This window comes from Dermacentor variabilis, chromosome 3, assembly GCF_050947875.1.
Source record: "Dermacentor variabilis isolate Ectoservices chromosome 3, ASM5094787v1, whole genome shotgun sequence".
NCBI lineage: Eukaryota > Metazoa > Arthropoda > Arachnida > Ixodida > Ixodidae > Dermacentor > Dermacentor variabilis.
In genome coordinates this window covers 132,496,400-132,568,488 of record NC_134570.1, presented here as the reverse complement: position 1 = coordinate 132,568,488, position 72,089 = coordinate 132,496,400, and the positions used below count along the sequence as shown (strand labels likewise).

General features: G+C 46.3%; 1 protein-coding gene across 1 annotated transcript; it reads left to right on the top strand.

Moving 5' to 3' along the window:
• Nucleotides 1–14,945: 14,945 nt before the first annotated feature.
• LOC142576293 (COMM domain-containing protein 7-like) lies at nucleotides 14,946–48,042 on the top strand. The gene is made up of 3 exons (XM_075686348.1): nucleotides 14,946–15,194; nucleotides 34,753–34,923; nucleotides 46,731–48,042. The coding sequence occupies exons 1-3, from the start codon at nucleotides 15,036–15,038 to the stop codon at nucleotides 46,935–46,937; spliced, it is 537 nt and encodes a 178-aa protein (XP_075542463.1). The 5' UTR covers nucleotides 14,946–15,035; the 3' UTR covers nucleotides 46,938–48,042.
• Nucleotides 48,043–72,089: the final 24,047 nt, after the last annotated feature.

Here is a 72,089-nt window from a genome sequence, read left to right as displayed (position 1 = left end):
GAACTCGGGCGAACAACCAGTAAAGAACGCTTGTGACCCTGATCGGTCAGTAGCTTTGGAAAAGCTTTGTCTTTTTTCCTTGCTCGGGAATAAACGTTATGCGGCCCTGCCGCCAGTCCACTGGGATCTCCAAGGATGCCAGTCAACTGAGCGGCAAGTTGTTCCAGTGCATCAGGCCCCAGGCTCTTCATTAAGCGCGCTGGCATACCGCCTGGTCCAGCAGATCTGCGTGCGCTAAGATGCACCAGACCCCGATCCACCATCCGCTTGCTTGACTTCCCAGTGTAGCTCTGTCGACCCACAACTGCTAGTGAATGTAGAGGCTGCATGCAGTGAGTTCCCACAGTCTATATCTTCAACATTCTGTACACCAGGGGCGCCATACATAAGGGTCACGTGCAGAGTGAGGCGCCCCTTGAGATCTGTGATTGGCTGGCCGGTTACCACACTCTTGAGCTCTGCAGGTATTGGCCTCGAGCTCCACCACTGGAAAAGCTGGCGCCACCGTCGGCGTGACGTGACATGAGGGATCACGTGGACACAGCGGCCGCGTCGGCTGCTTCGGGAGCGCCGAAGCGAGCTGAAAACGAGAGTTTGAATTCCCTCGTACGCTGCGGTCCTCATTTAGTGGCGAGATTTTCCCGCTTCGAGTGTGTCCTTTACAACGCTTGAAAGCACTATAATAGATATTGGCGGCCTTTGAAGGCGTGCAACATGATAGACTACTGCTCGGTGCCGCAGTGCCGGACGCACGCAACGGAGCCCGGTGTCAGCCTTATTCACACGTAGCCGCAGGACAAGAAGCTGCGTGAAGCTTAGCTCGCGAAACATAAAACCGGCAAACAGTCATCGGCTACAACTCGGGTATGCAGCAAGCACAGACGCGAGGAAGATTTCTGCTACGGCGCCGGGTCTGCGATGTTCGGGAAACGCGCACTGAGTCGCTCGCCCGAGTCCGCTGCCCGACTAACGTCATGACGGCTTGGTCTATGAACTTGTCGATGCTATAGATACTGGCAAGTTCACTGGAGTGGAAATGGAGCGGTAAGAAGCACATTAAAAAAAAGCATGGCATATGGTCATGTTTGTGTTATGAATTAATGCACTGGATTACAAAAAAGAAGCAGCGGTAAATCGCACGCTGAGAACACCGATAAACACAGTGCGACGGAAGTCCAGAAATAATATTGAAACGTCCAAGAATTTAGAAGAAAAAGAAAAGATTCAATCGTCGCGACGGCACATCACAGTCCCCGTAGGCGTCGAAGTCTCTACAATTAAATCATTTTTCAAGAGCTGTGATAGCGCCCACGCAACAATGGTTGCTTGTATACTGTCAAATGTTCAGATTCTGCGGCCTAAAGTTCATGGCACGGTGCGAAAACGCGCACGCGGCGAAAGCGAAACAGTGCGCGGACAAGCATGCACACGCGCAGTCGGTCGCTGCGAATCTGTGCGATCGCTGCATTGAGGCTTCATTCTATTATGTTACATTTAGTTATAAAGACACTATAAGAACATATTTCACATAGTTTGCTCTATAATAATAATAATATTTGGGGTTTTACGTGCCAAAACCACTTTCTGATTATGAGGCACGCCGTAGTGGAGGACTCCGGAAATTTTGACTACCTGGGGTTCTTTAACGTGCACCTAAATCTAAGCACACGGATGTTTTCGCATTTCGCCCCCATCGAAATGCGGCCGCCGTGACCGGGATTCGATCCCGCGACCTCGTGCTCAGCAGCCCAACACCATAGCCACTGATCAACCACGGCGGGTATAGTTTGCTCTCAGCGCTTACCTACCTGTCACGCAAGAAGCCGGTTCGGGAGACTCCATCGCGGCGACCGCGCGCAGTGGCGTTCACTGTACGTATTCGGTAAAGAGAGAGCGTCTGTAAACGATTCTGTGCTTTCAGTTTGCCCAAGATTATTATTTAGACAGTAAAAAACTTCTCTCGTTTCGAAAGTACTTACAGAAATGTCCGGGAGAGCTCCCGCGTGGTGTTTTTAGTGAGCGCTGACAGCAAAACCTATGAGGAGCGCGCCGCGCGATCCCTCATACTACGCCAGCGAGGCGCTTCCGATAGATGGCGACTCCGTAACTCCTCGCCGCCAATATGCGACACCTTTTCGCTCCTGTCGAGTGACCTCACATATAGCCAAACTGATGGGCTTCGGGCTTGCCCTCTTCTCGTGAAGCCTGCATGAGCTGCGGAATATGTCGGGCAACCTTGGACTGCCCCAACGCTTGCAACTTTTCTTTGATATACAGCAATTGCGCCCACGTAACTGTGCAAGCGTCGGTATCCACGATTTTGATGACTTTGCGGTGCTCCCGATTAGCCTCACGTCTTGCCTACCATGTCTCCTCAACCTCACCGTCCCAACATAGATTTGTCACTGCACGTGTTGACCGTATGTCAGCAACCATCTGGCCCTGCATAACAGACGACAAGGCAGACACATATTCCTCATAGCCTTTTTTTCACTGGCCTCAAAGTTCGTGGCGACCGCCTCGATGGCCCTGCTTGGCAAGTATAGGCGGGATTTCTACTGTCTTTTGCTGTTAGGGTCATATCGGCCTGAGTGACTAAAGTCGAGTCTTAGGCGATTGTGGTCATTACAGAGGCTGCACGTGCCTTCCTCGTCTATCATGCATCTATCATGCAGGTGGGGTGATAGAAGGGCGTAGTCGATGTTTGTGCTACTGCCACGAGCACACCATATGAACTGTCATTCACATTGTGGTTTAAGATTTGCATTCACAAGGTCTTAATCATCCACTAAACTCAGAAGGAGCTTGCCGTTCGCATCAGTACGGCCATCACGTTCACTCAGATTCCCGTTAAAGTATCCAATGATGATGAGCTCCTTGCCGCCCCGCAGCCTTTGTGCGTCGTTGCGGACACATTCCATTAGCTGCACATTTTCTTCATTGAGACCTTGCACTGATAGGTACACAACACACACTGCAGTGCTCACGCCAAGCAGGTTCCCAACAACCCTAAGGTGGTCTTTGCAGTCCCCCTCCAGGCGTTTCCAATGAAGCCTGCGACGTCACAACGAACCAACCCCTCCCTCTTTGCGACTTTGGGTAGATCTGTTCTGGCCCACCCAGCCCCACACTAAATGTGTTGGCGGCTCTTCAAAGTCCCGCAGGTGAGTTTCTGCCACTGCGTAGACGGAAAACTTCTCTACGCTGAAATAACGGTATAATTCCACCCCTTTTGCTCCCGACGAGCCCCGTTGGGCTTTAACAACCCCAATCTGAAGCATTGTGACTTTGACTGGCGGTTTCTTTTGCGGTTGTGTTGCCTGACCGGCCCTGTGTGCTTGGCTTAACACCGGGCACGTTCTCGCTAGGCTGTATCGCCCTGTATTGCCGTGACATTTACGTAGGGAGCTGTGCGATAGCTATAAAGCGTGTTGTCTGGGGCTTGCCATTTGGGTCTGGTACCACTGCTGGTTCATGTGTTGGCACACTAGGTCGCCAACCATGCGGGTCAGGTATAATTTCACATCGGGCTGTGGCATGGCACGAGATGGAGGAAGTGACTGAGGCGTTGCCGAAAGTGGCATGTGGGATACTGGCTGAGGCAGCATGGCCTGGCCTGTCGGGCACACCATCAACGGGCTCAGGGAGGGTTGCGCCAAGGAAGCAGCCTGCACTGGTCTGTCCCAGCTGAGCAGCTGAATCCAATGCATCGGCACCGGTGGTTGACACTGGGAAGCACTGGAGACTGTGGCCGCAGGTCGACTAATTTTGCCGCTTTGTTCCAGCGTAGGAAGAGCAAGTCGCGTGCAGAAAGAACTCTGCTCCAGGCTTGAGGTAACCAATCTGGGAGCCTGGGGCTCGAGGTACTGTGACACCGTTACGGGTACTTCTCAAGTCGGGCTATTTCTTCTCGTGGGGCGGTGACATTGAGACCTGCACTCTCTTTCTTCTACCCCAAGTCCTAAAGAATGGCGTGCTGCTTTCCCGATGTAACCTACAATTTGAAGTGCTGTGTTGGCAAGATAGTGACCGTCCCGCTCGAAATGTCCCTCTCCTACCCGCACTTGTGTGTTGTCCAGGAACTTCGCACTGACAGAGGCCCACAGCTTCCTAATTTCAGAGTACAGCATGAATGCTCGCGCTTGCCCTTCTTGCCCCGCGTAGACACCTCCGGTATCGAGCAAACAATCAGCGCTGGTGCGTACGCGCTCGCAATTTCTTACATAGCTGCAGAAACAACGTGGGATTGGGCTTTCTGAAGCACATCAGCCAAGCCTGCGTGCAGGGGTAATGAAGGGGGGGGGGAGGGGTTCTTTGTTAATTTGCCATGGTGGCGAAGCAGCAACCGGTGCGCATACTTGACTGTAGCGTGTCTCGTAGAGGAGGTCTTCACGCTCACCTTATTGCCCAGTAGACGTCGAAGTGCCTCCGCCACTCCGGGAACATTGCCGTTGCCCAGCAGCAATACCTCACGGGGTGCGTCCGCCTCGGTAGGGCCCTTGCGTTGCTTGCATCTGCCTTTCTTCCTGACGTCACTGCTGCCATCAGTTGTGACTGATGGGTGAGGTGTTATTCCTGGCCGATTTACCGTGTGTCGATTTAGTGAGGACATCCTGTGAAGACTGGCAGCCTTGCTGACTTACACACGGAGCAAAACTCATTCCCTTCATTAGCTGGCATCCCTAGACGTCTCTTTTGATTCCAACTCCACTTGGGTGTCTTTGGTATTCTGCTGAGGACCAATGTCCGCTTATTTCGGCGAACTAGACGTTGTGCCTTCGATCGATCCTGCCGTGTTAGCTTGCGTTGTAGGGGTTTCCTCCAAGAAATAAACGCGCGTTTTCACCCCTTGCATGTCTTGACTTGGGTTCGACGTCTCCGCATCATTCTGCAGGGGCTGCTCCGCAATCTCCGGAACTTCGGCTCGCACCAGCTGCAGCGTATCGCGGAGTGCCGCCATCTCTCTTTCTGCGCCGTGCAGTTTCTCCTGTAGATTTTGCACCCCTACTCTAAGTACGGCCACTTCCGGTTCCGCAGCATGTACGCTCCCGTGTAGGCTGTCCACCCGAATGCATGGCTTCCACACGAAACCGTCCTGCCGCATTCGCTGCTTCAACATCTTCGAAACTTGTTTAATCGAGGTGGAGCCACTTATCGCACCTGCCATAGAGCACCAGTATCTCATCCGCTCGCTGCCCCCTCTATTATGCTTCGCCATCGCGTTTCGAGCAGTTTGAAATTCGCGGCGCAACACCAACGCCACCTCGCGCTGGATGGATGGATGGATGGATGGATGGATGGATGGATGGATGGATGGATGGATGGATGGATGGATGGGTGGATGGATATTATGAGCGTCCCCTTTGCAACAGGGCAGTGGGTTGTGTCCCCAAGCTCTTGTTATTATACTGCCTAATGTTCTACCGAGGTTAAACAATAAAAAAAGAAAAGAAAACACTATGAACTGCCTAAACCAAATTTTCTGATCCCCTATTGCGAACTATGCTTTTGTACGCCTCCGTTTTTTGTCGTTTCCCTGCTTTTCTTCCACTAATCCTCCAATCACCTCTTACTAATCCATATTGCGGACATGTTTACTTTTCCACTGCTCTCGCTGAACCCAAGGGTTTCAAGGAGGCCAGTGGTGCCTAAATCGACCGCTGCGTAGACGTCTTGACATTCTAATAAAACATGCTCCATAGTTTCCCTAGATTTACCGCAGCAAGCACATGCTTCATCTTCCTTCTTATATCTCGCTTTATAGGTGCGTGTTCTAAGGCATCCCGATCTCGCTTGGAAAGTAACCCTTTGAGTTATCATGAATGGTTTCTTTCCTGATTTAGTTTTTTCCTCTTAAGTAGTTACTCATAGCAGGTTTCTTTTCAATTGCCGCCACCTATGAGACTATTTCGGCCTCTCTGACTTTCCGCTTAACGTTCTGTGTTGCTGTGTTGCCCATGCACGTACCCTACAGGCCGCATACTTGCTGGTAAGCTTCCTAGTTCTTTTCCTCCACTGCGAATCAATGTTTTTCCTGTACAGATACCTCAACATTCTCCCAGCCCATTTACTTTCTTCCATATTCCTCAGTTGCTCTTCATTCTCAATTTTACTGCGAGCTTCCCTCACTTCAAAACTAGTCCAGGTCATATCACCCTGCACAGTTTCATTTGTAGTCTTCCCGTGAGCGCCCAATGCGAGGCCACCCACTGTCCTTTGGTTCCCATCCAGTCCTGACTGTACCCCTGATTTAAAGCAAAACAACCGCATTTCCAAAAGTAAGTCCTAGAACCATTGCACCTTTCCACATACCTATTGGAGCACCTCGTACCTATTGTATACCTATGGGGCTCTTGCATTGCCCAGGGGGCGCTGCGAAAATGGTGCTAAAAAGCGCCCTCTGTCCTGAACTGGGTAGTACCAAGCTCGGTCGTTTGCTTCGGAAAGCGCGTTTACAATATGGACCCGCCACTTTCGGTTTTGTTGTACCACGGCTTGCAGCGAATATCGGGCGCCGAAGATTTTTTTAGGGGTGGCACGCTGCGTAAAGGCAATAAATTATGCAACGCCGAATACGTGTATGCCGTTCCAGAAATAAGCGGCGAAGTTTTAGCGCGGTGTCAATCGCAAGTGAAGCGAGTCGCGTACGAAGTTTAACTTATTCAAGAAGGTTTGCAAGCTCCTAGATTCAGGCGCACAAACGCGAGGAAATGCTTGCTATATATGAATTCACAGCAGCGATAAGCAGACATGTGTACGGAACTGCTCTAGCGCTCGACGGTACGGACCGCGACGGCAGCGGTCTTTCAGCATGCCACTATGCACGAACTGCTCGAGCGCACGATCGTACACGCCGCGACGGCCGCGGTCTTTCGACGTGCCGCGAAACGGCGGGCCTCCTGCAATCTTTCTTGATTGCATGCCGCTCGACAAGTAGTTATACCTGCACTGTAGTAGCGGCCATCTGTCCCTTTAGCAAATGATAAATAAGTAATGAATGCATATGAGCTCGCAGTAACGTACGTAGGAGTGGCGTTGCACGCGAGCTCGTGCGCTGCTCGCTTGATGTAGTTTTTAATGACAGCGCTCGAACATCGATGTGCTGCAATCAATACTACCTTGCTGCGCTACCTCAACTTGAGGTCAAGGATGAGCACATTTAACTCTTTAACCTGTGCTGCTCGTCGTGGTGTAGTGGAGGAAGGAGGAAAGAGAAAAGAAGAAGGCAGGGAGGTTAACCAGAATAACGTCCGGTTGGCTACCCTACACCGGGGGAATGGGAAAGGGGAAAGCAAACCGCATTTCCAAAAGTCTAGAACCCATTGCACCTTTCCACATACCTATTGGAGCACCTCGTACCTATTGTATACCTATGGGGCTCTTGCATTGCCCAGGGGGCGCTGTGTGGTGTAGTGAATTGTCACCAAATCAGCCCGACCATTTGTGGTCATTTGTGCACACACCTGGTCACTTCACCACTTAATTCGCACCAGTCGAACTGTTAATTCTCGCCGTGGCCGGGTCTCGAATCGTGGATCACCAGCCATGCCTGCTGCTATGTCGGTCTGCCGTCGGGACTGTAAGTGCAGAAGACTGAATTTTATAACACAGATAATCAAGGAAGCTTCAAGACAGGCGAAGCAGTCAGCATGGCGCGAAGTTTCGCTTAATTACCCAGCGCGACGAACTGCAGCTATCCAGCGCGCCCGACGCTCCGCTTCGTGAGGCCTTGAAAGAAAACGGTAGAATCTGATGTTGGGGTTCAGGCCTTCTTGTTCATGACAGCCCACGACGCAGAAGTAACGACGGTGACGCTTTTTCGAGGCTGAGCTAGATCTCTCCGGATCGGCGTCGCCGATTTCTTCTGCTTCCAGCATTACGCCTCAGGCAGAGTCCGTTTTCGTTCAACTATAGGCTGCGGCTAGCTCGCAGCGTGGTCGGCGTGGTCTGTGAGAAGTGACGAGCCTTTTCGCACTCGCAACAGGGCCGAAAAAAGTGCGAATCGACGCAAAACTCGGCTAGAAACGTGCTTCGCCACAGCCAGGGCTCCATACTACCCAAGCCGGTACTACCCAGATGACGTTTCGCACGCCGCCACCAGGCGCCGCTACTATACCTCAAACTCCAGCGCAAGACGCCCATAGCGCTCTTCGCTTAATTATGGCTGTCATTTCTCTTCCCCTTCACTGTTATTGTTTTTTCCTGTGTTTTCATATATCTTATTGCCTTGGTTTATCCATGTACCAAAGCATTTATATTCCGTTACCCGAGGTCATAGAGTTTCACACTACAACACCTAGAGGGTAATGTAGCACCACCGTCTATGAGAGTTTCTTAAGGGGGCACCGTGCCCTCATGGGAATGACGGTATATGTGTCTGCGAGGCTCGTGTTGGCTGGTGTTGTAAGAGGCTTCGTCTAAAACGTGGATATGGCTACGCAAATAACGCGTTCTCAAAGTAAAATCTTCATAAAATGTTTCCGTTCACGCATATTACATCTTTGCTCACCCACAATGCATGACCAAGCGAAGAAAAGCAAGAACAGACGACCAACTGTTTCAAAGCGAGCGCGAACCTTGTCGTCTGTCCTCCAACTTTAGCGGCCCGCTGATACTTTTTACGTAACATGTAGTCGTACACACAATAACAAGTTCTCATAGTTAAACAAAACATATTTTCGCGCAATAATAAAGCTAAAACAGCTTTTCACGTGCTGTTCTAGTAGAAAATGAATCACTGTGACAGACGGAACGGTACTTGCAAAGCGTGTCTTTATAGTGCCTAGAATATACTGGCTAGTGTGCCGTCCGCGGCCTCCCGGGTGGCACCAAATGCAATGAATGTCGGTGGCTGCCGCTAGGGGCGCTGCAGTGCAGGTGGGTGCCGCGGCACCATCCGGTCTTCGTAGCCCGCCGTGTTTCCACAGCATCGGCAAGCGGGCTGCTGCGCTTTTTGTTTTTATTAAGCTGTAGCAGCAGCACAGTTCTAATGTGGGCAGCTGATTTATAAATCAGGGTTTGTTTTGATTACAACAGGCTTCTATAGCGCTTGTCGCTTGCACGAAAAGCGTGTGCTAGCTCAGCTGGGCTTCGAGCGGGGAACTCGATGTGTTTCTATGCTGGCGAAGAGAAAACGTAATTTTTAAGGCAAATGCCTTGATCTCCATGTTCCAAGGCCGTGTTCCGAGGTACAGAACATATCACACGATCCAAGGAAGGCCAGAAACGAACCAAAGCATGTCCAGCCGTGTATAAGAGATGCTATAATCATTAGCAAATTTCATTATTGATTATAGTGATTGGATTAAGGGGGATTAGGCTGAACTAGAGGGATTAAGGTGTAATAATTAAGGAGGATTAGGGTGGATGAAGGAGGACTAGAGTGAACTAGAGTAGGCTTTACAAGGCGTTCGCCTTCGTACGTGTCTCTTCGGCGATAGCTAAGGACACTTGTTTTTTTATTATAGCGATGATTGCAACGTAATTTTTTAAGAGTAAGTTTTAGGTTACATTTTTCATTCTAATAAAGTAAAGGAATATGAATGCATAACCATTCAAAACCGCTGTAACCGATCATCTTTTGAAATGACTTTAATTTCTCTGTTCTTTCTTTTTATTTTATTTGCTGCTATTTCTGCCTATTATCTTATTGTTGTCCTCATAGGTTTGAATGTTTTTGATTGTTTGTAAATGATGTACCCATCTCCTTATAATTCCCATTGGGCCCCGAGGATAGGATAATAAGCAAAAAAAAAAAAAAGCCTGTAAAATGGACTGCACGTGGTGTTCCGCGTACTATACGTTTTTTTATACTTGGTAAATACGTGCAGATTTCTTTTTATGTCTGATATTGCCACATCGTATATGGTCACTGCGGGTATGTGCCAGGCGATGAGAACGACGCTGACGTAGCGCGCGAGTGGAAAAATAGAGACGACAACGACGTCGCGTTGACTGCTCTGCTAAAGTGCTTCCATACGTCCTCTACGCCGGCTTGCCCGTCTTCTACTAGGCTGCGACACTGGTGGAGGTGCGGGGTAGGATTGCCTCATGCTTGGCACCCCTTCGCGGAGCCATACCTCGAAAGCGGAATCACCTTCGTTCATCGAAACTCCTGTTCACCGGTACAGTCGCCGCCTGCTAGGCCTGACGCCCGAATTCAACCCTTTGCAGGACCCTGCTGGAACGCGTCAACCTACTTCCGCCATGGCTACTGCAACTCCATCGCAGGTGACGCTTCAGAATCCTAAGATACCAGAAATCTTCCACGGCGACGCTTTTGAGGATGTCCAAGATTGGCTTGACCAATTTGAGCGTGTCGCCAGTTATAATGACTGGGGCTCCCAGCAAAAGCTGTCTAATGTCTATTTTGCGCTTCAAGACAGTGCGCGGACGTGGTTTGTGAACCGGGAGAGAAATTTGACCACGTGGGATGCCTTCCGCACCCAGCTACTAGACACGTTCACTAGTAGCGACAGAAGAGACAACGCGCAGCGCCTACTCGAATCCCGCATTCAAAAACCAAACGAGAGCGTTGCCATGTTTGCAGAAGATATGGCGCGCCTTTTCCGCAGAGCAGACCCTGAGATGGCCGAAGAAAAGAAGTTGCGCTATCTCTTGCGCGGAGTGAAGGAGGAACTGTTTGCCGGGCTCGTGAGGAACCCACCGACGACAGTGGCCGAATTTACCAAGGAGGCTACCGCTATAGAACGGGCACTACAGCAACGGTACCGCCAATATGATCGCCAGAGCTCGCCGGTGAATGCATCCATTCTACCTGAGAGCTGCAGCACATCTCTACGTGAAGTCATCCGAGAGATTGTGCGAGAGGAGATCCGGCAGCTCGGGATCTCTCCCATGGTACCAGCGGCGGCTTCTGTCGCTGATATAGTTCGGGAGGAAGTTCGAGAGGCCTTTTCGTCGCCCGACTGGCAGGCGGTGCCGCGACGATTGACCTACGCGGAAGCTGTCTGCCGTCCACCTCCTGCCACTTCGATGCTGCTGACACCGTCGACCACTACGACGCAGCCGTCACCGCCACCCCCGACGCCCTATTTTCGACAGTCACAGCCGCCGCCAACTATGCCGTATCGTCGCCAGTCGATCGCTGCGCCTCGGTCTTACGGCGAATCCCCTGTGGGCTACCCGCTTCGAAAGACCGATTTGTGGCGCACCGCTGACCGCCGGCCGCTGTGCTTTCATTGCGGCGAAGCTGGACATGTTTATCGCGCGTGCCGCTACCGCGCAGCCGGGTATCCAAGGTTTCCCAACTGCAATTACCCTGTGTTTGATGCTGCACGTACCTGCGACGACAATTCTACAAACTTTCGGCCAGAAGGTTCAGCGACGCCTCGATCACGTTCCCCTTCTCCGGCTCGTTATACCCCACCGACCCGTCGCGATTCTTCTGACGCCTCTAGGGGCAGGTCCCCTAGCCCACGCCGGGGAAACTAGAAGCAGCGACCTCCGGGGGTGAGGTTGCAAACCGTCTAGCTTTCCAAGAGCCCCCATCACCGACGACCGACGACTCTAAAACTCCGACGTCTCCAACCGCACCCCCTGTAACCGATGCCGTCAGCGCCGATCTTGTCGTTTTCATTGACGGCCACCAAGTGGCCGCTCTCGTCGATACTGGTTCGCATTTTTCGATAATAAGTCAAAAGCTGGCCGACAGGTTGAGAAAAGTGAAGACGCCGTGGACCGGGCCCAACATCAGAACTGCCGGCGGCCAGTTGATGACGCCGATCGGAAAATGCACAGCCAGGATAGTAATCGCCGGTGAAACCTTCGTCGCCACCCTCGTCATTCTCTTTGAGTGCTGCAAGGAACTTATATTGGGCATGGATTTCTTGAGAGAGTACGGTGCAGTGATTAATGTCCGTGACCTCGTCGTCACATTTTCTACGAGCTCAGACGACGTCGACTCCGCGGAGCACCAGCGACCCCGCTTACGTATCGCCGACGACGACGTCACGCTTCCGCCGCGAAGCTGTGCCCTCGTACCTGTAATTTGCGACAACTTGAACACCGGGACTGGTGTCGCTGAACACATCGACGCATTGGTACTGAGCCAAGGCGTTTCCATCGCCAGGGCCGTAATTAACGTACACGACGGACGTGCTGAACTCCTACTGACGAATTTTACCAGGGAACGTCGACACATTGTTAGAGGCACGGCGGTTGCGTACTTCGACGAATTTACCTCAATACGAGACTGCCTCTCAGTGGAGCACGTGACGGCCACCGTGGCCATGCCTGCCCCTGTGGTTGATATCAGTCCCACCTTGTCATCCGTCGAACGTAACAGCCTTCTTGAGCTCATCGATGAGTTTAAGAAATGCTTTTCATCTACGTCACGAGTCAGCCAGACGCCGCTCACTAAGCACCGTATTGTCACCGAAGCCGACGCCAGACCAATTCGGCAGCATCCTTATCGTGTGGCACCGAAAGAGCGCGAGGCGATACAAACGCAAGTGAAGACGATGCTTGAGGACGGGGTTATTCGGCCATCTAAGAGTCCTTGGGCATCGCCTGTCGTGTTGGTGAAAAAGAAGGACGGTAGCCTGCGCTTCTGCGTCGACTACCGAAAACTGAACCAGATCACAAAGAAAGACGTTTATCCGCTGCCGCGTATCGACGATTCACTGGACAGGCTACGAAACGCACGTTACTTTTCGTCGATGGACTTGAAAAGCGGCTACTGGCAAATAGAAGTTGATGAGCGAGACCGTGAGAAGACCGCATTTGTGACGCCCGACGGACTTTATGAATTTCAGGTGCTCCCCTTCGGTTTGTGTTCTGCGCCAGCAACGTTTCAGCGACTAATGGACACGGTACTCTCAGGCCTCAAATGGCAAACCTGTTTGGTGTACCTCGACGACGTGATTGTTTTCTCCGCCACGTTCGAGGAACACTTACGGAGACTAAAGACGGTCTTTGAAGCCATACGCTCAGCTGGTCTAACTTTGAAACCTGAAAAGTGCCATTTTGGCTTTGAAGAACTTCAATTTCTCGGTCACGTTGTCAGTCGTGAAGGTGTCCGACCTGACCCTGATAAAACCTCTGCCACATCGTATATGGTCACTGCGGGTATGTGCCAGGCGATGAGAACGACGCTGACGTAGCGCGCGAGTGGAAAAATAGAGACGACAACGACGTCGCGTTGACTGCTCTGCTAAAGTGCTTCCATACGTCCTCTACGCCGGCTTGCCCGTCTTCTACTAGGCTGCGACAATATACGTGAACAAAAATAGGAAACAGATCTTTCATTAAAGTGTAACAAAGATTTTATTTATGCGTAACAACAGTCAAACGCAGGCATATAAGACAGCCCTAGATGAGATAATGCACACATACATGAAGAAAATAGATCGCGCAGTAACGCAGTTTAAGGAGCTTCTGCCGTTGCCTTTGCGCTTCCCTCTCTTTGTTGATGCCTTTTACAAAAAAACCGCAACCTCAAGAAAATAAAGAAGTTTGCGAGCGCTGTCAAAGCTGGCTTTTCATATATGCTCTGGGCATCCTACTTGGGGAAAGGCCAGCTGTCTGCAGCTGACCTGAAAAATCAGCTACACTCGCTACATGTAACTTGTTTCTGCTGAAGAAAACAGTAAAAGCATCTTCCACGGCCTTCACAGCGGTTGACAACGTCTGGCTAAGATAGACAAGCAAGACCTCCATTGTCAAAATGGGAAGTGCAATACTGAAGCAGCGTCGTTACTAGCTTCAGCTTTACTTACGCAAAGGAAGCCTGCACAATTTGGTCAAGAATTTTGGGCAGTGATCTTTCATGCAACATAACCTGCAGTATAGTAGATCAAAGCACTACTGCTCGTTTTTTCTTGTTTTTTTTCCCCTGGTACTCAGGAAAAGTAAGCTGAATGCTTACCATACTCAGGGAATATCGTGGGTATAGCTCAGGGTTTCAGGAGTGGTCACGATGGAAGAATACTTCCACCGTGGGCGTGTTTTATCGCGGGGAATCTCGTGGACAACGTCATTCACGGTGATAGAGAACGCGCGCTCGACTAACCTGTTTTCGAAATGTTTTTCACAAACCGCAGCAGTTGGTGCCGGCCTTCTGTCCGTTCTCCTGATCATTCTTGCCCATTCTGCTGCCGGTTCGTATCAGATGGTAGAGTGAACAAGGATACACCCTTTGTTCGAGCGGTAACCGCTTCTACACAACGGCACAAAGCAGGTCCTCTCCTTGCACTGTTTCTATAGCTTCGGCATTTTTTCACCGCCGCCGCATAATTCTCGCAATGACAGGCACACGAACAGAACAGCCACGCACTCACTCTTTGACAACACCAAGAACAAGCACGCAACACTGCTATAACACTGAAAACGCGAACACAGAAACCGACGCAACAGCTGCGAAACTGATATGCGAAGCAGACGACACGCGCAGTCTGCACCCACCCGTGTGGCAGCGAGCTCTGCCGGCCATAGTGGGCATTCATTGCAGGCGGCGCCACGCTCGTCCATTGAAAAGAGCTGATGCACGGCGCACTAGCCAGTACGAGAACGATGCCAATCCGAAGTCACAATATACCGGCATTCCCATGCATACCACAGCGCAGCAGCGCCAGATTTCCCTCTAGGTAATGTGGTGAGAAACTCTATGCCCGAGGTCATATTTCTTGCTCCGTGTCCGAGGTATTTCCTGGCCCTGTATCGCCACTATCTGTTCACTGTTGTCATTGAATACCATATAACACCTGATTTCCTAACACTAAATTTCAAATCTAAGTTGTTGCCTTCCTGTCCACAGATATTAACCAGACGTTGCAAATCCTTGTTAGCTAGCAACACAATGTCGTCCTCATAAAATAAACCTGGAAGCTGCTGCGCTAGCAAAGGAATGGTGCGCCGTCTGGTGTGGAATATGTCGGCGCGTCTGGCTTTGAAAAAGCCAAATGAAGAAAGGCTTATCCGCTTGGAGTGGGTACCTAACAGGTGGGGGTGTGTGCTGCAGCCGGCGGAAACCACGCTCACAGGGGCGCTTCTCGACGTGCTCTTTCTGTGTAGCCATGAAAGCTGAAGACGTAAAGCTTTCGGGCGGCAAGCCCAGCAGTGTCGTGCTTGCTGACATACAGGCTGTGAATGCGTTAAGTGCTGAGCAATTCGCTCAGCTCGTCGACACTACTTGCCGCACGTCAACGGTGTCAGCGCCGTCGTCGAGTGGCGACGTGAGTTTTCTGCAATATTCATTTATATTAAAAGCAGGTGCAGATTATCGTTGATTCTGCCGCTGTGTTGTCACATGTGCACAGTACATTTGATAGTGTGCCTTGTGAGATGAGGGATGCCCGTTTGAGCTACCGCAGTGTCTTTGTGACGCGTTATCCATCTAATACATTCATCAAATGAGAATTTTCACTTCCTGACATTAACTTTATTGTTTAATTTCTTGCCTTGTCTTGCTTCGCCATGAACATGCTTCAAGGTAGCCCATAATTTGTCGTGATATAGTATCTCATACCCTTAGGCATTACCGCAGAAACTTTGGGCGCAGTGGGCTGTTGTGTACTGTAGGTTATGCCACTGTCTATGCACCGTGTCGTGCTGTCTGCGACACTCATTGTTGTCAGCATGTATTCCAACCTTCACTGCAAAAGAATAAAATATAATAATAATAATAAATAGTTGCTATGATAAAATTAATTGCGGCTGTCACTAGCGTGTTTGTTACGAAGCAGCCGCAGCGGGGCAAAATTTTAGAAATTACAATGTAAACGACAGTCAAGTACCGCTTGATTATACGCGCGTTTTCGTTTGTAAATATTATCGAAGCTTCATGACTTCATTGATTTCATAACTGCCGTATAAACTCGCTCGTTTTCAAAAATGGGCCTGCATGAAGTCTATATATATTAACAATTTCCTTGATGCAAAAACTTTACCCGTGTGATTTTGTGAATTCTTGAAAATGATGCTGCATAAGATCGAATGACTGCAACCTTTCGCTATGACCGGATCGCTTGAAAAAGTTGTTTACCTATGTTATCCACTGTTTTTTCTCTCTCACACCTGTTTGCGTTGTCTAGCTTCTTTCCCATCCAAAACTTCAAATTCTCTTGTCATGCATGAGAGCCAGTGGGAATTTGGACATTATTTGAATACCATTACCAAGTTCCTTATATGCCTGTTAGCTTTGTAACTGCTTTCAATGCCAAGGAAGACTGCAAGGAAAATCCGGTGTTTTTCTTAAAAAAGCATAATTGCTTGGATACAAAGTCTAAAACAAATGAATAGGGGATCACATGATGTGAAGGCCTGCAATGATAAGTCTGACAAAATCATACATTTTAGTATAATGTTGCTAGTAAAGCGGCAGAATGTCACCTTCTGAACACATGTTCATACATGCAGAAATGTGCAGAATCTTTTGAAACTGTTTACTGGATAGTATGGTTATATTGGCATAGTTATTTGTTTCCCACCTTGTCCAAACATTAGTATTCAGTATATTAATAAAAAGCTTGTACATTCCAATCACTACATGATCAAGCTTGAAAATAGTGCTAGTAGTTCCACTGCATATTAATCAAATGACACACCCCAGCATATTAAATTAACTTCTCTTTATACCTATGTTTCATATACGAAGTAAATACGCTAAACAGAAACAAAGGGCCTGTCATGTGACCGCTTGAAAGGGTGCCTGTATCCTTACAGGAGAATGTTGGCAGATGCATGATCAAGTTTGCATTTGTACAAATAAAACATGACTTTAACTGAAATCCCTAATGAGCATCAAAACCAAAAGATACATTCGTACAGAAGGCAATGTTGGCACCAACTACATTGCTTTTATGATTGACTGGTGGGCCAGTTGGTAATGCACTGTGAATGCTGCGTTGAGGGGAAAAAGTTCCACGGAAAGAAGATGCATGATTGATTCTGAAACCTGTTTGTCCTGTCCACTTTCCCTCTCTTCTTTCTTTCAAATTTTTTCCTCTCTCCGCAGTGGCCACATTGACTGACTTCTGCATAGGAACACATCTCTGCTCCCCCCCCACCCCACCCCCCCAAAAAACTTATGGCAGATCCAACGCTCTTGTGGCAAGCTATGTCGGAAAGTGGGACATTTTTGTGTCATTTAACTGCTTTGTATCGAAAGAGACGTGATATATTTTATTTCAGAGTTCCGTGATCATTTATACATTCTGCCTTAAAGGGACCAACATCCACCTAGAATGCATCCCTCATTCCATGGTCATACTCATGAGCACTTTTGTACACGCATGAGTTTAGGAGTGAGTACCCCGAGTTCTGTGGTCTCCCTGCGAGATACAAAATGCCATCAACCAGTGTTGCGCCCTAAATAGGTGCATAAGGTGCAAAGAAACTTGACTGAATCGAATAGACATTAATAATAGCACTACTACCATGTCCTGCCACTGAGCTTGGCTGGACTAAAATAAATGCCTTGACATCTATATGGCCAAAGCAGTTGGACAATAAACCACAAAAGCATGTAGCCATTGTTGTAGAAATATTTGAACATTTCAGAAAACACGAAACGCAAGAACATCGACTTAACAAACAAAATGTGCTTTCTCATACTAGAGCCGCACTTGTCCGCTTTGCACCACTGCTGGTGTATAATTGATCACGCTCACCTATCAGCATGTTTACAGCGTATGACTACATCCTCACTGCAGATCGAAAAGTTCTCATAAAAAATGTTTCATGGCGTTATGCACGTTACCACTGTGTGACTGGACACTCTAAACAGTAAGCTTTTGATTGCACTAAAAGAAAAAAAATAGGAACCATAAAAATTGGTTGTCAGACCCTTTAATGGCAAACACAAATCAGCTCAAGCATTACTTAATAAAACCATTTTACATCAGTTTAACAATATAAAATATATAGAAATAATTTATTCAAAAATCGCTCGCCCCACTGCAGATATAAAAGTTCAACCTCTTCATTATTATTTCTGTCTTACAGTATTTAGTTTTGACCACTTCGGGGTATCTGTTGATAAACCCGTTTCGTGCCAAGGATGAGTCTCACTCACCTTAATGTTTCCTCCAAAATATGGGAGAGAAGAGTTGCTCGTCAAGAGATTTGCTTTGTTCTGCTGAGTACCACGGACAAGTGGAAGTCATTTCATCATATTGGTGCGAATGCTGCACTATTAAATTGCGCCAGCTTCCCAGAAAACTAATTTTCTGAGGGTATACTTGGCAGTAACAAAGTGGGCGTCGGGCTACCCTGGGCTTTAAAAGTGGCGGCACAGAGTGACGTAGCTGCAGCAACGATAGCCTTTCCAGTGATGTAATTGTGTTTTTGAACGTTTATTCACATCAAATAAACAATTAGACCTGGAAAGTTCCAGTAGTCATGTTCTGAGCTTCAACTTCGTAACTACTAAATTTCGAGAGAGATTGAAAACCTTTGGCGACCTCTCTCGCATGGATGCAGCTTGACAAAAATGCTTTGCCGCAGGTGCCATTGTGATCTTTTTTCTACACTGCACCAGGAATGATGCATCTCATGGAGAGTAACAAAAGTATGCTTGACTTCTATACCAAGAAATATAGCGCTTCATATGCAGTGTTTTTGTGGCCTTGCTTATGTGCAACTCATAAAGATGAAAAAATATAATTGACAGTAAAAGATAACAGAAAATAAGAAATGACGTGTTGATATTGCAGTAATGTAAGCTAAATGAAATGAATCAGTCATAAAAAATTTTCAGGAAATTGGGGTTTTTACAAAAAAGGTTGGCAGGGAAAGGGGTAAACAGATAATCATGGAGATGGCTCAGAGTAGAGGTAGAGCGTCGAGTTCTTGTACTTAAGATCCTCAGTTTGGATGGTCATCCAAGTTGCTGCATTGTTAGGCTTAAAATGCCACCTGAATCTATTAAAGAAAAAACTGCTATGCTAGTCCAGGCACAAGTTAGGAAGGCCCACTGAGCTTCAGAAAAACACTTCAACAGAGCAAGGATTGGCCTTCCTGGTGCTGTACATGGTCATTACTTTCCTTGTGAATCTTTCTATTGACTGTTACTGTAAGTTTCCACCTGGTGACCCCACAGCCACCAAGAGAGAATAAACATGCCATTGGCGCACTCCGAAAGCATCGATATGATGCCTGCCACCCTTAGTTGCCTGCTGTCCCATGCCTGGGCCGCTCCAAGTGCCATGTGCTTGGAGAGCCAGGCGCCGTAGTTCACTAAAGGCGCTTGACTGTCAACTTTTCTACAGCAGCTTTCTTGGCTCCACCTCATCGCTGGCTCTACACGCCTAATGATACGTAGGAACACGTATAAGTATGGGACAGGCCTAACAGCTCCAACCTGCAATAGCAAGGCTCAAGGTTGGACTACTCACAAGTCCTGCAAGCACATGAGCCACCGTACTCATTCTACCAGCACATCATCTGCGCCCCCTGGAAAACTAATATACCTGCCACCACAAGGCTTGTTGGTTATTGGCATTCCACCCTGTAAGCTTCACTGCTCGCTTGGCTAACTTCCCAGTTAGACAACACAGAAGTATGCTTTATCCTCAATCGTATTTTGCTTGTGAGTATCATCACACTTTTCACCTGCTATACCCCTTCTGTAAACTCAAAGCTTCTGGCATTGGATCCTTTCACCATCCCAAACTTTCAACAAGCTGCCCAAGTCTACCAAGTCCCTCCGCCCGACACCTTCCCAGGTGTCGTGCATCATATTGCACCGTAAACTTTCTCATCTGAACTCGCGGCAACCTTCTAGGATCTCGACTTAAGTACCTTCACTGTTCTCTTGACGGGCTTGATGCACACCATCCTTTTCACATTTTCTGGATCCTACATTACACTCTGGGTGAAATTTCGGGGCGTGATGGTGCACTGTGCCCCACACAAGCCTCGTGCACAGTTCTAATGTTTGCTGTGTCCTTGGTCACCATACGAATATTTATCCTAATATTGGAGTTCTAAAATGCCTCCCATGTGGACTCGCACTCAACTCACCTGACCAACCTCATGCATGTGACACGGGTGGCCCCCTTTGTGGTAGGGACCACTAAGCTGGAGATCTTTGCTGCAAAATCCAAGCAGCCATGGACCACGCCCTCCATCAAGCGGAGTATGCACATCACCTACCGTGTCTCCATCAAAGATGCCAACTATGTGGAATAGCCATGAGTTTGGCAACAATCTGTGCCCCTGCCTACCCAGCTTACACTGGCGGTATCCATCGCCAACTCCTGTCTCCCCACTTCAACATTTCACTGAACCAAAAATATCAGCCACATGAGGAGCCACAGTGCGCCCCATATGCCCTCCAAAATTCCCCACTGCTTGCACAGTGGACCAAGAAGCCAGGTTGCCTCTACCTCACAGGCTGCAGCAGGATTCCCCTCTCGGGCAAGTCAACCAGGGAGTCATTCTTCAGCTTTCCCTGCCCCTCACCCCATCACGCAGCCAACAGTTCCTGAACCCCCATGAAGCAAAATGTGACTACCGTGCTGCTCTTTTCCATACCAGCTGTCCTTGTGCAGCAGAAATCAACTCTCCTTCCCTCTTACACCATTCAACCGTCCTTTGCCACGGACATTGTTCCAGCTAATAATACAGAGGCATCTCCTGATCCCTCAGCCCGAATGGCTAATCCACAACCACACTCTATCCAAGGACCAGTCAAATCACATCTAAATTTATGATCTCAGCAGGGATGTTGCATATAATTATGTGGCACTGTAACTGCAGGAGGCTTGTGGGCAAGCGAGGGCTCCTCCTGTAGTACATTGCATTGCAGACTTTGCCACCAGATGCAATTTTTTTCCAAGAACCCGCTCAACTTCTTTTTTTTGTTTATTACTCTACTCATCTCCCTTATGCATCAAAGGATCTTACGTCAGTCAAGGTAGTGTACACTCTCTCCTAACTCCTTTTATTTCTGCCTCCTCTTGTGCCCCCCTTGCTTTTCCCACTCTTGTACACCACTCGCACCCCCTGCACCACCCTAGGTGATTCATTTTGCTTGCACCTTACTCGTCTCTTTTCCCGCCTTATCACCTTACTACCATAGGTGACTTTAACACCCCACGCAAGGCCTTGCACTATTAGAATAACACCCCCAAAAAGCACTCATCTCAGTACTCTTCTTGATCATTCTTTCCTTTTGGACTCACTCTCCCACCCATTAGGGTAACACAATTCAAGGCAATACAATCCCATTTCTCATGTTCATACATAGTATCGTAACAGCAAAATGTAGCAATGCCCATGTTTCCCAAAAGTGACTATGAGCAGGGTGCACAAGTGAGCTGGTTGGTACTTACCATGGTGAAGAAACAGAAAAATGGGACAACTGCTAGATTACATGAGATACCATGCTAACAATAGATGTTTGTTAAAGCAATCACAATATTCATACCAGATAGATGAAAAATTAGAAACACGGTAGCAAAACTGAACTAAAACCACCCTTGAGTGCTCCTTAACTCCCCATTCACCTTATTTCTGCCTCCTCCTGCACCCTCCTTGCTTTCTCTAAGATGTGAAACCTCTTTTTTGCAAGGAACGATTGATGGTGCGCTTATTCATGACGATCTCTTCCTGTTAAGCACCTCTCAAACGTCATGCATATTTTGGTCTCGGTAAGTGGCTAAAATTCCTATGCTGACGCAGGCATTTGTACATGCACTTCTCTGACCAAATATAAGCAGCCACAGAATAAAGGCACTTCATGTACCATGTCGTTCTTGCAAGAAATGAAGCATGGTGGCTGCAGGCATTGCTTTCTATACCATTCTGCACAATGACATTGCCGATCACATCACCATCTAGTCCTACTTAGGTTCACCAGTAGCAGTGGTGCAGCCAGAAACTTTGTTTTGGGGGGGGGCTCATGTTCTGGCTCGGCCTCCTTATAGAATTTGTCGAAGCATCAAATACATGAATAATAACTGCATTTCCATTGCCAAAAATGCTGCAAACGAATTCTTGAACACTACACATGTCAAGACAAGTAAAATATGTATTTTTTTGATAAAAGAATATACTGTATGTCGCTGCCTTGAGCACCATTGGTGAAATGATGTGGCAGACTTCAGTTATCTTCTCCTGCAAGGCTTCTGGAGTCGTCATTGCCGTCATGTATACGTGATTCTTAATATAGCCCCGCAAGAAAAAGTCAAGAGAGTTGAGGCCGGGTGACCTTGCTGGCCACAGGACAGGCCTGTTTCTCCCTATCCATTGCCTTGGGAAGGTAACATCAAGCCATGCTCGTACTTGACTGCAGGTGTGGACTGGGGTCCCATCGCGCTGATGCCTCATTGCATCAAGCCGGGCTAGTGGCATGTTGCAGCAGAAGTCTTCAACCGGCCCTTTGAGGAACTCACTTACATACCGATTTCCAGTCAGAGTGTTAAAAAACACTGGGCCAATGATTGTGCTATCATATATTCCTCACCAAACGTTAAAAGACCACTGATATGGGTGGCGGGATATTCGTAGCCAGTGGGGATTTTGCTCACTCCAATAGTGTTGGATATTTACTTGGCAATTTCAGGAAAACTTTGCCTCGTCAGTCCAGAGTACCTTGGTGATAAAGTCAGAATCCTGCTCCTCCTGAATCAAAATCCAGTTCGCAAAGTCGAGTCTCTTTTGGAGGTCCCTCGACTCCAGGCATTGATGCAACTGCAGATGATTGGGGTGCAGTCAAGCGCTGTTAAAAATAATCCAGGTAGTTGAGTAGGATGCGCCGAGCTGTGCGCCACGCTGCGCGTGCTAGCGTGTGGATTAGCCGCCATGAAAGACAAAACGTTCGAGCGAACCTCATTACTTATGACTGAAGCTCTCTGCCTCTTTCTTGTGAAGCTGCTGGCTTGCTTCAGCGACTCGTAGGTGTTGAATATTGTCATCAGGCTCGGTCGCATACCCCGCTGCCAGCTTTGAAATATTCTTGCAGCCTGCCGCCTCTGTCCACTTAAAGCTCCTAGGACAAGGATCAGGTCTGCTTTTTCCTCATTGGAAAAGGGTATCACGAAATTGCTCGCGCTCTAACAGCCAATGCACGATAGTTTGTTTATCGCTGTCTGGAACTACCACCTCCACTACGTCTGTCAATCGCCTTACGCAGCGCAAGCGATAGCGGTTGTTAGCTTAAATTGAACAGCCAGCGCTTGTGTCGCTGCTCTGTAGCTTCTTAAGCGGCAGCGTACCTATGGCTGTTTGTGCGCGAAATGCTTAGGAGCAGTGAAATCACAACGCGGAAGCGGGAATGTCACATGTTTTTTGTTTTTTTTTGTCGGCATCCGCAGCAAGCTGAAAAACACTGATACCTAATAGAAAGACAGGAAATGTTTATTCGAACGTTTTGCAAACTGCTCTACAACTTTCTAATTTGAATTTTTTTTCCTAGCTTCGTTGCATCAGAAATAGGTTAATTAATCTCGACTATTTATCAAATTAAACAAAATACAGAAATAGCGTGACACAGTGCATACAAAGGGACCAAAATTAATTTAGTCGCGTCGTCTTAAAGTGCATTGGCATATTTTTACACTCTAAGAACAGTTTACGCCCTTTGGCTTGCTTCTTCTGCCACACAACAATAATCGTCATCTGCCTTGATGTGTTTCCTTTCTTGAAAACGCCGCGCCCGCCACTTTGCTGTCGGGAATGTTTCAGGCTGATAATGCGCATGCCGTTTGTTACTGGAAAGTACCGGGCTCGCAGCATTAAAGAAAGGAAGCGCATCAAGGCAGATGACGATTATTGTCGTGTGGCAGAAGGGGCACGCCAAAGGGTGTAAACTGTTCTTAGAATGTAAACTCTGGCTAAAGTTCGCTGAAACGCCCTGTATAGTGCGTCAAACAGTGCAAATAAACATGTTGCGTAATCAGATTCGCAGATCACAGAATCCTAAGCCCCCACTCCACCTCCCTCCACTCGCTCCGATGCGGCGCACTTCCTCCCCGCTTTTCTCCATTGCGCACACAAGACTGACCCACCATCGTTGGCTCACCCCATGCCCCCCACCTACGCTTTCACTCGCACATAAAGCATGCGGCACGCAGTGACGATGTTATTGCTCTTGGACTTCATACGGAACATGACGGCGACCATGGGAATGTGCCTTGAGTGTCCATATAATTGCTATCGCAATAATATAGAGTATCCGGCAACTGAAGAGTGCCGTAGCGCATTCCTTTACGAAAAAGAAGTAACAAAATCAAACTATCACCATGCGACGATTCGCTGCGCCACAACAACATCTTTTCTTTTTCTTTTTATGGGGCAGGGGCACCGAAATTAATAAAGCGCAAAGGAAAGCATGATGGCCGCAATCGAATGCCTACTTTGGGCACTTAATGTGGCTACCAAAGAAATATCGTAGAAAACCTGAGACACTTGGTACACAGAGAACCATATGCATGCTGCTCGTTATCCTACACTGGTGAGACACAAGACTTTACAGAGAGGTTGCGATAACACCAAAATGAAGGTGATGCCTTCAAGCGAATGCTTTGCAATCTGTCGAGACCCCGCAGTGGTGGCGGCGAGCGACCATTGCTTCTTTTCTCGTCTGCTAGCCAGAAAGCGTCCAAAACTCTGCAAGGCCAAAATCCACTCGACCAGAGAAAAACGATCGCACACCGAAGTACGCCGCGTGGTTGTCAGGACAACACGTCAAAAACGCATGAGCTCTGGCTGGCTCTGGCAGCCCACGGTTAGTGAGAACAAGGAAATTGAAGAGGCTCAATGTGGTCCTTGTGAATAAAAGTCAAAGTAGAAAAAATAAATAAGAACGTAGTTATCTTTGCTGGCTTTATTTATTGTCTCGACATGGATGCTTTGGCCCAGGTGAAAAAAATGTTGATATTCTTTTCTGTGACATCACGGTACAAATAAACCATCACAACGCTTCGTCTCATCGGACCTCGCTGTATGCTTTGTCAACTTGTCTGATAGTGCGTTGATTTGGTTTGTCTCGTTGTATGGTTCGATGTACGACTTTAGAAAAGTCAATGCACCTTTGGCGTCAAATGTTTATGACATTATACCCACAAAGATCTGGAATTGAAAATATTAAAAAAAAACACCCGTGTACTTAGATTTAGGCGCACGTTAAAGGACCCCAGGTGGTCGAAATTTCTGCGCTAGCTGGCCTTGACACCACATATTTTGATAGCCTCTGCTCTCTTCTAGTTAATCATTTGTTAGTAAAAACAGACTCAATTGTATTGCTAAGCATAGTTTTCAGCTTCTTAACAAGTTTCAGGACCATTTTCAGGACCAAAGTGGCTAAGAAGGAAGAAAATGCTTCAAAATTCTCGACGTCGCTTGGGCATACCAGCACAGAGGTTTCAGCACTCCAAGCGTAATCTCCCTTTTTCTGCTGCATTAAAGAAAATTTGATCATTGTTAGCCGACATAGAGTTGCTCATTTAGTTTTCGTTTAATGTGCTTCTAAACCAAGTGCACTGTTGTTCTGTCCCAATCGGAATGCAGCTGCCATATTGAATGTGGTACTCACATGCAGCAGCACAGTGCCATATGCACAGAGCCATGGTAACCTGTGCAGCCTTAGCATAGCCTGTTCTTATGCTTGGAAAATATGGTTGTAAATAGGAGGCCTACCTCAATCACTGCCAATTCTATCACGCTCAATTTGAGAACTATCTAATGTGCAGTGTCCATGCATGGTAACACTGCATACCAGAATTCCTCCCTTAAATTCTAGGGTGTCTACCAACCGGGAAAACCGGGAATTCTCAGGGATTTTGAATAGTCTTGAAATAATCGGGGAAAACTCGGGGAATTTGTACTTATATCAGGGAAAGGGAATGAAAGTCGGGGTAATTCTGGCTCGCGTAACAGAGGGGGTTTGCAACGAATAGGCCTTGTGACGCTGTGCCGTCGGCTGGAGGAGTTGCCAGTGTACACAGTCAACAACCAACTTTCCGGACGCCCAATAATCTGACGGCTTCTCGGCACCACCATGTACCCCATAGAGTGAATGTATAAAAATGTTCGAAATTTCGGACGCAAGAACCCTACGCTGTCCAATTTTCCGGACTTTTTGTAGTGGCCGCATGTCCAGAACGGCATTAATCAAAGCCACTGCTGCCGCTGTTTTGATTACCTCGCCGCTGCAGTAAATGCTATGCCTAGCTGCTTCAACATTCGCTATTAAGCTTCTTGCAGTTCAGCAATGGCATCGACTGCGTCTTTGTGGTCCTCACGATTGGCACCAAAGATAGGAAAGTACGGCACATTACATATTGCTGGTTCCTGAAAGTTAGCTTCGCCTCTATACAGGAATGTTACGCGGTGAAGCATTTAGGTAAAGCGTAACAAGCGTGGGAAGGGGCAGTTGCCATGGGACACAGTATCTATTCCTTAATTATACACGCGTCCACCCACCATCTCCTGTCACAATACGAGCAGCTATATACCTAATAAGTGTACTGGCGGGCCTTTTCAGATGTGCCTATGGAGATTGGAGTTCTTAACGGCAGTAAGAGACATGCATTAATTTTTTTGAACTGCCTGATTCTACTGACGTTTTCGCGGCCTCTAGGGAGTACAAAAAATCGGACATTGACTGTACAACTGACAAAGAAGATGCTTCAGCTAGTCTGTGGGGCGAACGCGCAGTGCAAGGACGACGAGAACAGAAAGACCTACGCATTGAGGAATGAACAGAAAAAGAAGCGTGCCGTCACTTCTTTCAAGGAGCTTGAGCTCAAAAAACAGTGTTGGCTGACGCTGAGATGCAGGTGTCCCTCATCCAAACCAAAATACTCTTTAAAGCAGTGAAACGCAACACTGAGTGTTTTGCCTGGGCTGAGAGTATGTCTGGAAGGTTGGGGCTGACACACCAGCTGTTGAAAGAGAATCTCACTTGTGACAAAGTTCAGGCCTCATACCAGTGAGGCCCGAACTTTGTTCCAATACCAATACCAGTGACATTTCCAAAGTCGTGCTTTAGATTTTCAATTCCGGAACTTGGCGGGTTTAAGATTGTCATAAACATTTGACGCCAAAGGCGCATTGAGGGTTTTTAAGGCATACACGGGACCATACAATGAGGCAAGCCAAATCAGAGTTGCCAGATGCTGCCGAGCAAATAAGCAAATAACCACCCCAAAACAAGCCCAAAAAAAAGCGGCGCGATTTTTGCTAAGAAGCCCAAAAGAAGCGGACATTAACAAATTTTCTGATTCTTGCAAATCGTTTAATTACAGTATCAAAAAAACGCACAAATATGAAGGGAAGGCGAACAAATCATTTTAATTATTTTCAACAGCAACAATATCCGCAAGAATGAGCGAAAACACTCATGTAGTTTTTTAACATTGTCCCCAGGGTAGTTTGCACCTTGGTCATTGCGCGTTGGCCTGTACATGAATGAAGTTACTTGTTGACTCATCCAGCCTATGGTTCATTTCACGGCTCAACTACACACAGTCATCGTCGGATGTGTTCGATCGAACACATCCGACGTCGGATGTGTTCATCAGGAACTCATCAGTCAGTCGACTCATCAGGAAAATCATCCGCGTCCACTTCGGAACCATACATATTTTTAGAGTTGAATAGCTGCAACATTTTTAATGTCGGTTGAAAGTCCCGGCAGCAAACACCTCGAAACTTTAGGCCATAACGTACGTGCAGGATGCCGCTCAACATTGGATTCTTCATTCTGTTTCGGTGGCGCGACTTCACCAGGTTCATGTGCGAGAACACGCGCTCGACATCGGCATTGCTAAGGGGCATGGCCAACAACGACAGAGCGAAGTCTGCTATTTCCTTGAAACAACTTTCGCCGCTTGCATCCTTGAAATCTAGCACTTCTACCCAGAAAGAAGCGCCGTCCTTGTTTACATTTTTCCAAGGAAGGAGGCACAGCCGTCTATACTGTGTATCCAGGAGTCCTACATCTCCCTTGAACAGTTTGAGGAGAGGCACGTCCTGAATGGGCAGTTTTACCTGGCTCAATACGTTCTCGGGCGAGAATGATTTCATAGAATGCCATAGCTGAATGTTGGGAGGAAGCCTAAGCTGCACTTGCTTTACAGCCTCAAAAATGAAATCCCGGCATCTCAATTTAACGTCTTTTTCTTGCTCAGCGTTAAGTTTGGATGCTGCCACTTCGATGTTGAACAGCACTCCAAAGTCCACAGCAGAAAGTGGAAGGTGGGTCGCACTGTCCTCCAGGTTGACTTCCAGAAGTCCTTCTCCTGCAGCTGGGATGTACAACGGGTTGAGCACTCTGCAAATCAATGACCGGAAAAGGTTCTGAAGGCAATCAACCAGTTTCAGTGGATTTCCAGTTTCAAGTTGGAACAGCTTATTGATTCTTGAGAATTCTTGCAGCAATGGGTTCAGGAACACAAGGTACAGCTTGTTGACAGGATCCTGATACATTTCGGACAGAATCTCAGCGTCATAGCAACGGTACTTGTCCTTGCAGATGGTGAAGTGAAGCTTGAGTTCCTCCCATTGTTCCAGTATACGTTTACAGCAGCCGGAGATTGACAGCCACCGCGTTCCCGACAGCTGAACCAACTTTAATGGTTCTTTGCCGTTGTTCATCAGTCTGTAAATATTGCCGTATTCCTGAAGCCGCAGTGAACTATGCGAAAACCGACTGTACGAACGGCCAACCAGGAATTCTAGGCTCCGGGGCAGCACTTCTACTGCCTTGCTTGCACATAGTTGAATCGAGTGACACACGCACTTGACTAGCATGAGGTTCTCATTTTTTCGACGCAAGTGTGTGTACACAGAATTGTTCCTCCCAACCATAACATTGCAGCCGTCGGTTCCAATTCCGATACACCTTATGAAATCCAGACCAACACTGGTCAAGAAGTCTAAGAGGCCTTGTGCAATCTGTTGGGCACTTGAACCCTCGAGCGTGAACAGTCCCAGGAACGTGGACGCTACTTTTTTTAGTGAGGTGCTGAAATATCGAACCACGACAGCGACCTGCTTTTCATTTGCAACGTCAGTACTTTCGTCAATCAATAATGAGTACTGCGAGGCACCTATATCCTTCACGAGATCCTCAAGCAGGCAACGGGCAAGAACTTTTGTTATTAGTGCTGCACATTTTGTTCGGTGCAGCTTTACCTCGCACGCCGTGGACCACTGTAACAGCTCGCCGAGATGATCCACAGAGTTGATAGTGGCATGACACGCCGAGTAACATGCCAGCTTGAGCTCCAATTGTGGTGTTGTCGTTGGAGGCGATGATTTGGTGAAGCCCATGGTTGTCAAACGTGCACTGGAAAGTGGCCGGGAGTTCTTCGCATGTTTTTCTGTTGCCATGTGCTGAACGAGGTCGGCATGATGAGCGCGGATTTCACACTTGCAATACTTGCATGCAGCTTTTTTATCGTCTCCGGTGACTGGGCGTAACCAGTCCTTGAGCTGCGCTTCCTTTTCCCACTCTTTACAATATCGTTTGCCATATTTCGACCACTTCGAAGCCATTTTGCACAAAGAACACCACCAACACACTACGACATAGACGACCACGAGTGCTGGCAAGGCGTCAAAACATTGATGAATAGATAGGGACAGTTTCGTACTTTTTGACTCCTGCTACTATCACGTATATTTAATGACAAACGCGCGCGACTGGCATTAAAATAACAATATTTGCAGGAAAAGCGCGAGTAAGCCCAAAAAAACGCGACAAGCGACTGTAAAAATTTATAAGCGACTCGGTGAAAAAAGAAGCCCACATTCGCTTATATTAAGCGGAACTGGCAACCCTGAGCCAAATCAACACACTATCAGACAAGTTGACAAAGCACGCAGCGAGATTCGGTTAGATGAAGCGTTGTGGTGTTTTATTTGTGCCGTCGTGTCTCAGAAAAGAACATGAAGATTGTTTTTTCATGTACGCCAAAGCATCCATGTGAAGACACTAAAGCCAGCAAAGGTAACTACATTCTTGTTTTGTTTTTGTGCTTTCACTGTTATTCGCGTGGACCACATTGAGCCTTTTCAATTTTCTTGTTCTCGCTACCGGCAAGCTGCCAGAGCGCATGCATTTTTCTCATGTTGCCCTGACCACCACGCGGTGCACTTTGGTGCGCATTCGTTTTTCTATGACCGAGTGGATTTTCGCCTGGCAGAGTTTGACGCTTTCCAGCTAGCAGACGAGGAAAAGAAATAATGGTTGCTCATCGCCATCATTGTGGGGACTCAACTGATTGCAATGTGCTTGCTTGAGCGCAACTTCTGCGGAAAGCCTTGTCTTGCCAGTGTAGGATACCGAGTAGCATGTGTATGGTTCTCTGGACCAAGCGTCTCACGTTTTCTTCGATATTCCTTTGGCAGCCACATTAGGTGCCCAAAGTAGGCATTTGATTGTGGTCAACATGCTTTCCTTTGGTTTTTTTCATTTCAGTGCCCCTGCCCTACAAAAGAAAGAAAGACATTGTTGCGGCGCAGTGAATTGTTGCATGGTTAAAGTTTCATTTTGTTACTTTCTTTGCAGAAAGTGATGAGCCACAGGACGCTTCAGTTGCCGGATACTCTTATTATTGCGATACCAGTGATATCGACACTCAGGCACCTTCCCGCTATCGCCCTCATGTTCCATATAAAGTCCAAGGGCGATAACATCCTGATATTGCGTCGCATGCTCTATGTGCGATTGAAATCGTAGTGGGGGGGGGAGGCAAGGTGAGCCAACCATGGTGGCTCAGTCTTGTGTGTGCAAGGGAGAAAGGCGGGGAGGATGCGCGCTGCCTTCCGTCGCGCACGATACGTGATATGTGAATCTGTGATTGCACATCATGTTTATTTGCCTTGTTTGATGCCTTATACACAGCGACTTTTTCTTAGATACATAGATTTATTGGAGACTTTTACGTATATTTAACTATCTTGTTGCTAGGTTTTGTGTATACGTGCTGTGAACTTTGTTTCAGGTGGCACTTCTTTGCTATTTATCAAGATGTATCTTTGCATTTGTATATTTAATGGTATCCTCACATTTCTAATGTATGAGGGCTAGTCAAATGAAAGTGCGCCAACCCATCCCATGCAATAATGGTTTGCTTCATTATCTGCAAGGCATGCACATAGCACAAGGGCATCTCTCTTTGCAAAAGTGACACACAGGTGTGAGGATAAATGTTCTTTAATGCTCTCATACACTGCGTTGGACATGGTTGTGACATAATGGACACTCCAAAGGTTGAACAGCGTGGTGTCGTAAAGTTTTTGACAGCTGAAAGTGTTTCTCAATATAGAAAATGTCGTTGGCTGCCGTGTATGTTGTACATTGTATTTCATTGGCCACTGTGAAGCGTTGGAGCAAACTGTTCATAGAAGGACGTGAAAGTTGCAAAGACTATCCAAGACCGGGCCAAAGCTACCGTGCAATCACTCCCAACACAACTGCAAAGGTTGATGAGCTGATTAGATAAGAACAGAGGATAAGCATAGTAGATGAACTGACAGTGTGCGAACATCAGCCACGGTTCAATTCGCACCATAATTCATGAACTTCTCGGTTATTGGCTCTTGTGTGTGCAACAGAAGCCCAAGATTTTGAACCACAGCCAGAAGACGGAGAGGTTTGGCGCTGCCTTGACTCATCTGATCCGGTATCACAATGATCGTGACGTGACGACTTCTTGTCTGCATTCGTGCAGGCCTTGATGTGTTTCTGTAGCCACAAAAATCTGGTAATTAATGAACTCTACTCTGTACTGTGTAAAGCATACACATCTAACCAACATGTGATTATATGCTGGGTGCATGGACATAGGGGCATTGAGGAAAACGTACTAGCGGACCAGATGGCCACATCCATTTCATTGCATGCAGTTAGGCCTACTGCTTCGGTCCCTGTCACAGACTTGAAGCCTTTCTTAAGAAGAAAACTGCGAAACCACTGGCAACGTATGTGGGACGCAGAAGTAAATAATAAACTGCATGTGATAAAGCCACAGTTAGGTTCTTGGCCCTCCGTCACAAAATCACTGCAAACAGATGTCCTATTCTGTCGCCTCTGAATAGGACACACGTTTGGCACACATAACTTCTCACTGAAAATGATCCTCCAACCTGCGGTAGATGCGGGGAGAGGCTGACCATCCTCCACATCCTCCTGGAGTGTCAGGCAGCCGAATCTGAGAGAAGGAAACATTTTTCTCTAGCATACCGGCAGCACATCCCCCTACATCCCGTAATGCTACTCGGTCCAGAACCTTTATTTGACACCAACACAGTCCTAAGTTTTCTGAACGATGTTGTCTTGCATGTTGTTAGCCCCACATGTTCGTAGCGGGTCCTCTCTTCAGAGGATGGCGCTGTGGTAGCTCTTTCGTACAGCACATGCCTCTAGGCCCTTGTGTTTCAAGGGCTCTGGCGAGGCAGCAGTGCTCCAAGTAATTTTACCATCTTATATATTTTCTATTTTGCATCATTCCTCTACGATGGATTTTAATGTTCATAGTATTAGTCATTAGTCATCGCCATAATTTTATAGCACGTAGATTTTACGCACTTTACAGCGACTATTTTTAGGCCACTTTACAGCCAAGTCACATCTTCCATAATAAATCGTCAACATTACCACTTGTCATGGCGCTCTTTGGCCAAACCTGGCCCTTGCGCCATAAAACACCACACATCATCACATCATCAACCATATTTGCATTGGGCAATGATGTGAAAGAGTCAGTTACAGACTTTTTGAAGCAGCAACCCAAGGAGTTCTAAGAGACGGAATTACGCGACTCATTAATCAAAGGGACAAATGTCTAAATGGCCATAAAGACTACTTTTTGATAGAGTACGCCATTTGTCAGATATTCCTCGCTTTCATTTGACTCGTTCTTGTATATTTTGCAGAACTCCTGCTTTTTATATGGGCTCTCTGTTACAACTATACATTCGGTGCAATTACTCATAATACACGGTTGGTGACAGCTGCCCGTGCGCAATACATTGGAACAAAGAACAGTGTCATTGAGATTTTTCCCTGGCCGTTGCATTTGCACAAAAATATGAACAAGGTTCTTGAATGACAAAGTTTCATTAAAATATTTGTCCTCAACTTGTTCATTTCATGGCCTTTACATTTTTCACATCAGTGGCATGCACTGCTTTGCTGATTTCGAACTGATATAGCTCTAAAGTTCGTGTGATGTTTTCTTTACTTATTAAATAGACAAAAAAACATGGAAGCATTGATGTCAGTTAGTTCGGGTGCAATTTTTAAGACATACGAGTATATTCTTTCATGAAAAAAATATATATTTTACTTGTCTTCACAGTGCATAGCATTCAATTTCGTTTGCAGCATCTTTAGCAATGGCAATGCAGTTATCATTCATGTATTTGATCCTGCGACAAATTCTATAAAGAGGTGGCCGAGTGGCAACTTGAGCCCCCCCCCGAATGAAATATGTGGCCACGCCACTGCTTGGCGCAGATACTTGCTTTCTTTGTCCTGAAAAAAAGCATGCACTTTTCTTTGTCTTAGGCCTCATAATGTCTACACGGTACCCCCAAACTATTAATGGAACCCATTCTCAAATACCTGCACGTGGTGGAGGTAACATAACCATGTATAATTAATCATCACTCAATGCAAGAGCCACAGACAAAGGCAAATCTGCATTTGTTTCTCAAAATCGGGGAAGTAACTTTACCAAGTGTTACATTAAAATTTCCAGGCTATTGTGATAACTGCATAGTCCCAGGACATGTCGGCTGTTGGATTGACAAGAATGCATGCAGTTGGGTGAATTTCACCCTGACCAAGTCGGGTTATGTGTGCTGTATTTATGCCTTTGAAACTGACGCCCTATGGACGCTGCAACAACTGATCTTATCACACCCATAAAATGTGATCTTGCAGTGAAACTTGAGTAAGAACACCACAGAGGCGAAATCATTCTTTATAATAAAAAAAAACTGCAGGTCTCTATGCATTTTTTGCTGTGCTACTTTTACAGTTCCCGCTTCCTTCAGTTATACTGTTTTCAGAGTCTGGCCTCGTCCATTGCCAGTGGCAGCAGTGGGACTTTGTAGTTGCGCAAAGGTTGGCCGGGCCTGCAATTATGTGGCTTTCCTGTGGCAGTTCTTGTGTTCAGCAGGTTGGGAGAGATGCAGGCTAGTTACATGTCTAATTTGGACAGAATGTATCCGTCTGTCAAGGCTGCATTGTAATTTGACTTATTGTCCTGCGCAAGAGTGGTGACAGCTTTTAGAAAGCACACAGGAGGATGGTTACAATGGTAGCCCTATGGTAGATCATCATAAGCATATTGTGGAAGATGTTGGTTTGGCTCTCCCCTGTGGCAAGTTGTATTTTTGTCTATTTGCATTTTCCTTATTATTCTTTATGCTTCACTTGACAGGAACAGCTAGTTCCCCCCCTGTCCTCTTCCTGGCTTCATTGTCAGTTGAGGTCGCGGGATCGAATCCCGGCCACGGCGGCCGCATTTCGATGGGGGCGAATTGCGAAAACACCCGTGTGCTTAGATTTAGGTGCACATTAAAGAACCCCAGGTGGTCAAAATTTCCGGAGTCCTCCACTACGGCGTGCCTCATAATCAGAAAAGTGGTTTTGGCACGTAAAACCCCAAATATTATTATTGTCAGTTGACTTCGTGTGGTTGTAACAAATGGAAAATCGAGTCCTTAGGGTTCCCATTAATCTTATGGCTCATTTTAGACTACAGAAGTGAGTCAGATGATAAGGCAACAACAGTGGCATAGTAACAACGCATGCACTGAACACTGCAGGCAAGCAGTAGACCTGGCAGCGAGACCCTGTCCCTCCTGCTGTCCGAGGCGTCGCGACATGGCTTAGACGCTCCTCAGCTACGCCAGAGCCTGGAGAGCCTCGGTCTGGACAGTGCACGTGCGGCCACCCTGGCTGATCGCTGGCTGGCATCCTCTGCTGCTGCGCCGCAGGTACCTGTGTCAGCACGCACTTTAATGAGTATTTCTCTGTTATTTTTATTCAGGCCTGAAGCATAATAATTTGCTGTTTATTTCTTGTGTTATTTTGTGTGTCAATTGCAGAGTTCCAAGCCTTGCAATGAACTGTGCTCCTCGGTGGTACATGTGACAGCGTTTTGTGTACATCCGAGTGTCTGTGTGTGTGTGCATTAGCACTGTGTTAAAAGGCTATGTAATAAGCCGACTCTCATGCTGTAATGAAAGCCATTTGGAAAGAGCCTTCACTTGAGGAATTGCTGGTCTCAATATACATTCATCATCATCATCATCAGCCTGGTTACGCCCACTGCAGGGCAAAGGCCTCTCCCATACTTCTCCAACTACCCCGGTCATGTACTAATTGTGGCCATGTTGTCCCTCCAAACTTCCTAATCTCATCTGCCCACTTAACTTTTTGTCGCCCCCTGCTACGCTTCCCTTCCCTTGGAATCCAGTCCGTAACCCTTAATTGCCATCGGTTATCTTCCCTCCTCATTACATGTCCTGCCCATGCCCATTTCTTTTTCTTGATTTCAGCTAAGATGTCTTTAATGTGCGTTTGTTCCCTCACCCAATCTGCTCTTTTCTTATCCCTCAACGTTACACCTATCATTCTTCTTTCCATAGCTCGTTGTGTCGTCCTCAATTTAAGTTCAACCCTTTTCGTAAGCCTCCAGGTTTCTGCCCCGTATGTGAGTACTGGTAAGACACAGCTGTTATCTTCAATCGCCCTTTAATGCTGTTTTTCGTGAATTCGTGCCGTAATGAATAAGTGCAGCCTGTGTCCTGGGAGTAAGCTTTCTGGCTCAAGGGCCAGTTGTGACAATGTTTTTGACCACAAACAGGTGATGCCACCTAGGAACAATATCGGGGGTCTGGCAACCATTGTTTGCAGCCGCAATCAGCAATGTGCTCACGCATGCAACGCCAACTATTTTTTGCAGGTTTTGTGAACGTAAAGAAAGTCGGTTCATGGTTCCAAAATTTTCTTTCTATAGGTTACCTCCCAGAGGTTGTGACGAGTGTGTAGTAAGCTTGAGAATGCAGTTAATTCTAGCATTACTGCCTTGGCTAGGGCATGCCACAAATTCGCAACATTCAGCATTTGCAGCACTAATCGGTTCTAGCAACATTTGTTCAAAAACCAGGAAAGTGCCTTGCTTTTTGGCAGGTAATGGATGTTAGGTCCTTTTACGGTGGGAAGGGGCTCCACACATGCTTTTTGCTGGAGGATATAAGTGACGGCAATTGTCTAAGAGGAATAAGAGTAGTGCGAAGTCGGTGCCTGTAGCCAGCAGTAGCATAGCATAGCAAGGATTTTTTTTTTTTCGGGGTTGTGGGTTACACATTAGACTGCGGTAGGGGGTGGGGTAGGCAGGTGTTACAAGTTATTTTGTACACAGTATCCCTTGTATACCTAACTTTCAGGGGTAAGGGGGGTGGCACAGAGCGATAGGAAGGCACATGCTTGATGTGCCCAACCCCCTGCTGCACCACCTCCCTATTGGCGGCGAGGAGTTACGGAGTCGCCATCTATCGGAAGCGCCTCGCTGGCGTAGTATGAGGGATCACACGGCGCACTCCTCATAAGTTTTGCTGTCAGCGCTCACTGAAAACACCACGTGCGAGCTCTCCCGGACATTTCTGTAAGTACTTTCGAAACGAGAGAAGTTTTTTACTGTCTAAATAATAATCTTGGGCAAACTGAAAGCGCACAATCGTTTTCAGACGCTATCTCTTTACCGAATACGTACAGTGAACGCCGCTGCGCGCGGTCGCCGCGATGGAGTCTCCCGAACCTGCTTCTTGCGTGAAAGGTAGGTATACGCTGAGAGCAAACTATGTGAAATATGTTCTTATAGTGTTTGTATAACTAAATGGAGCGTAATAGAACGAAGCCTCAATGCACGATCGCGCAGATTCGCAGCGACCGACTGCGCGTCTGCATGCTTGTCCGCGCACTGTTTCGCTTTCGCCGCGTGCGCATTTTCGCTCAGTGCCATGAGCTTCAGGCCGCAGAATATGAGCATTTGACAGTATACAAGCAACCATTGTCGCGTGGGCGCTATCAGAGCTGTTCAAAAATAATTTTATTGTAGTGACTTCGACGCCTACGGGGACTGTGATGTGCCGTCGCGACGATTCAATCTTCTTTTTTTCTTCTAAATTCTTGCACGTTAAAATATTATTGCTCGAGTTGCATCGCACTGTATGTTTATCGGTGTTCTCAGCGTGTGATTTCCCGCTGCTTCTTTTTTGTAATCCAGTGCATTCATTCATAACACAAACATGACCATATGCCATGCTTTTTTTTAATGTGCTTCTTACCGCTGCCTTTCCACTCCACTGAACTTGCCAGTATCTATAGCATCGACAAGTTCATAGACCAAACCGTCATGTCATTAGTCGGCAGCGGACTCGAACGAGCATCTCAGTGCGCATTTTCAGAACATCGCAGACCGGGCGCCGTAGCAGAAATCTTTCTCGCGTCTGTGCTTGCTGCATAACCGAGTTGTAGCCGATGACTGTTTGCTGGTTTTATGTTTCGCGAGCCAAGCTTCACGCAGCTTCTTCTCCTGCGGTTACGTGTGAATAAGGCTGACGTGCGTGTGAATAAGGCCGTTACGTGCGTCCGGCCCTGCGCCACCGAGCAGTAGCCTACCATGTTGCGCGCCTTCAAAGGCAGCCACTACCTATTGTAGTGCTTTAAAGCGTTGTAAAGCAGACACTCGAAGCGGGAAAATTTCGCCACTAAATGAGGACCGCAGCGAACGAGGGAATTTAAACTCGTTTTCAGCTCGCTTCGGCGCTCCCGAAGCAGCCGACGCGGCCGCTATGTCCACGTGATCCCTCCTAGCACGTCACGCCGACGGTGGCGCCAGATTTTCCAGTGGTGGAGCTCGAGGCCAATAGCGTGCGTTAGCACTCGCAGCACCGGACCCAGGCTAGCTGTCAACAGGACATGCCAGCCATGCAAGGGACCAGGGTGCAAGGGAAGGGACAGAATATTTTTTATGTATGCAAAGTGCAATGTTCACCTCTTTCTGAATAGAAGTGTCAACTGTTTTCAGTATATTCAAGAGCCATAGGTTACAAGAAAAAGGCTTAACACCTGTTCATAAATTATGTGATCATCTTAAGTGTGAAATAAACAGTTTTGCACAAGTTAAGCCAGGAACTGCCTCAGACCAATTTTTTTCTTGCAGTATGTGCAATACATTTCTTGGCCTAAGTACCAGATGTTCATAGCAATTTCAGTCATCCCACAAAATATTTGTGGCATTTGATTATGAGGCCTAGATGAAGTTAAAATTTCCTGCAACAATTTGTTCTGCCAGGCCTTTAATAATTTCAGCAAAAAAGGGTTAATGTTTACATATATAGATTTTTGCTTCTGACGTAATAACATTTAAAATGAGCCTCGCTGTTCATGTTTATAATTGGTACATATAGGAAGAAAGTTGTTTGTGACAATAGACCTCATTGAGTAGATGAAACAGATTATTTTATTACGAAAAGCTTCTTTTAAACATGCTGTTGTATTGAAAGAAATGCTACAGTGTCAGGCATATGCTTATCATGCATTGTTCATGTACTTAGAAGCATGCTTCTTAATTGCTGTTTATTGGAACACTAAAAAGAAAAATTATTTCAGCTCTATTTGTAAATTACCATTCTGCAATAAAAAAAAAAAGCCACTCATACCACAAGAGAAGGTATGACAAGCTATAAAAGGCACAAAAACAAGACAGAAGGCTAAGGTCCTGTGAAGTTCCCACACCAATTTGCCATGATGGTGTGGATTTTGATGGCGTCTCCTCAAGCCTAGTTAATTCTCTTAGTGGTAAAGATGAGCTACATTTTATTATAAGTGAGCAAGAGCCTGAACTTTGCCAGTTTCAACAACTTTTACTGAGCCACAGTGGCCAAAATATTATAGGTTATGCATTGTGGTAAATAAAAATATAAATAAATAAATACAACCAGATAGTTCGGACATACTTATGGTAAAATTAGTTGCGTTTCCGGTGCCCAGGGAGTCAGTTTCCATGGAATAAAGACAGCGCACATGAGCCGGATTGGTCAGTGTGAAACCTGCCCAACTGCATGCGTTCTTGTGAGTCCATCGACCAGCATGACCTGGGACTGTGCAGTTATCGCAATACTCTCTTTAATGTCTCTTTAAAGGGGCACCGCAACAATTTTGAACATAGTGTTGCGGCTCAAGATGACGTTTGGGCCAGGCATCCACCAGTACGTCCAGTAGTAGGAATGAAGGAAGAAGGGTTTATTTTACATTATTTACACTGGCTCCAGATGGGGAACCTCACTCCTTGTTAAGAGCATATTAATTGTCTTAGTTCACATCAGGGCACGTCGGCACACCCACTGCACCAAAAGTCTCCGCTTTTAATGCCGTCGTCTTCGCTAGGTGACCAGACTAGGGGATCTGATGACTGTATCGTGGCCGATTGCAACCGTCAAATCGCTCACATTATCCCGCCCATGATATCGCACCATTCCGCCAAACTCCGTGTCCGATGTTGTACGTTCTCCTCTGCATACTTAGCAGCCTGGGAATACAGGGTCTAAGCTGTTCCCTTGGTAGCATTCATTATTAGTTCAGGTTCTCAGGTTCAGGTAGAGAGGTCTTTTGTTGACCCGTTAACAGTTGGTGTCAGCGCTGCGTTGACTTCTGGATCGGCGCTTACAAATGGGTGGTGTTGCCTCGTGGTAAACGTTTAATTAATGCCTTTAGCCATGTTGAGACGTAGCAGTGGTAAGAAATTCACAAGCTGTAGGCACTGCTGCTGGGAACCAGCGAGCGAAATATTAGTCTCCTGCGTGCATCACAGAGCCAACAGCCTCTCATAATAGATCACTTGCACTCTCTTGTGGCTTTCGAGGCCCCATCCCTTTTATTTATTTGCTTACTTATTTATTTATTTATTTATTTATTTATTTATTTATTTATTTATTTATTTATTTATTTATTTATTTATACATTACAGAGGGGAGGGGCATACATAGTAAAAGTGAACACGAAAAATAATAACAAAAGGAGTGAAACATTATACAGAATAATTACATACTGCTGCAAACTACACACGACAAAGTAATGTACGGTACTACAATAAGTTTGATAGGGCATATCTATAGGGAGTTGAATCAGCTATAACCATTATGAAGGCAGGTAAGTGATTCCAGTCCCTTGCGGTTCTGGGGACAAATGATTGAGAGTCTGCAGTAATTGAAAAATATGGTATGTCAACCTTATGGGGATGATCACAAGCGAGTGTGAGATGGTGCTGGTATGATTAACAAGGATCGAAGAGTGGGTTTGTGGTAGTACATTTTGTAAAAAAGACAAATGCGTGACTGCTTTCTACAGTTGGCTAGGGAAGGAAGACCAAGGGTAGCTTTCATTTCTGTGATGCTGGCATTGCGATTATACCATATTTACTCGTATAATGATCACACTTTCTTGTAAAAAAAAATTGACGCAAATTGAGGGGTGCGATCATAACGTGGGTTAAATTTCCCTCAAAAAAATTTTTTTTTCATCCTGCGTTTGCTGCGGGATGTTAACAGGTCAACAAATAGGCGGCTGCCGCTGTATGTAGTGCGGGTCACCAAAACAAAAATGGCGGCCGGTGGAGCAAGCCGAACGCACCGAACGTGATTTTTTTTTTCTTCTTGCGAGTACATTACATGCATTGAAACAGTTTCTTTCATATCAGTAATGAATAATGTCGTTAATATCAGCAAGTTTGCAGCAATAACGCAGCCATGTCCACTTTGAGGGGACAGAAACAGATGGGCGTGCTTAGCCGCCAGTGACATAGAAAACACATAGCCGGCATGTTGCGGAAACTGCGGCATCTGTCTTCTCTACTATCCTAATACGGCACGTTTCCGCTAAGGGTGGGTGAATATTTTAGCTGTGTTACAACGGTCGGCGTATGAATAGGATACACTTCTAACGTATCAGTGTAAACGTGGCTATTGTTGCCACTCGCGATTTGTTATGTGCCCATGAGTGCACATGAGAAGATTTGAAAGGCGCCTTTTTTGTTGTTGTTGACCACAACCTTTATAAAGCCTACACATAATAAAGGCAAGTTTTGCAGTACCTCTTTTTGTCATGGAAGTGCAGAAAGTGATGAAAGTAATGAAATGGGGCATCTACTTAAGAATGTTTGGTACATGCAGACCGCTTGGTTTGTCTTGAAGACCACTTGGTTTGTTCACATAGCATTCGAGAGATGGTAAGCGTGATCATTATTAGCGAGACTTGGCACACGACATATTGCTGCGGTAAGTTAGGGGTGCAATCATTACACTGGAAATTTTTAAAAATGGAATTTTGACGACAAAATTCAGGGGTGCGATCATTCCGTGAGTGCGATCATTATGCGAGTAAATACGGTAGTTAGCTGAAATGAAGCGAGTGGAGCGATTTTGCACTGCCTCAATGCCCTGTATCAATGTAGCATGATGTGGATTCCACACAGACGAAGCGTATTCAAGCTGGGGCCAAACGCAAGTTGTATAAAGTAACAGTTGGAGTGACAGCGGGGCAAGGTAAAAGCTTTTCAAGTAACCTAATGTTTGGTTTGCTTTAGCTATTAGTCAACACGATGTTTGCATGATAAGTCGCTGCATATGTAAATACCAAGATAGCGATAGGAAGCTGTGCTTTGCAGGGAGTTAAGAAGGTAGGACGGATGGATAATATCACACCTAGTTGTGCTCATGCTTTTGCATTGAGCATCGTTTAATTCCATGTGCCACCACTCTGTTACAGTATTTACATCATGCTGAAGTGATGTTACGTCTGAATCGTTTGCTATTGCCACTGTCAGTGACATCACTGCAAGTGTGGCGAACCTTGACGTCAACCAATGGGCAATTAATTGTTCAGGACCATTAACTACCCTCAAGCTTGCACATCCTCTTAACCGTCCAGAAAATAGGGAAGCGTTGGTTGTTAATGTGGCCCATCTGTCCTGGCCTACCTGTCCTGTTCCTTTGTTGCTCTAGGGCACCTTTGTTAGGTGCCGGTCCTGAAGGGTTGCCATAAGCACACTACGGAAAGAAGAAAGGAGTAATAGGCAGGGCATTGCCATCGGTGCCAGCCCATATGAGAGGAAACGTTCAGTTGAGGTGAAACAGGAAAAATAAACATTGTGCTCTTCACATCTCCATTCATATTACGTCCATTCCAAAAATTTCGTTCTGTATTATATTTGTTGAAAGGCATCATACCCATCCAAACGTCTTTCACAGGTTAGAGAAGGTGTTTCAGGGCCCCTTTGGGTTGCAGCACTTCACTCAAAATGGCACCTGTAGCCTCAGGTATCTAACACAAGTGTGAACACTAACATCTCCACATGTGTCAAAAGACATTCTGTTTGTGATTACATATCAAGCCTTCATTATTTTTTGTCGTCACACACTTGTTCAGCATCATCTAAATGCACTGCTGAACGTACAAATGTGCATTTTACTACAGGCTTATCCACTCTTAGGGTGAACACGCGAGCAAGTAAATGCACTGTGTTCAGTGTTGGTGCAGCAAGCGTAGCTGCACATCAAAGCGAATGTGCATATTTGATGCCTGGAGCTGTGGCTTCATGTCTTCTGCTGAGACATTAACGTGCATTGTGGTAAAGTGAACTTCACTCCCAACGGCATGTGGATTGTTGCTGTGAAGCCTGTCTTGCATTTGCGCATCGTGTGTAAACAGCAAGCAGGCACTTCACGCTGAGCCAATTGAGCGCATTCACAGTTCTTCCTTGAGGGAACAGGATTTGGTTATTTTCAAGAGCTGCTGAGGGCGATAAAAGGGTCTGAATCGTATTTCCTCCACATAAAAAGCTTTCTAGTACTGTCGATGCACGGTTCAAAAATGCAAAAATAGATTCGCCTCGATGACAGTGTGCTACTGAGAATGAATCTCACTGCAGTGCAGGTTTGGCTGGCCCAAACAACGTACCAGAGGACACAAAGCCACGCCTCCAGGCATCACCGTACTTGTGCTGGTTTTCTTTGATACACATGTTCATCCTAAGAGAAGTTGAGCTTGTACTCTGCAAAGCCAAACCGGTTGTAAGTGGCCAGTAAACATACTTAATGTGACCACTCAATCTTACGACCATGACGTTCACCTTTTTACTATGCGTGTAGCACAGGCGCCATTTGGTAATAAGCCCGGTATGGGGATTAGAAAAATTACGTGTATAAAGATGGAGAGAATTTAATGAGAATTAGTGAGGAATGGAGGGCACAGAAATATTTAGTGCCTGTAAGCGCTGCGACAGCTGCAGCTGTGTGACTGGCAACCTTTCTCAAGAAAAAAGAATTCCACCATAGCTTTTGCATTGCAAGAGGTGATTTTGTGCATTGGCCAAAGTGCCATGTTGCCCACAGCACCTATATGGCACTAAGGCACCAATAGCAGTACCAAAGGTAGTACTTGCTGATTAGTATAGACAAATGTCCATTTATCGTGGTGAAATATTGCCTTGCGCTGGCATCAGTTCAGTTGGTGTTTGTTGGAGGTGTGGTTAATCAGAATGCTGTATCCTTCTTGATGTTCTATAATTAAACCACGGAAACACAGCCCCATACCACCGCCTAAAACCTTGCATTTTGGTTAGTGCTGTTGGGCACCTGAAAGCATGGAAGTTGCATCATTGTACCGGCAAACTTTTTATCAGTCGAGCTGTATGCATAATGTTGAACCACACTGACGTGTTTAGTACCTACATGCGATTTCCCCGTTTCTATTTTTGGCACTCAAAATGGAAAGTGCAGGAAATACTCTACTGAGTTGCACATTTTTTTACCACACTCTTAAACAAATGTACACCCTTTGGGGCTTATCTTGCCACACAACAATAATCATCATCTATGTTGTCCGCATTTCCTTTCTTTAACGCTGCGAGCCCAATACTTCCAATTCACAATTGGCATGCACATTATCAGCATGACAAAGCATTGTCGAAATGAAACTAGCGAGCCTACTGTTTTCAAGAAAGGAAACGCAAGCAAGACAGATGACGATTATTGTTGTGTGGCAAAGTAAGCCGCAAAGGGTGTAAATTTGTTTAAGAGTGTAGTAAATACGTGCCTACTTTGTTGCTGCAGCAGTTCTGTTCAGCAGTTACAGACTTTGCCCAGACGATCCATTTGTGACTGACTGAAACCATGCCAGCATGTGATCAGGGCAAGCCTCAGCTCTAGCAGCATCAGGAGCCTAAGCCCTCACGGGGGTTTTTCTGCAACACTTCAGGTGCCCAAGTCATCTGCTAAATAAAACTCTGGTGTATGCTGGTGGTAATGCCAGCACCTAACTAGTTTTAAATGCTGCTGGTGTGTTGGCAGACATGCTCGCAATGCCAAGGAATTGGAAGCCCGCACTTTAGTGACAAGTCACAGCACATTGAAATGGTCGACAGTGAGCAAACCAGAGCTGGAGCCAACATTCTGATGAGGGGACTTGTCTTTGTCAGGGCCCCCTCGTAGAAACATTGGCTCCATGCTAAGGCTTGCCTTGTTCACCTACTGTGAATGATTTGTACAAACAGCACAGGTGCTGCGTTGCCTCGTCGGTGTTTTGTTATTTCAGTGTTTTACTGTTTTTCCTTTCAGCACCTGTGTTGTCGTGTCTTTCATCGGTCCCATTGCTACTCGATCTTTCTCAGAATTTCTCACTGTTTCTCCCTGTGTTCTAAATCTGGCGACAAATTTTGTAAATGTCCACCAATTTAATGTATTTAGTGAAAAAGCAGAACCTAGAGCTTTAGATCCATTTATATCGGCTTCCTAAAAATAAGTGCAATTTATATTCACACTGTGAATCCTGTGAACGTAACCATTGCATCATCATGGTCACTGAGCCTACGGTCATAGAGCCAATTTCAGTCACTCGCATGTAGCTTTTAAATAATGAAGTGCGTTCTAGAAGGCTATCTTTGAAGCAAGTTTCCTAACTTTTATGTTGTTAAATGTCGCCAATTGTTTTCGTATTGTTAAAAGATGTCGCCGGTCACTAACATGAAAAATTTGTCACTAAACAAACAAAAAAGTTGCTAAATCTAGTGGTACAGTAGCTAAAATGGCAACACTACTACAGTTAAACCTCATTAAACCGTAGTCGGCCGGAGCTCGGAAAAAGTAAGTACTAAATGGTAGTACTGTTTAAGCGAAATAGCATGAGATCGCCCACTTACCTGTCGAAAACAGAACTCTGAGAGAGTGCGATGGAAGGGGAAAAAACATGCAGTATTTTATTTATTCACTTCGCGCGGCGTAAGTGTTATTTTCGTTTGATGCCGCGGCGGCCTAGCACGACGACAGCGGCTTCAAACTTGCTGAAGCTGCGTGCCAGCTTCTCAGCCAGCCCCCCTCCTCTCAGCAAACACTTGCACAGCAGATTTCTCGTTGACGTTACGTATTCTCCGTGCACACGCGCATAGTGCTGCATAAGTCCCGGGGCGCCTTTTTCATTGCCGGGTGCCGGAGTTTGGAAAGCTTTTCGTTTGGAATAGTTACGTTATCGCGCCCCTGTTCTCGTTGCGATGATTGCATTCATGAGGCTAACGTAACGCGCAGCTTCTGCCACTGTCGGGCCTGAATAGCCCGTGCTGTCGCTTTCCGTGTCGTCATCATCACTGTCGCTAGTCGACACTTTGGCAACAACAGAGGCAACGATTGTGAAAAGTCGAACCTCGTAGCCGACATCACTTCGCAGTCGCAGCAGGGCTGCCGAGCAACTTCGCATTCCAAATGCCACACACTGTAGTCAACAGCAGATCCATGTCACGGGCCAGCGCTTACTTCTTCATGTCACGTTCGATAGCACGGAAGATGTCTAATTTTTCTTCTATGCTGAGCAACCGGCATCTTTTTTATCCGAGCTTCGGCATGACGCGTCCTCGCTTGCACGACGCCACAACGCTCTCTGGTATGGCGTCGAAATGATGTTGATGCGGCTTCACGTGCAAATGCACAGGGCGCTTGGAGGCTGTTGTACTGATCTCTGAGGCTTGTTGTTCTGCCGGGCTGCCCGATAGAGACGACGCACCGCCATGTTTGCGCGACGAAAAGTGAAAACGCTACGTTTTAGCCGATGCGTATGCAATAAGCTGGTACGGTTTATGCGGATACAATATACATTATGTTCAATGGCTGCTGAGTCGGGGAATTCACTTTACTACTTTTAAACCGAAACTACTGTTTAAGCGGGTACGGTTTAACGAGGTTTTACTGTACTGGGTGGCAAAAGTCAATGTCAGAGGCCATGCTTTATCATACTGCAGAAATGGTGGAAGCAACTAGTATACATCATAGCCACCATATTCTTGAAACTGCTCATGCTGAGAGCCTTGGTGAAAGCAACTTGGCATTCTTTCTTGAAAACCAGGCATGTAGCAATGCCAAGTGTTATATTGAATGATCCAGACCGTACAATGCTATGTTGCAGCTAAATTTGTGCAAGAACAGAGCAGCAGTAAACTGGATATAATTTTTTTTATGTGCAGAGAAAAATATTAACGTCTCCATATGTGCACAGGTTTTATGTTGTGATGTATTATTTGATCACAGCTAATAGAGGTGCATTCACTTGCTCTACTTTGTCGGTCAACATTAAGCACTATATAATTCATCTATTTAGAAACCTTAGTACTAACTTAGTACTAATGCTAACAGCAAACACTGGTGTTTGGTCAGAGAAAGTTTTGCTTTAATGAGAAATGCTCTTGTCTTGGCAGGTGCGGCCCTGGCAGCTACGGGACGTGGAGTGGCGTTTCGGAGTCACAGTGGCAAGCTCGTCGCAGGAGCCACGAGGCAGCTTTGTGCAGCTTCGTTTGGCACTAGCGAATGGACAGGACGTACACGTTGAGATGAACCTTGCTCAGTTCTACTCTTTGTGCCACGAGATGGAGCAGGCCAAGCTCACTCTGGAGGCCTTGCGTTGAGATCCATTGCACCGAAGCTTTGTGCATTGCAATTTACGTGCTGTAGTTGTAACTGATTGAATGATACAAATAATAGCCATTCGTCCTGTGCCCTGCTTGCAATAGTCTTTGTGTGCAGTCTTCTTGAATGGTGTGTAATACACAATGCACAAGCTGAGTCTAGTTTCAAGCAACTTTTACAAAATGGGCATGCTTTTCATGTTATACTACTTTTGCAACACCAGGAATCATCCAGACCCTTTGTAAATAAAAATAAAAATGGTGTAAGCATCAGTCTTTTTATTCAAACGGTATTGCAGCTGTCATAATGAGTGCGAAATCAGTAACATCACGTGATACAACCTGTGATACATGGTAACAGGCAGTGCAAATGCAGAAGGCGAAAATATAACTGTTCACGTGATTTGTGATTGTTTACTCTCGCTGCAGCTTAAAATTTTTAGTTGTAGTTAAAATTGCTCCAAATGGCTCTACAGCAGTTACAATTTGTTCAATGCTTTCTTTGTCCTGGCAGAAAAAAAAGAATTTCATCTGCATATGCTAGCATTTTAATCTCCTATCATAGCACGCTGTAACCACAAATGACCCGCTATGGTTGCTCAGTGGCTATGGTGTTGGGCTGCTGAGCACGAGGTCGCGGGATTGAATCCCGGCCACAGCAGGCGCATTTCTATGGGGGCGAAATGCGAAAACACCCGTGAACTTCGATTTAGGTGCACGTTAACGATCCCCAGGTGGTAGAAATTTCCAGACACCTCCACTACGGCATGCCTCATAATCAGAAAGTGGTTTTAGCACATTAAACCCCATAATTTTTTTTAGTTAAAATTTTCCTTTAAGGTATTTGCTAAAAAATGTATTTAGGCTGTTAATGTCTTGGTTAACTATAGTGAACAGCCCTTAAATTATCGTCTTATGCTCTACATACAGTTTACTCCTTGAACATTGCATCACTGCTCAGAGAAAGGGAATTTGCAAATTGCTCACTTAGCGCAACCACAAGCGACCTTTCCCGTCAAGGCCACTTCCTGGTCATCTAGTTCATGACATTGTATTTCATTGATAGTGCAATAAATATTTTTCAGTTGTGTAGGTTATTAGATAAGCTTGATGGCTGGGCTTGTAATTCTAGAGTAGCTGCCTCACATGCAGCACCTGCTGCACTAAGGAAATAGCTGCAGTGGTGGTGCAGCTGCGTCATTTGTGCCTACTGCAATTCTGCTTCCTTGCCCCTGGCTGCACCCACTCAAGTGCCATTTGTGCCAAAGTGGGATATTATTGCTTGCTTTCACAGCAATGGAACAGTTTTAGTAGGGGTGTGTGAATACTGGTATATGCATGCAAGTAAAATGGTTAAGGGTAAAACAGTTCGATTTGTGAGCTGAATATCTGTTGCTACATTTTTTTAATATTCAGTGAAAACCCCGGCAAAGTCAGTGCCTCGCACGCAGCCTTTCCACAGCGCTTCGTCTTTTTCAGTCCAAAATAATAATAATAATAAATATATAAATTCTGGAGTTTTACATGCTGAAACCAAGAACTGATTAGGGAAACAGCGACGAAAGCAACGATTATGTAAACAATGATAGCATGGGGTAAATATAGCACCTATTAGCCACCGGAAGGCACGCACATAGTATCAGCAGGCTAATGCTCAGATTTACATGTTTGCACACACAGTTCGCAAATTTCTGCACAAATGCGATAGTCTCTGGCTGGTTGCCTCAGGGCGCGAATGGCACTTCAATGGTTGTCGAAAACCTGTACGCATAATCTCCAAATCAATATCTGATTAGCCACTAATGGGAGCACAATTAGAAGCAAGATTTCTGTGACAGCTTGCATCCCATGTTACATCGGCCAATGACTAATTTTCGTCACGGGTACACTGCCCTGGCCATTGGGCCAAATCAGCACTGCTTTGTCAGGTCAGGTGTAGGTGACTAAAGCAATGACTTAGTGCCAAATCGACTTGTGTATCTGTTTGCAGAATTCGCATGACACTCGGAAAGCTGACAAACTGCCCTGCAACAAAAGCGAATGTACGAGATGCTACCGTTCCCAGTTTCCATTACCATTTTTTGACATCGTACAGTGGCAGCATATTTGTTTGCAAGTACCAGCCTGAATTTGTCTGCTTCTGCCCTTACTGCCTCTAGGTAGACCTGTTTCTTCTTGACCAATTTTGCTCTTTCTCTCTTCAAATTGAGGTGAATCCTAGCCCTCACTAACCTCTGATCGCTACCACTTTACCCTACCTACCACTTCTACATCCTGCACTATGCTGGGATCATCAGAAAGTATGAAGTCAATTTCATTTCTTGTTTCACCATTAGGGCTTTTCCAGGTCCACTTTCTGTTGCTGCGCTTCCCGAAAAAGGTGTTCATTCTTCGAGGCTTATTTATTTCTGCGAATTCTACCAGCATCTCTCCTCCAGTGTTCCTAGAATCGACGCTGTAGTTGACAATTGCTTGTTCACCAGCCTGCTTTTGCCCCACTTTTGCATTGAAGTAGCCATTACTACAGCATACTGGATTTGCACTTTTTCCATCGCTAATTCAACATCTTTATAAAACTGATCTACTTCCTTATCATTGTGACTGGATGTTAGAGCGTAGGCTTGTACTACCTTTAATATACACCTCTCATTAAGTTTGAATACGACTGCAGCTACCCTCTCATTAATGCTGTAGAATTCATCAATGTTGCCCACTATGTCTTTATGGATTAGGAATGCTACCTCATATTGCTTCCTACCTAATAGAACTTTGTAGCAGAGGACATGTCCATTATTCAACAATGTATAAGCCTCACCAGTTCTTCTGCTCTCACTAAGGCTGATGATATCCCAACAATGTCTGATAGTTCCTCAAAGAGTCCTGCTAAGCTAGCCTCACTCGAGAGGGTTCGGGTGTTAAACGTTGCAAGGGTCAGTTTCCATTGGTGGCCTGTACGGACACAGAGATCCTTGGCACCCTCGGCTGCATAACAGATGTGACCGCCACCTTTGTCAGGTGCTCTGCAGCTGCTGGTGACTGAGGGCCAGTGGATAATTGAGTAATTTGGGAGAAAGTGGTCGAATACTGCACCAAGGAGGCCAATTCCTGTTCTGGTGAGGGCGTGTCTTGTTGAAGCTTAGTCGGCCTACCTAATTTGGTTGTACCTGGATTAGTATAGCCCCACTCGCTCTCGGCATCTTTTGCCGGTGTCAGGCGTCGCTCCAAGCCTGCAGATGTAATGCACTGGAGGGGGTGAATTTTCAAACTCTCCATCGTCAAAAAAAAATGGAAAAGAAAAAAAAATTTATGGAGAGATTCAAACTTACCATTATGGCAAGCGAGCATGCATTCGACATAGCTCAGTCAGATAATCCCATAAGCGGTGAGGCTACCTTATCGCCATAGAACAGAGAGAGATGATGATGACATAGAGCTAATGAATGAAACCGTAACTAGGCTGACTTCAGAGGCAGCAATTGAAGTGGGAGGCAAGGCACCAAGGCAACCAGTAGGCAAATTCTCCCCAAGCAACAAAAGACATAATAAAGGAATGACAAAGAATGGAAGTGTCCAACTCAAGAGATAAGATAGAATCAACAAGGCAAAAATAAGTGATATTCGAAGCTGTAACGTGAGAAAGACTGAAAAAGCCGCGAGAAATGGACACAGCCTGAAATCAGTGAGAAAGAAACTTGGCATAGGACAAACCAAGATGTATGCACTGAAAGATAAGCAGGGTAATATCATCAGTAATCTGGAAAGTATAGTAAAAGAAGTGGAAGAATTCTATACTGACCTGTACAATACCCAGAGGAACCAGGATACCTCCATTAGAAACAGTAATGAACAGGATCCAGAAACTCCTCCTACAACTACCGATGAGGTCAGAAGGGCCTTGCAAGACATGAAACAAGGAAGAGCGGCTGGAGAAGATGGAATAACAGTCGATTTAATCAAAGATGGAGGAGACATAATGCTTGGAAAACTGGCGGCTCTCTATACGAATTATCTATTGACTGCAAAGGTCCCAGAAAAAGGGAGACATTAAAGAATAAAAGAAATTATAGGCCCATTAGCTTACTCCCATTATTATGTAAAATATATACCAAAATAATCTCCAATAGAATAGGGGCAACGTTGGGACTTCAGTCGACCAAGGGAAACTTCAGGAAGGGATACTCTACAATAGATTACATCCATGTCATTAATCAGGTTATCGAGGAATCTGCAGAGTGCGATAAGCCTCTCTATATGGCTTTCATAGATTACGAAAAGGCATTTGATTCATTAGAGATACCAGCAGTCATAGAGGCATTATGTAATCAAGGAGTACAGAACGCCTATGTAAATACCTTGGAATATATCTACAGAGGTTCTACAGCTACCTTAATTCTACACTAGGAAAGCAGGAAGATGCCTATAAAGAAAGCGGTCAGACAGGGAGAGACAATCTCTCCAATGCTATTCACTGCATGCTTGGAAGGAGCATTCAAGCTATTAAACTGGGAAGGCTTAGTAGCAAGGATCGACAGCGAACATCTCGGCAACCTTCGGTTTGCTGATGACATTGTTCTATTCAGCGACAATGCAAATGAGTTACAACAAATGATTAACGACCTTAGCAGAGAGAGTGTAAGAGTGGGGTTGAAGAATAATATGCAGAATACACCGATAATGATGAATAGCAGGGCAGAGGAATGAGAGTTCAGGATCACTAGTCAGCTTCTAGAGTCTATGAAGGAGTATGTTTACTTAGCTCAATTAATCGCATGGAACCCTGATCCTGAGAAGTAAATTCATAGAAGAATAAAAATCGGTTGGATTGCATACGGCAGACATTGTCAGCTCCTGACTGGAAGGTTACCATTATCATTGAAAAGGAAGGTGTACAATCAGTGCATGTTAACAGTGCTGACATATGGGGCAGAGACTGAAAAGGAAGGTGTACAATCAGTGCATTTTACCAGTGCTGACATATGGGGCAGAGACTTGGAGATTGACAAAAAAGCTTGAGAACAAGTTAAGGACTGCGCAAAGAGCAATGGAACGAAGATTGCTAGACATAACGTTAAGAGACAGAAAGAGAGGTTTGGATCAGAGAGCAAACTGGTATAGATGATATATTAATTGACATCAAGAGAAAAAAAATGGAGCTGGGCAGGTCATGTAATGCGCCAATTAGATAACCGCCGGACTATTAGGGTTGCAGAATGGGTACCAAGACAAGGGAAACGCTGTCAAGGATGGCAGAAGACTATGTGGAGCGATGAAATTAGGAAATTCGCCAGTGGTAGTTGGAATCAGTTGGCACAGGAAAGGGGTAATTGGAAAGGTCTTCGTCCTGCAGTGGGCATAAAACAGGCTGATTATGATGATGACAGTGGCATCACATTCTGGGCACCATTCATATGCACACATCGGTCTCTTGTTAATCTTTGAGCATTGTTATTTAGCATAATACACATTTTGTGTATTGATATCGCTTTGCCTTTTGCGTTGACTGGGACCTGCAGACGCCGGAGCCCATAGATGATGATGATGATGAATAAGATGCAACGCACTTCAGGTGCCCATAAGGTGACATCCCCCCAAAGTATGAGGTGGAGTTTGCCTACGAACCCAATGAAGAAATGCAGTGTCAACACCATAGTGTTGCTTGGAAAGGTACTGTCATTGCTCGGCAAAGTGGTGTCATGCAAGGTGAAAAGTGGTGTCATCGAGGGAGAACATTAAACACAATGTGCGTGAAACAGTGCTTTAATGAGAACTCCGCTAATAAAACTTGGCTGAGAGATCGCAATATGGCCGGTTTGTCGTCTTGCATTGTTGCAACCTCATAAGGAGCAACATTACACTCGGAAACATAAGGCAGCAGCACTAAACTTGGCAACATTTCGCTGCTACGCTGAATTCAGCAACATAACACATCGATACACAGCAACAAGTAATGCTCTCACCTTTACACATATTTGCTTAGTTGTTCCATAGTTCTTGTTGTATACCTGTTGGCACGAATTGTTCTAGCACAGTTGTAATTTTTTGTCTGTCTTACACCTAGCCCATAGCTTTATTCTCGTTAGACTACAAAATATATAATTTATGCAACAATTAAATTTTATTGTAATATTGTGACACGCTGACAAACAATATGTTCTAAGCTTGGTCCGAAGAAGACGATGCTCTAACCATCGCGCTCTATCATCTTGTCATCTGCTACAGTTATTGTAATTATCCTGTAAAAATATTTTTCTTTTACCCCCAGAATACTTTTGGTGGAGGTTGCGGGATCAATATCAAGACTGATTTACGCAGCGGGCACTCCTTAGCTGCATCTACAATGCCAGCAAGGATGCTTTGGGCACTTCGGCACCCATGTCCACATCATTCTCGCACAACCCCGCAACCCTGGAACATTTTCTGGCACCAACAACATTGATGTTGAAGATTGGCTTCAAATATATGAGCAAGTGAGTGCCAGCAACCACTGGGACCAGAGCGTCATGCTCATTAATATGATATTTTACCTTGCAGTAATGGTACGCGTCTGGTTTCAGACCCACGAGGAGGAACTTACTATAGTAGGATACAACCTAAAAAAACGGCAGTTGGCAACCAAGGCACACAGACCGTGTGGGATTATGTTACTCCGCCAGCCAATCACAGAAGCAAACGCAATTGTCATCATGCGACCTTTTCAAAATGGCGCCGTACTTCCAGGGCATCGGCTTTCTTGTCTTCATCGGCGGAAGTGGTGAAGACGTGCATGAAGACGTGCAACAGATATGGATAAAGTGTATGGAGTCTGAGGATTTCACTTTTCAAAAGTCCGCAGTACAGCTAATTTCACTGCTGAGCCCATTTTACTCATGAAACTTCACTGCCAACTAAAGTGAACCTTGACAATAAGTTGCAGTGAAGCAAGCGTTTTGTTTCAGTTCAATAAAGAATTAGGCTTTTATCGTTTCACTATTATAGATTAGTGAAAAACATATAAAATTATGCACCTATAATTTTATTTTTATGGTTGCTGTCTTAATCAGATGACAGGAAAAGTTTGAAGTACGAACTATTTGCAGCCTCGTGGACGAACAGTCGCTGACGGTTATGAGGACATAGGCAGGGCTTCACTGCAGACTTAAGTTGTATCCGACTATAGCTGGGACATTTGTAAACAGAAGCTCCAGGATTTGTTTGGCAAGCCTGTTGGATGTCAGCGCGATGCCCAGAAAGATACGCTTAGCGTGTCCAGATGTGCATCGAGTCCTACGTCACGTACATCCAGGACGTGCTCGCTCTGTGCCGCAAAGTGGATCCGAAGATGTCTGAACCTGATAAAGTCGCACATGTCATTAAGGGCATAGCAGATGATGTCTTCCACTTCCTTGTGTTTCAGAATTCTTCCACTGTGCTAGCCGTTGTTACCGAATGCTGGCAGTTTGAAGAAGCCAAGAGTTGCTGCATTGCCCACCCATTCCCTGCCTTCCCAACACGGCTGCTATGTCCACGTGCAAAGACCTCTACAGTACGCCCACACCCAATCGTTCTGATGACATCGTACACATTATCCGACGTGAAAGAGAAGCCTCATCTCCTCTTCTGACCCCTAGCCTTGGCCCCGATGATTGCCAGGCAACCGTCTCACTGATCCAGTCCATCATGCGCCAGGAACTGGCCAATGCTGGCTTGACGAATGTCTGCTAAATTAATCAGCCTGACTACGCTGTCTAGCTCTGTCATACGCAACCGCAACCTGAATGCCCCTACGTGGTATCGCAACCTGGCCAAATGGTGCACTCCAGACGACAGGCCTATGTGCTTTACTTGTGGCCGTATCGGCCATATTTCACACCACCGCCGCTCTTCAAGGAATACGGCCCCCTGGGCCTACCTCCCATGGCCCTCATGCAGCTCCTCGCCTTCCACCACAAACAAATCCTGGCGACACTTCTCCGCCCACCCAATCTAGCTGCTTTCCTTCGCCACATCGCCGCTTCTCCGATCTCTCTGATCTCTCCCATCTCGTCAATCACCGTCCCCTAGCTCCTTCTGGTGCACACTTCACGAAAGCTAACGGGTGCAGAATCTGGAGGTAATGCTGCCAAAACGACCTGATGCAAAAATCCTCTTCTGACCTTGCCCGCACATCGGAACCTCACCAAAGCGAATGTGGATGGTGTACCTGTTATGGCTCTGATTGACACTGGCACGCACGTATCTGTGATAATTGCTCAGCTTCAGAATCATCTCAAAGTGCTCACTCCTACCCCGTCGCCTATGGTCCGAGTCGCCAACAGTGGAATACCAGCTGTTATTGGAATGTGTCCGGCTCACGTGAATGTTGCCGGAAATCATAATTCTGTTTTATCGTCTAGAACACTGCCCTCATGACCTGGTCCTGGGACTTGACTTTCTGTCAGTACATTCCACCTTGATAGACTTTTGTGGTGGTGTTGTGCAACTCACTCTACCTGTTGCTATTGACCCTCCCAACAGTGCTCCAATATGGCTATGATCCACGGAGCATGTTCGCCTCCTTCACCATGCCCTCACCTACCTAGGTGTTTCACCTGTTCCACCTGCACCAGACAGTGACTAAATCGTATCCCCTAATCCCGATGTCCTGCTCTCGCATAACATCGCTTTTCCTCACACCATCATTAAAATTACGGACAACACGTCCTGCCTTCCGCTTGTAAACTTTGGACTTTGTACACAAGTATTCCCATGCAGAATATCCCTGGCACAAATCATGCCAGCCTGAGACTACCACATTTTGGCTTTAACTTGTGACAGCTCGTCGTGTGTAACTCTTGCTTCGCCTCCTGCCCCTTCAGACTTGAATGCCCTAATGAAAATGATTGCTCCCGAACTTCCACCCCAGCATGCCTAAGAACTACGTTGTCTCCTTGCCTCGTACTGGGACATATCCGACACTGGAGAGCACTCTCTAGGGCAAACATCTGTCATCAAACATTGAATAAACATCGGTGACATGTGCCCGATCCATCGGCGACCCTACTGCATCTCACCTTCTGAGCGACACATTCCAATACGAAGTTGACCAGATGCTTTCCCGTAACATTGTTGAAGCTTCTTGCAGCCCATGGGCATCCCCTGTTGTACTAGTTAAAAAACAACAGTTGGCAATATTGCATGGATTTTCACCACCTCAACAAGGTAACAAAGAGGAACGTCTGTGTGCTACCACGCATTGATGAAGCCCTGAATTGCCTGCATGGAACACAATATTTTTCGTCCGTAGTCCTTCACGCCAGCTACTGGCAAATTTCCATCGATGACATGGACCGCGAGAAGACAGCTTTTATTACTCCCGATGGCCTGCATCAGTTCAAAGTGATGCCTTTCGGTTTATGTAATGCCCCGGCCACATTTGAATGAATTATGTGAGCCCTCCTACACAATTTCAAGTGGTCCATCTGCCTCTGTCACCTGGGCAATGATTATCTTTTGTTTGACTTTTGCGACGCACCCCGCATGCCTCTTGATGATCCTATCTGCTTTCTGTCAGGCAGGGCTACAACTAAATTCATCGAAATGCCACTTCGGTCGTCGAGAAATTTCTATGCTCGGACATCTCATCGATTCTTCTGGTGTACGCCCTGATCACGATAAAATACGGGCAGTGAAAGGCTCTCCCGTTCCAACTTGTGCCAAGGACATTCGCAGCTTCTTGGGCCTCTTCTCCTACTTCCGTCGGTTCGAAATTTCGCAGACATTGCGCACCCTCTTAATGAGCTCCTTAAGAAAGACGCTGCCTTCATTTGGGGCCCTGAGCAAGCTGGTGCTTTTACCGAGCTGATTAGGCTGCTTACCTCCCCTCCCATTCTTGCTCACTTTGATGCGTCAGCTCCAACAGAAGTCCATATCAATGCCAGTGGTATGGACTTCTGTTCTTGGAGCGCATTGGAGTTATCTTGGCACAGAAACAAGGGTGAGAATCTGTTAGTGCCTATGCCAGCCGCCTTCTTTCCCCTGCTGAGCGCAAGTATTCTATGACTGAACGCGGGTGTCTGGCTCTCATTTTGACAGTTGGTAAATTCCGCCCCTATTTGTACGGCCAGAAATTCAGTCTTCACTGATCACCACATTCTGTGTTGGCATTCGTCCCTGAAAGTTCCTTTAGGGCACCTTAGCCGCTGGGCACTGCGCCTTCAAGAATGCAACTATTCAGTTGTATTGGGAGCCAGGACTTGAGGAGTCGCCATCTGTCAGAAGTGCCTCCGTTGCGTAGTATGAGGGATCATGTGGCATGCTCCCCACAGGTTTGGCTTACGGCGCTCAATAAAAACACCACATGGCAGCCCACCTGGACATTTCTGTAAGTACTCTCAACACGAGGCAAGTTCTTTACTGTCGAAATAATAATCTAAATAATAACCGCCGTGAGTACGAGTGGCTGGCGGCAGAAGATCGCGAACTTACGTCAACCGGACATGTCAAAAGAGCCTCCCTGACGGCTCTTTGTGGTTGGGTGCTTTCGGCGTGGACTTATGTATGTATGCAAATGCGGAATTTCGCTGGACGGCGACGTGCTGTGGGACCGTAGCAGCAATGACGATGGCAGCATTAGTGAGGAGGGGTAGTCCAGTGACCATGCCAGCTACTAATAAGTTTACGTTATGGAATGCGCCCGCGGGTATGCTCCTTTTTTTTCCCTGTCACACGCAATATGGGGGGGGGGGTCGACTTACAATCGTGTAAATGCGGCAATTACGCACCTGTTTGAGCACACCGTGTGCATGCGTCGTGTTTAAGCAACACGAGCTCTCAACGTACGTGCGCTTTGCGCCTTAGATAATGGTCCTTTTCTGTTTTTTGCACAATTCCAACACGACATTCTTAAGGCCAGTTATTGATTGACGAAGCAAAATGCCACCTCAGAAAATGCTCCGCAGGGCTAGAACGAACTCTTCCGCGGATTTCTGGTTGCGCGTTAGCCATAGTCTGCTACGGCAAGGACAACATAGCCGGTGCCATTGTCAAAGCCGCGCCGAGCGCGGCAGTGGAACGGAGGAGGGGGGAAATGGTTGCGCTGCTTTTAGAGATTGAGGGGTTTTAGCTAATCTGGAGATCGTAAGTGCCAGCGCGTGGGTGGGCGCAATTCTCAACAGCCGCCGCCGACAGACCTCCCACACGACGCGCGCTACTTTGGCGCCATCTGTAGCCATCGTTGCCGCACTACGCTCTCACCCGTTCGCCATACCTTCCTTCTCTGCTTTCCTCCTCGCATCTTTCATCCCCTGCTGTGCGCCGCGTTCGTTTTCATCTTTCGCTGAGGTCGTTCGCTTGGTTACGCCGACGATCGCCGCAGAAACGGGCGCCTAAGAGCTGCCCTCTAAAAATAGTTTACAGATAAATGTTGCGTTGAAACGCGTTACCTGCCTATATTTTATTTAGAGATACCTCTGGAAAGTGACAGATGACACATTTCATGCATGCAGAGAGCAGCCCTCGCAGCTTTGAACTATATAGCCACACTTATCCATAGCTTCTATGACTTATAATTAGTATTCTACAATAAATTTAATATTTCAGCTTCCCAACCAGCAATGAATCACAGATAATGTAGATAAACGAGAAGAAAGGGGGTTAACCGAGGGTCCCGATTTTATTAGTCATATCATAAGAAGCCAACAAACATTGACACCAAGGACAACATAGGGGAAATTACTTGTGCTTAATAAATGAAAATAAAGAAACGAAGAATTAATGGAAATTAAAGTGGATGAAAAAACAACTTGCCGCTGGTCAACTTGCGAAGGCTGTGGGTTCGGTTCCCACCTGCGGCAAGTTGTTTTTTCATCCACTTTAATTTCCATTAATTCTTCGTTTCTTTATTTTCATTTATTAAGCACAAGTAATTTCCCCTATGTTGTCCTTGGTGTCAATGTTTGTTGGCTTCTTATAGATAATGTAGATGTTATATAATACACTCTAGCATAAAAACGTTATAAAAGTAGGACGGATGCTTTTGTGTATGGCCTGCTAGTGCTAAGTGTCAATAATAGTAATATCCATCTTGCAGTGATATGTTGTAATAATGTGGCTATCTAAAAAGGTGTAAAGCGTAAACATCGTGTCCGCATTGAAGGAAGACCAAACTTATTTCAATACAGATACATAGTCTCTTCTTTAAAAAGGAAAATGATTTAAATTTTACATTGCTAACATACGGCAAGATTCACTGATTTACATGCATACTGCAAGATTTGGAGTCGGGCTTGTAGGACGATCGGAGGAACTTGGGGCGACAGGACTAGGCGATGAGTATTTATTTACAGAATTTACATTGTAAACATGGGATACATTTACGCAGGCTAGCGCGACTCCCAAATGGAGCCCGCAAGACGAGCATACAGCACACAGCTCACGAGTACATTGACGAGCACCGAGCACGACGACGAGCACACACTAGCAGCCGACGACAGCCGTTTTTAAACACTTCGTGTTCCCTAGATCACTAGGTGAGGCAAAACGTTGGACGTCATCGTAAACAAGCCGCCTCTCTGCGGGACGTTTTACACACACTGGTTTCAGTGCCCCCTCCGAGGGCCGACGACCTTTGCAGCACTCGGAGCTGACCTTCCCAACGCGGCCGTCGTGTTGTCCATTGCCCTGCGTCCCCGTAGCCAGGTGGTCACGCCCGACCCCAGCCGGCGCCTCTAAATTCCAGAGCGGACCTCGCACAGTGGCCTCCGCCGCAGCCCATTGTCTGGCGTCTTCAGAGGCCCGTGAAAAGGCACCGCAAGGCATGTCCTTCAAGGAAATCCCCCTGCTTCAGTCGAACCGTGAAGGCGTTGGCGATTTCACTAACAATAGCTGATCGCGTTTAGCCATGGGGCGCCGAGGGGTTGTTGACGCGGCACCTCGCGGCCCCTACGAAACGAGTCACCGTGGCAGGTGTTGAAGGCTTCCACGTTCTCTTCGGGGAAGCTCGCAACGCTCGCCTCTGCAGCTGGCTGAGAAAATGTTGCCACCTCGGCAGGCCATTCCTAACAATGCATACAGTGAAAATATAGTTTTATTGTTATTGCTTGAAGAAAAACAATCGCACTTCGTTTTAGCGGAATCTGCCATTGCCATGCTTGTTTGGTTCACACTATGAACAAATTTCAGCATTGTTGAAACAAAAGTTATTTGTCGGTTCTTTAGTGTCATATTGGTACGTGGTAGTTTTGTGTGCATATGATAATCACTTATTTAAAAAATTAAAGAGTTAGACAAATCATTAATATAAACTGGCTATAGAAGGGGTTCGAGGAGTCAACTGCAGAATTCTAATGCTATAAAGTTTTTTTTTTTTTAGTGTGGGAAATTACTCCTTATATGCGATCATCTGTTTGCCATGGCAATCTCTGTATCTATTGTAATGGGCGTGCCAATAAAAAGTTGCCTTATGTAAAGTATATGGTTGAGTTCAAAGCTTTAATTAAATGGTTAAAATTAATCCACTAGCTTTCAGGTATCAATATTTATCTTAATTCTGTCAGCAAGAGCAATCACAGCGGTGTTGGAAGAATGGCTACGACAAGAACGAAACTGTCTATATTTGTTAAGGAAAAATTTTCAAGGTTCTTTGAACGGCGACATTCAATCGTTTTTTTTTTTCACAACTTTACCAACAAATGACAGCGGATCTAGATGTAAAGTGTTTTATGAGAACCAGTAGATTAAAGGCTCAATAATGGTCTAGACCAGCGGGCAAATAACTTTGTCTATACCTTTACTGTAACTTGTATGAATATTGCCTAGATGAGCCACTTCTGCAAATTTTGAGATTAAAAATTGTACTATGCACCTCGGTTGGGGTGCTGTCAGGAACAAAAAGGGATATGACATGTACATGTGAAAGTTATTACATAGGGACTACACAGCGCATAGAATAACTACTGTGATCCGCTGGGTCCACGGGGCAGTCATGCATTATGCCGCATGTTAACGTGCTGTCTTCACTACGTGTGAGTTTGCCTGTGCATACTTCCAACTGATCCACTTATAGGAGCGTCGGTAACTTAGCGAGAATTGATTGATTAGTAGAGTTTATTGGCGCAAGGGCCAGATGTGGCCAAAGAGCGCCAAGTCGATGGTCCGTGCTTGTCAATGTTATGTGAGTGTTGATTGTGGGGAGTATATGATACACGGCTGCATAGTGTCCTAAAATATTCGCTAAAAGATGGAAAATATACATATGGTGCAATGTGGCTGTAAAAGGGCCTAAAATTTATTCGCTCTGAAGTGCGTAAAATACAAGTATAAAAAAATGACAGTGACTGATGGTGTCTGCGATGAAAATAGATGCTTCGCGAGATATGGATGATCAGTACAATATGTGATGGCTGTAGCACTAGTGCCTCAGCAAGGCCTTGAAAGCAAGGGCTGGGAGGCACGTGCTCTAGAAAATGGTTTCATTGCAGCTACGACCTCCAGGTGGAGGCCGTGCTACAAGTAGCCTGGGCAAACTACACTTAAGGTGTCAGTTTCAGTTAAAAAGTTTAATACTGATTGAAAAGTAAAAAGGGGTTCATTGCTGAGAAAGAATGCTGGGTGTAATGGTATGTGTTGCAGATAAGCGGAGGGGAAGTACTTTTTCCTTTCTGCCTCTATTTCAGTGCATTGGATAAGAACATGAATAACTGTAAGCCTGTTGCCACATTTGGTACATGTCGAAGGTTCGCTTCCCGTCAAAAGGTAGGAGTGAGTGGCGTACGTATGTCCTATTCTTAATCTACACAGAAGTACTTCCTTATGTCTTGCTATTCTTTCAGTTATCCAGTTCCCTAATTTTGGTTTGATAACGTGTAGCTTATTCAATATTGCATTATACCATTGATCTTGCCAGTACTTCCTCAGTTTATGGCGTAAGAAGGGCTTAAGTTCTGTTGCTGCTATGGGTCTATTCACATCCGTTTCATTAAAGACGACTGACGTTGCACTTTCGTCAGCAGCTACATTGCCTTTTATGCCCCTATGGCCAGGTACCCAACATAGGACGATGTTTTGGTTGTACATTAATGCTAGGCATAGTTGTGTGTACAGTTCATTAAAAACAGGGTTCTTATGTTTTCGAAAACTCATTAAGGCCCTTATTACGCTTAACGAATCTGTGAAAATGATGGCCTTATTCAGATTTGTTTGTCTGATGTGCTTTACAGCTGAGAGTATTGCGTACGCTTCAGCCGTAAAAATACTTGTGTTAGGATTTAGAGTACCGGAGGTGGAAAAAACTGGCCCAAGAGCTGCATATGCGACACCAGCAGATGACTTGGAAGCATCTGTGTAAAACTCGGCGCAGCAGTACTTCGCTTGGAGTTCGAGGAAGTGTGATAGTATGTGTGCCTCAGGTGCATATTTCGTTATTGCAACAAAAGAGATATCGCACTCCATGGTCTGCCATTCCCAAGGCGGTGGAAGGCGAGTGGGAGGCATTAGAATATTTTCTGGGAAGTGTATGTCTGTTTTTTCTGCCATTGCTTCCAAGCGCAGGCTCAAAGGAGTTCTAATAAGTGGGCGGTTACGGTAAAGTCTGGCAGCGGAGAGGTCGCTAACGATGGAATGGCATGGATGTTCGGTGTCTGATTTTACCTTACTGTAGCATGATAAACTTAGGAATGTTCTGCGTAGATGTAAGGACCATTCGTTGGACTCAACATAAAGACTTTCAACAGGGCTCGTTCTAAAGGCGCCTGTTGCCAGTCGTATACCGAGGTTGTGGACTGGGTCAAGAATCTTTAGCGCAGTCTCTGTTGCGGAGTGGTACACCACGGCTCCGTAGTCGAGGCGTGATTGTACGAGACTCTTATACAGGCTAAGCAGACACTTCCTGTCACTGCCCCAAGTTGTTCGAGAGAGCAGCTTGAGGAGGTTCATGGTCTTCAGGCACTTTTCTTTAAGATATTTTAGGTGTGGAATGAAGTTGAGTTTTCTGTCGAGGATAACACCTAAGAATTTGTATTCGAGGCTGACAGTTAGTCTTTCTCCCTTAAGGTTAATATCTGGTTCTGGAAGTACACCTCTCTTGTTTGAGAACAGGACACATGTGCTTTTTTGAGGGTTCAATCTAAAACCATTCTCATCCGCCCACTTTGAGAATCTATTCAAGCCAAGCTGTAGCTGTCTCTCGCAAATGCTAAGGTTACACGACCTGAACCCTATCTGAACATCGTCCACATAGACTGAGTAGAAGAGCGTGCGAGGTAATATGGTGTGTAGGGAGTTCATTTTAACAATAAATAGCGTACAGCTCAGTACTCCACCCTGCGGTACACCTGTCTCCTGTACGAATGGTCGAGATTGCACGTTGCCAACTCTAACACGAAATGTCCTGTCAGAGAGATAGCTTTCAGTTATTCTCAGCAAGTTGCCGCGAATACCCATTGCAGAAAGATCACGAAGGATCCCGAAGCGCCACGTAGTATCATACGCCTTCTCCAAGTCAAGAAATACTGATAATACAAGCTGTTTGTGGACAAATGCATCCCTGATGTACATTTCCATGCGCACAAGCTGATCTGTCATCGATCTGCCTTCTCTGAAACCACATTGATATGGGTCTACTTTCTTGTTTATTTCTAGAAAGTGGACCAGGCGACTGTTTACCATCTTTTCAAAAACTTTGCATAAGCAGCTCGTCAATGCTATAGGCCTATAACTATTTGCCACAGAAGGGTCCTTACCCTGTTTCAAAATAGGAATTATGATGGCCTCTTTCCAAGCAGAGGGAATGTGGCCGGAAGACCATATAGAATTGTAGAGACAAAGAAGGGTTTTTTGTGATTCAGACGGCAGGTGTTTTAGCATTTCATATAGGATGCGGTCAGAACCTGGGGCAGATTTGTTGCAGCTATTTAGTGCTGCCTGAAGTTCCGCCATGGAAAAAGGTCTATTGTATGCCTCGCATTTTGTGCTTTTCCGTTCTAATGGTTGTCTTTCTATTTGCCTTTTGTATCTTTGGAATGTTTCAGAGTAGTGCGACGAGCTGGAAATCTGTTCGAAATGTGCGCCAAGAAAGTTCGCCTGATCTTCCATGCTGTCGCCTTGAGTATTTACCAAAGGCAGCGAGTAAGGCTGTCGACCGTTTATTCTCTTCACTCTATTCCAAACCTTTGTTTCATCAATGTATGAGTTAATGCCCGATATATACTTTCTCCAACTTTCTCTTCTAGCTTGTCGCCGCGTTCTCCGACCCTGGGATTTGACCTGTTTGAAATTGACAAGATTTTCTGCCGTCGGAGAATCCCGAAGTAAAGCCCATGCCTTGTTCTGTTTCTTACGCGCTATTCGACAGTCATCGTTCCACCACGGAAGACGGCGTTTTGTGGATAATCCACTTGTTACAGGGATACATTTGGAGGAGGCGTCAAGGAGAAAAACCGTAAAATATTTAACCGCAGCTTCTATGCTTAGAGCACACATGTCGTCCCAGGATAAAGAAGCAAGCTTTTTGAATTTTTCCCAGTCAGCTGAGTCAGTGCTCCAGCGAGGTAATTGTGGAAGGCATTCATTTGCCATTGGTGTGCTTAGAACTACAGGGAAATGATCACTCCCGTATGGGTTTTTAATAACTTTCCATTTAAAGTAAGGTAGAAGGGTAGGAGATGCAATGCTAAGATCTATTGAGGAGTATGTTTTGTTTGCTATGTTATAATACGTGGGCTCCTTCTCATTCAAAAGACATGCACCTGATGATGATGATATGTGTGGTTTAGTGGCGCAAGGGCCAGATATGGCCAAAGAGCGCCATGTCCGTGTTAATTTGTTTGCAGTGAAATCATGAGTACTATGAAGTTGGTGTGCCGTGGCTGTAGAGGGGCCTTAAAAATGGTAGCGCTAAAGTGCGTAAAATCTGTATAATAAGATTATGGCGATGACTTATGAAGTGTACTATGAACAATAAGACAATTAAGAAGAATGATATGATGTCTAAAGATATATCAGGTTATATAAGATATGCTAGAGCACTAATGCCTCCTTAGAGCCCTTGAAACACAAGGGCCTGTAGGCATGTGCTATTTAAAACAATTATCGCAGCGGCATCCTCTGGAGCGAGGATGCTCTACGAATTTAATGGGCTTATGACGTGTAGAACTACATCTTTTAAGAAGTCGAGGACTGCCTTGGTGTTAAAAAGCGGTTCATGACCAAGAAACATAGCCGGGTGCAGAGGGATGTAATAACGGTATGCTAGCGGAAAATGTTTCTTTCTTTCAGGTTCGGCTTTCCGACACTCCAAGAGGACATGGAGGACGGTCAGCCTCTCACCGCATCTACCACAGGTTGGAGGATCGTTTCCCGTGAGTAAAAAGTTGTGGGTCCCAAATGTGTGTCCTATTCTGAGGCGACAGAATAGGACTTCTGTTCGCCGAGATTTTGTTGGGGAGGGCCAAAAACCTAACCGGGGCTTTATAACGTGCAGTTTGTTATTTGTTTGCGCGTCCCACGTGCACTGCCAGTGACTTCGCAGTTTATTTCATACGAAAGGCCTCAGGTCTGTGACAGGCACATCAGCGGTAGGGTTAACAGCTTGCGATGTGATTGACGTGGCCATCTCGTCCGCGAGAACGTTACCTGCGATTCCCCTATGGCCAGGGACCCAGCATATTATGATATTCTGGTTAGATGAGTACGCTTTACATAATGCCGAATACAGTTCATTGAATACGGGATTTTTATGTTTGTAGAGTGAGTTTAAGGCCTGCACGACGCTTAGAGAGTCTGTATAGATCGCTGCTTTTGAAAGTTTTGATCTTATATGCTTCACGGCAGAGAGTAATGCATAGGCCTCGGCCGTAAAGATGCTTGTTTCGGGATGCAGTACATCGGATTCCGAGAAGGATGGGCCGACGGCTGCATAGGATACCCCGGCATTTGACTTCGAAGCGTCTGTGTAGAAATCTGCGCAGGAGTGCTTGTACTGTAGTTCTAGGAAATGCATTCTGATTTCGGCCTCAGGAGCGTGCTTTGTAACTTTTATAAAGGATATGTCACATTGTATCACCTGCCACTCCCAGGGAGGTAAGAGCTTGATTGTGTGCATTAAGCGATGCTCGAGGAGTGGGACATACATTTCGTTGCTAAGCTCCTTCACACGCAGCGAAAAAGGCTGTCTTATGGAGGGACGGTTGCTGAAAAGTGTAGCGCACGTCATATCGGTAACGGTATCAAAACATGGATGTTCAGGATTGTAGCGTACTTTAAGGAAATATGTAACGCTGATGTATGATCTCTGTAGGTGGAGAGACCATTCATTGGATTCGGCATATAAGCTTTCAATTGGGCTTGTTCTGAAAGCGCCCGTGGCTAAGCGGATACCTAGATGGTGAACAGTGTCTAGCATCTTTAGCGCGCTCGGGGCGGCAGAGTTATATACCACGGCACCATAATCTAATCGTGACCGGATGAGGCTCTTATACAGATTCATTAGGCACTTCCTGTCACTACCCCACGTAGTCTGGGATAGAAGTTTCATTAGGTTCATTGTTTTCAGACACTTTTCTTTGAGTTGTTTAATGTGTGGGACGAAAGTGAGTCTATTGTCAAGTATAACACCTAGAAATTTGTGCTCTTTGTTTACAGGTATCTGTTGTCCACACATTTGTAAGCAAGGATCCGGAACAAGGCCTCTCTTCCTTGTAAACAGCACACAAGAACTCTTTTGAGGATTGATTTTAAAACCATTTTTCTCTGCCCACCGTGACACCTTGTTCAAACCATGCTGTACCTGTCTCTCGCATATACTGTGAGGTTACAGGATTTGAAGCCTATTTGAATGTCGTCCACATAGACGGAATACAAAATGGCTGGTGGTAAGGAAGCACGAAGCGTTGTCATTTTAACAATAAAAAGTGTGCAACTGAGCACGCCTCCCTGGGGTACACCAGTTTCTTGTGTAAAAGGACGTGACAGCACATTGCCGACTTTCACCCGGAAGGTACGATTGGACAAGTAGTTTTTTATTATGTTTAGCATATTACCATGAATGCCCATTTCCGACAAGTCTCGCAAGATCCCGTATCGCCACGTTGTGTCATACGCCTTTTCCATATCGAGAAATATCGAGAGGAAGAACTGTTTATGTATAAATGCGTCCCGGATATTTCCTTCAATACGTACAAGATGGTCGGTTGTGGAGCGCCCTTCTCGGAAGCCACACTGATAGGGATCAAGCATTTTGTTCTGTTCAAGGAAATGGATCAGTCGCTGATTTATCATTTTTTCAAATACCTTACACATGCAGCTTGTGAGGGCTATCGGGCGGTAGCTTGCCACTGAGGAAGGATCTTTCCCTTGTTTTAAAACAGGGACCACAATGGCTTCTTTCCATGCGGTCGGAAGGTACCCTGCGTCCCAGATAGTGTTGAAAAGTGTAAGTAGTGTCAGTTGCGTGTCATTGTGTAAGTTTTTCAGCATTTCATACATGATTCTGTCAGATCCCGGTGCAGAGCTCTTGCATGCGCTCAAGGCAGCTCTCAACTCTGCAATACTAAAGGGGCGGTTGTACGGTTCATTCTGCCGACACTTTCTTATGAGTGGCTTGCGTTCTTCTATTTGTTTATATTTGAGAAAGGGTTTTGAATAATTGTTGGAACTTGACACGCTCTGAAAGTGCTCCCCAAGTGAGTCTGCTTGTTCAAGCAGGGTATCGCCTTGAGTGTTTACCAGGGGGAGTGAATAAGTTTGTCGTCCTTTTATCCTGTTAACCCTGTTCCAGACTTTCCCCTCCTCTGTATAAGAGTTGATACCCGATAAAAACTTCTGCCAACTCTCTCTTCTGGCCTGTCGGCGCGTTCTCCTTCCTTCGGATTTTGCTTTTTTTAAATTAATAAGATTCTCCGCAGTGGGAGAGGCGCGTAGCAACCCCCATGCTTTGTTTTGTTTCTTACGGGCGGTCCTACATTCGTCGTTCCACCACGGGACGCGCCGTTTGCATGCGAAACCGCTCACTTCAGATATGCATTTAGAAGCGGCATCTATAATGAAGGCTGTAAGATACTGAACGGCAGCATCAATTTCTAAAGAGGACATGTCATTCCATGAGATCCTGGTGAGAGTTCGGAATTTCTCCCAGTCGGCTGTATCGATTTTCCACCTGGGAGCCTGCGGTAGACATTCGTTTTCTTTATATGTTCTTAGTAGTATAGGGAAGTGGTCGCTCCCGTAAGGATTGTCGTTAACTTCCCATTCAACTTCAGACAGTAGTGACGGGGAAATTAGGCTAAGATCTATTGAAGAAAATGTTCTGTTTGCAAGAGAATAGTATGTCGCTTCCTTCTTATTCAGAAGACAAGCACCAGAAGAGAAAAGAAACTGTTCAATAAGACGGCCTCGCGCATCTATACGAGGGTCGCCCCACAGGTCGTTGTGTGCATTGAAGTCGCCAAGAACAACATAGGGTTCTGGCAATTCATCTATAAAGGACTGAAATTCATGTTTAGTTAATTTGTAATGCGGGGGTATATAAAGCGAGCAAATAGTGATGAGTTTGTTTAGCAGAACAACTCGCACCGCCACTGCTTCAAGGGGCGTTCGAAGCTGTAAAGGTTGACATGCTATACTTTTATGAGTAAGAATCGCAACACCACCCGATGATGCGACGGCATCATCGCGATCTTTACGAAACGTAACATAAGTACAGAGAAAGTTTGTGTGTTTGTGTTTTAAATGTGTTTCCTGTAAACACAGCACTTTTGGATTGTGTTGGTGGATGATTTCCTGCACATCATCAAGGTTTCTAAGGAGACCTCTGACGTTCCATTGTATGGTTTGTGTATCCATATTTAATGTAAATTGGTGCGGTGTATACGGAAAAAGAAATGTTGAATTAGATTACAGAGCTCTTGCGAGGCCCTGTAACCGGGGTTTTGCCTTTTTTGGAGCGCTCGAGGGAGCCTCGCCGCTCCTTAGGCGCTTGGTGCGCCGTGGGGATAGGTGTTGTGTCCATTGCCTCTTGTGAGGCGCCGGACACGTGCTCTTGCGAGCGGGAAATTACCAGTGAGGGTCCCGCCTTGGAGGGCAAGACCCCTGCGCCCACCAGCCCGGAGGTCGATGGGGCTCCCTGTGGAATTTGGCTGCGCCGGCTGTTGCCAGCGCTGGGAGGGGCCGGGGAGGTAGAGGCAGCCTCGGCTGCGCCTACCTTCGTGGCCGCTATCGGCCCTGCGGGATCGCTGCGCGTAGCGCAGGTTGCCGCAGATGACTCTTGTGGGGCCGGCAATCCAAGGGTAGCCTGGCCTGGTTGCTGGTTGGATGGAGTAGGCTTACCTACTTCCACCCTGGGGGCAGGAGCCAAAGGTACCTGCTCGCTGCACGCGGACTGGGTACTTGGCATTGGCCGCTGCGACGCTGCCCCCTGACGCGCCGCATCAGCATAAGGTGTGCTGTGAAAAGGTGAGCACCGTTTACGAGCTTCCTTAAACGAAATGTTTTCCTTGACTTTAAGGGTGATTATATCTTTTTCTTTCTTCCAGTTCGGACAGGAGCGTGAGTAAGCTGCATGGTCACCACTGCAGTTCACACAGTGAGGGGTGCCACTGCAGTTGTCTGAGGGGTGGCCCTGGACTCCACACTTTGCACAAGTTATTTGACCACGGCAGCTCTGCGAGCCATGGCCGAACCTCTGACATTTGAAACATCGTCTAGGGTTAGGGATAAATGGTCGTACATTTAACCTGATGTATCCTGTTTCAATGGTGTCTGGCAGCACGCTGGATGAAAATGTTAGGATAAGATGTTTAGTGGGGATGTCCTTGTTGTCTCGTCTAATTATAATACGTTTTACGTCAGTAACATTTTGTTCTTTCCAGCCTTCCAGGAGTTCAGTTTCTGTCAAGTCTAGGAGGTCTGCCTCTGACACGACTCCCCGTGAGCTATTCATTGTTCGGTGTTGTGTAACAGAAATAGGAATGTTACCAAATGTCACGAGACTGCCAAGCTTCTCGTACTGATGTTTCTGAGGGATCTCAAGGAGAAGGTCCCCGCTAGCCATTTTCGTTACCTTATAACCTGACCCTAAGGCTTCGGTCAAAGATTTTGCTACGGTGAATGGCGAAATGAATCTGGCTTGCTTTTCAGGGTTTTCACTATGGACAACATGGTACTTGGGGTAGTTCTCTTTTGTGCGGGTCAAACATGTGCTGAAGTCTTCGGTGCGTCCCCTCTTCTGAGGGTGACAATCAAGTAGGCGGGGAAATGCGGGTGTTCCCATGGTATTTCGGTTCGTTTTCGGCAGCAATGGCGGCCACCCACCACGGAGCCCAACATGGCGACGCTGCAGGTCTTAACGCGTAAGGCTGCAAGCGCCAACCGTACATTGCCACTATAACCTAATATATTTTACCCAAGGGAGGGCAGATACACAAGGTTAACCCTTGCCGCCGTGAAGAAAGGAAGTAATGAGAAGTGAGGAGAAGACAGGAAAGATGTAAAAGTGGGAGAGAAAAACGAAGATTGGAGAGGAGGACAGGAAAAGGCGACTGCCGATTTCCTCCAGGTGGGTCAGTCTGGAGGTGCCGTCTATGTGAAGCCGAGGCCGAAGAGGCGTGTTGCCTCCGCCGGGGGGCCTTAAAGGTCCAAACGCCCGGCATCGGCTCAACCTCCAGGATCCCCTTTTCCCCAGACACGGCTAAGCCGCGCACGGCTACACGCGGGAGGGTCCAACCCTCGTGTGCTCGGGTACGTGGTGGCGCAACACACCAAACGCCTGCTGACGCAGACGCCCCTGCGGGGGACATGCACCTGAAGAAAAAAGGAACTGTTCAATCAAGCGACCTCTCGCGTCACAGCGCGAGTCTCCCCATAGGTTGCTGTGCGCATTTAAATCTCCAAGCACAAGATATGGCTCAGGCAGCTGATCTATTAATGTTTGGAATTCTTGTTTGTGAAGCTGAAAATGCGGCGGTATATACAGGGAACAGATGGTTATCAGTTTACTGAAAAGTACAGCTAGAATGGACACTGCCTCAAGGGGCGTTTGTAGCTGTAAAGTGTTGACAGGCTATAGATTTGTCTGCTATGATGGCTACACCGCCTGATGATGCGAGAGCATCATCGCGATCCTTCCGAAAAATAACATAGTGACGAAGGAAGTGTTTATGTTTAGATTTCAAGTGAGTCTCTTGGACACACAGCACTTTTGGAGTTAGTTCATTAAGGATTTCTTGGATATCATCGAGGTTGCAAAGCAGGCCTCTGATATTCCACTGAATAATTAGTGTATCCATATTAAAATAAATGTTGTGCTATGTGTCGAAGAGAATGTACATCGTTTAGGTTACAGAGCCCTTTTGGGGTCCTGTAATTGGAATTTTGTCTTTCCTGGAGCGGTCGAGAAAATCGCGCCGCTCCTTAGGCGTCAGCTGCACCTTCTGACTGGGTGTTGTGTCCATGGCCTCTTGAGAGGCACTGGACACGTGCTCTTGCGAGCGGTGTGTTTATCGTGGAGGCCTTGTCTCGGAAGACAAGGCCTTGGAGCCCACCGTGCTGGTGGTTGATGGGCTTGTGTTGACCTCTGAACTGTGCTGACTGGTGCCAGCACTAGCAGGGGCCTCCGCTTGGGTCAAATTCGGGAGAGGTAGGGCAGCCTTCGCTGCTCCCACCGTGGGGGCGGGTGGCGTTGCCACACGCTCGCTATGCGTCGCGCTGGCGTCCGCAAAGTGCCGTTGTGGTACTGCCCCCCGACGTACCACTTCGGCGAAAGATGTGCTCTGTGCAAATGTTGGTGCAATGCGTTGTCGTGCTTCTCTGAAAGTTATGTTTTCTTTTACCTTTATCGTAATTATTTCTTTTTCTTTTTTCCAGACCGCGCATGATCGAGAATATGCAGGGTGGCCACCGTTACAATTGCTACAATGGGGCTCAGCCTTACAGTCATCTGCGGAGTGATCATTGATGCCGCATTTTGCACATGTTGGCCGCCCTCGGCAGCTCTGGGAAGCGTGGCCAAACCTCTGGCATTAAAAACAGCGTCGCGGGTTGGGGATATACGGTCGTACTCTGATTTTGATGTATCCAGTTTCTATTGTCTCTGGTAACGTGCTAGAGCCAAAGGTAACTATGAGGTGTTTAGTTGGCAGCTCCTTATTGTCCCGTCTGATCTTTATTCTTTGTACGTTTATTACATTTTCATCCTTCCATCCTTCC

Bases quoted from the DNA above. Each gene is read 5' to 3' on its own strand.
- LOC142576293 (XM_075686348.1), top strand. From the start codon at position 15,036: ATGAAAGCTGAAGACGTAAAGCTTTCGGGCGGCAAGCCCAGCAGTGTC. The intron at 15,195-34,752 runs GTGAGTTTTCTG...TGAACACTGCAG, and splicing joins CGCCGTCGTCGAGTGGCGAC to GCAAGCAGTAGACCTGGCAG. The intron at 34,924-46,730 runs GTACCTGTGTCA...TTGTCTTGGCAG, and splicing joins CCTCTGCTGCTGCGCCGCAG to GTGCGGCCCTGGCAGCTACG.